This window comes from Diadema antillarum, unplaced genomic scaffold, assembly GCF_040938485.1.
Source record: "Diadema antillarum isolate AM-2024a unplaced genomic scaffold, OU_Dant_1.0 scf00000004, whole genome shotgun sequence".
In the NCBI taxonomy this organism is placed as follows: Eukaryota; Metazoa; Echinodermata; class Echinoidea; order Diadematoida; family Diadematidae; genus Diadema; species Diadema antillarum.
The window spans coordinates 1,445,214-1,517,302 of record NW_027270893.1 but is presented as its reverse complement, the minus strand read 5'-3'; the positions used below and the strand labels follow the sequence as shown (position 1 = coordinate 1,517,302).

The following is a 72,089-nucleotide window of genomic DNA, read 5'->3' as shown; positions in this document are numbered from 1 at the left end:
TTCCACTGTCACAGATAGTCTTTATTCATCCCCAAATGCAGTGTATGCAAGCACATGGAAACATGTGCTTATTTTTGTCATGTGCATGCATTTTACCCTTTACCATGAATTCAGACTAGCAGTGCCCAGGGCAATCCATCATGAATTATAGATAAAGCATTGATGTGGCTTGGAGCAAGAGCCCAGAACCCTATAGTCAGCAGAGCTCTGAACAGGAGATAATCATGTTCATTGTTCAGGGTCATTGTAAGCACACACTCACATAACTGTCATGATTGGTTCTAGTGTAAAGTTCAATTTTGTACAGAGGGTTCAAATTTGACCAAAATCTGGAACTTAACTTTAAAATTAATCATGATTCATCCTCTCATATTCAAATCACTTCCAACTAAATTTTACATTAGTCAGCTATTACTCATATCAATGACAGTTTTATCGGATGAACAGTTATTGAACTATTAATGATCAAAAGTAGGAAAAGTATTTTGTAACACCTAGTACTAGTAGATGGATGTGTGTGTCTGTGTGTGCATTTATGAGTGTCATTTCATAGCTCCTTTGCTATGTCAGGACAGAAAATGTTTCCGAACACAAATGCATGCTGTCACACCCGCCTGTTCGCACAGGCGCGGCATGACGTCCCTTTTGTTGAAAACGCAAGCAATTGCTTGTGCGGGACAAGCAAAAGGTATTCAATTCAATTCAATTCAATTCAATTCAATTCAATTCAATTCAATTTTATTTCCATTTCCATTGAATAAACAGAAAAAATATATACAATACATTTACAGAACAAATTTATAACAATATCAAAGAAAACGTACAAGTGGTCACGAGTAACAACAGAATTTCGTTTCTAAGGTATATACCTAATACAAAGATTAGAATGGAAATGGAGGGTCCCACTTAAAAAGCAAAGCTTGTAGGGTATGGGACCCTCAAAAAATACGTACACAAAGTCAAAGAAACCAATGTCAACTGACATGAAATTAACTTAGGAAGGGGAAAAAAGAAGAAGAAAAAGAACAAACAGAGTCAATGTAACATTAATCCCATACACGAGATACCACATATATTACAGAATAACGTTTTAACAATTATCTAAGAGCGTCTTCAGCCTTGCTCTACTATATAATAGGAATTAGAATACACCAGTTAAGAAATCAGAATACAGAAGGAAAAAGAAAAAAATAAACTAGGTAAAATGTCCCTTGACATTTATGAGTATTACATTAACCATTTTCAGAGAGTGATAGAAAAAAAAAGAGGGAAAAAATAAAACACCTCTCCTATACCAGATGCAGACATCTTGAATTGAATGATTTACATTCACAAAGTTATGTACATGGGATGACATAGATACAACACTGGTTGAATGCGAATGGGTGAATGCCCACCATTGTATGGTCACAGCGCGAACGGTCAATAACCACCAGCATGGCGCCCCCTGCCACGCCCCGCCGATGAGGCAAGGGATCGCCAAGCAGTACCTCAATGAAGGCGCCAACAAACAACCACGTGACGGGGAGGCGCCATGCTTCGGACTGCAATATACAATGAAACAATAGAACGCAATCATCACCTGTGTATTACACTTGGGTGTCACAAATATAGCATATTCAGCTTTGTGTACACAGTATAAACGCGCAGATGAAGGAATGAGAAAAAGTGAGTTATTCTCATTCATGATTTTCTTCCGTCGAGATGTTTTCATTGCAACTGATTGACAAATTGCCCTACATCGACGTAAATAAGCACTGAATTGATCAGTGTTTTAGTACTAGCCATGATAAAAAATCATGGGCGTACATACTCGAGCAGGATTTGAACCTACGACCTCCTGATCACCGAACAGGCGTCATCTCCACTAGACCACCGAGCTTTCGCCCGAAAGCAAGTGTTGGTTCTAATCCTTATAGCATGCAGCGGGTACTGCTTTGTTATTCAAATTCATGATTTTCTTCCGTCGAGATGTTTTCATTGCAACTGATTGACAAATTGCCCTACATCGACGTAAATAAGCACTGAATTGATCAGTGTTTTAGTACTAGCCATGATAAAAAATCATGGGCGTACATACTCGAGCAGGATTTGAACCTACGACCTCCTGATCACCGTGATCAGGAGGTGATCAGGAGGTCGTAGGTTCAAATCCTGCTCGAGTATGTACGCCCATGATTTTTATCATGGCTAGTACTAAAACACTGATCAATTCAGTGCTTATTTACGTCGATGTAGGGCAATTTGTCAATCAGTTGCAAAAAAAGTGAGTTAATTGTATAGGGAAACGTAGGTCAGTAACCACCAGCATGGTGCCCTCTGCCACGCCCCGCCGATGAGGCAGGAGACCGCCAAGCAGTACCTCAATAAAGGCGCCAACAAACAACCACGTGACAGGGAGGCGCCACGCTTCGGACTGCATTAATGAAACAATAGAACACAATCATTACCTATGTATTACACCTAGATGTCACAAGTACCATAATATGCAGCTTTGTGTACACCGTATAAACACGTATGTTTTAAATCATCCTACTATCCTGTTATAAAACGTCATGTTACGAAATTTTGACTCCCGCTTACCTCTAGTGATAAGGACAGACAATGTCCAATTTACCATGAGCGTCTGTGAAATTTCATACTGAGTTAAAAAAATGCACTGGTATGTATGATATTTACAGTCATCACCTGTGAATTACACTTTGGTGTCACTATATAAGCGTAAACAGCTTTGTGTACAGTAAAACGCGGTCATGGGTGATACAATTCAAGAAGAAATTTCAGACTGGCATTATAAAGAATTGACCCAATATAACACAGACATTAAGGCATGTGTTTTTTCAATCCAAAGGGAAGTTACAGACGGTAAATCATAAAGAATGTACATTATTCCTGCATAAACAAATACTATACAAATGAGTAAAACAATGACCCTTTAATATCGCCCGTTGAGAACGACAAGGAAGCTAAGCTGTCACAAAACTCATAGTGTTCAATACAACCCAACGCCCCACCCACTCCCAACAGACGATAAATCAATTAAACACTTTTATATTATTTATAGTTTGTGTTTAAATTCATTACTCAACTCTCTACCATCATACTATTTCACATACAGATGAAGGAATAAAAAAAAATAAAAACATTAAAGGGCTTCATAACTTGTGGTATTAAGGGTGGTTCGTTCAGTTGAGTGAAGAACAACAACGCAAGTGTATGAATCAAATGAGGTTCATCTTAGCAAGTGAGCGTGGTTTGAGCTCGAGTCTAAGCACACACCTGAAAATGATATTCTAACAGGGAGAATGGGAAAAAAGAATTACCTACTAAGTCTTATTTTCCGTGGACAAACTCTGTGTGCAGCTGACCTGCCCGTTTTCGTAGGCAAACTCTTTATCATATGCTGACAACTGCTTTGTGTTTGGAATGTATTAGCGCTGACTTTGCCCATGAAAAGTAGGCAAAATCTGCGCCAACACACATACAAGTTACAACGTAACATAATACTGATTGAATGTTTTATATATCCTATTTTCCTATCAATACCATCATATTACAAATTTTAAAATACCGGTTATTTCTTGTATTAAAGGAAAAACAATGTCCAATGTCTAATCTACTATCAGCATCCATGAAATTTCGTACTGAGGTGAGGGTATGCATTGATATGTATGTTTGAATTCAGTTTGAATGAACAGCAACACAGGAATATTAATCAAAATAAGCTTTATCTTAGCATAATAGCATCATATTACAATTCTTTTTTTTTCTTTTTTTTTCAAGTACCGGTTATCTCTTGTAATTAGTAGAAACAATAACCAATCTACCATTAACATCCATGAAATTACGTACTGAGGTGATGAAGCGTTCCACCAGTATGTGTGACGTACACAGTCACCACATGTGTATTACACTACCTTGGGTGTCACAATGTAGCATAAACAGTTTTGTGTACACAGTGCAAACACAGTCATGAGCAATTCAATCCATGGAGAAAGGCTGACTGACATCACGAGGAATTTACACAGTATAACACCATAATGTTTCACATACAGGTGAAGGTATGAAAAAAAGAAAAGAACTGAATTGAGTATGGGGAAATAACTTGCGATATTGAGAGCGGCTCGGTCAGAGCGTAGTTTGAACTCGAGTCTAAGCACACACCTGAAAATGATATCCAAACAGGAAAAGAAAAAAAAAAGGAGTTACATACTTGTTTTCCGTGGGCAAACTCTGTGTGCAGCTGCCTTGCCCGTTTTCATGGGCAAACTCTGTGTATATGCAGGTAATTGCTTTTTGTTGTGAATGTTTAAGCGCTGACTTTGATCATGAACAGTAGGCAAAAATCTGTGCCAAAACACACACCAGTTACAACGTAACATGATACTGATTGAATGTTTTAAAATATCCTACTATCCTGATGATAGGATCATGTTACAAATTTTGAATACCGGTTATCTCTTGTAAGTACACATCAGAAAAGGAAATTAATCTCGACGTGAGTTAATCAAATGATAAGAAAAAAAAAACTAGAGACTTCATAACTTGCAATATTGAGAGAGGCTCGTTCAGTTTGACAGAACAACAACACATGTATATCAATCAAATGAGCTTCATCTTTAATAGCAAATGAGCGTGGTTTGAAGTCTAATCTAAGCACACGTTTGTAAATGATATTCTAGCAGGAAAGAGAAAGAAAAGAGTTATATACTTATTTCCCGTGGGCAAACTCTGTGTGCAGCTACTTTGCCCGTTTACATGGGCAAGCCCATTATCATAAAGTTGATACAACATAGTACTGATTGAATGTTTTAAAATATCCTACTATCCTATTAATAACATTATGTTGAATATTTTTTAAAATACCGGTTATCTCTTGTAATCAGTCGAAACGATATCCAATCTACCATTAGCATCCATGAAATTTCGTACTGAGTTGATGAAGCCTTCCACTGGTATATGTGTGACGTACCCAGACACCACATGTGTATATTACACTTGGGAGTCACAATGTAGCATAAACAGTTTTGTGTACACAGTGCAAACACTGTCATGGGCAATTCAATCCATGGATAAAGGCTGACTGACATCACGAGGAATTTACACAGTATAACACCATAATGTTTCACATACAGGTGAAGGTATGAAAAAAAGAAAAGAACTTAATTGAGTATGGGGAAATAACTTGCGATATTGAGAGCGGCTCGGTCAGAGCGTAGTTTGAACTCGAGTCTAAGCACACACCTGAATATGATATCCAAACAGGAAAAGAAAAAAAGGAGTTACATACTTGTTTTCTGTGGGCAAATTCTGTGTGCAGCTGCTTTGCCCGTTTTCATGGGCAATTTCTTTATCATATGCAGGTAACTGCTTTTTGTTGTGAATGTTTAAGCGCTGACTTTGATCATGAAAAGTAGGCAAAAATCTGTGCCAAAACACACACCAGTTACAACGTAACATGATACTGATTGAATGTTTTAAAATATCCTACTTTGTTTATCCTAGTAATAGGATCATGTTACAAATTTTGAATACCGGTTATCTCTTGTAAATACACATCTGGAAAGGAAATTAATCTCGACGTGTGTTAATCAATGAAAAGAAAAAAAAATAGAGACTTCATAACTTGCAATATTGAGAGTGGCTCGTTCAGTTTGACAGAACAACAACACAGGTATATTAATCAAATGAGCTTCTTCTTAGCAACTATATGTAAGCGTAGTTTGAAGTCTAATCTGAGCACACGTTTGTAAATGATGTTTTAGCAGGAAGGGGAAAGAAAAGAGTTCTATACTTATTTCCCATGGGCAAACTCTGTGTGCAGCTGCTTTGCCCGTCTTCATGGGCAAGCCCATTATCATAATATTGATAAATGCTTTACGTTAATGTATGTATTTGAGCGCCGGGTTTATGCCCATGAAAAGTGGGCAAACCATTCGCCAACACACACACGGTCACAACGTGGTACTGATTGAATGTTTTAAAATATCCTACTATCCTATTAATAACATTATGTTGAATATTTTTTAAAATACCGGTTATCTCTTGTAATCAGTCCAAACGATATCCAATCTACCATTAGCATCCATGAAATTTCGTACTGAGTTGATCAGCCTTCCACTGGTATGTGTGACGTACCCAGTCACCACATCATTGTGTATATTACACTTGGGTGTCACAATGTAGCATTGTAAACAGATTTGTGTACACAGTGCAAACACGGTCATGGGTGATTAAATCCATGGAGAAAGGCTGACTGACTTCACGAGGGATTTACACAGTATAACACCATAATGTTTCACATACAGGTGAAGGGATGAAGAAAGAAAAAAAGGAATAAAAGAGACTCAATTGAGTACGGGAAAATATCTTGCGGCTCGGTCAGTTTGAATGAAAAACAACACGGGTATATCAATCAGATGAGCTGTATAGCAAGTATAGTACAAGCAAAAGGTTAAGCATATGGCTTTGATTTGATTTGATTTGATTTGATTTGATTTGATTTGATTTCTGCCTTTTTCCAAATCACGTAACAAAAGAATACACATAATTTAGAAATTGTCATTACACGACACATAAGCAAGCATACTGTCTTACAAATTAAGGGAAGATAAACCCCAAGAGCAATGTGGATTGAGTGAAAGCAGCAACATTAGTAGAACACATCAGTGAAAGTTTGAAGAAAATCGGACAATCGATGCAAAAGTTATGAATTTTTAAAGTTTTGATGTTGGAACCGCTGGGTGAGGAGACTACTAGAGGTTATGACGTATGAGTGGACAACAATACCAAGAAAATATAAAGAAAATTCTGCAAAAAATTCATTTTCATGAAAATTACAAATTCCATCAACTTGATATTGACATATGTTAAGGGTAGCAATTATTCCCCCTGCTTTCTGAAAGCGGTTGGTCCATTGCTCTTTCATGATTCTAGAAAAGTGAATTTTTGTTGAATTTCCTTTATATTTTCTTTGTATTGTTGTCCACTCATACGTCATATCCTCTAGTAGTCTCCTCACCCAGCGGTTCCAACACCAAAACTTTAAAAATTCATAACTTTTGCATCGATTGTCCGATTTTCCTCAAACTTTCACTGATGTGTTTCAAAGCACATATATATACACACACACTATATTAACATGACAGTATTCGATGTACATGTATAAGACGTGTAGCATATCATTCACACACACACACAAAAAAAAAGTTCAGAGGCGAATCGTTGAATCAACCGTTGTAGATTATGTAAATGATAATTGATTATTTATTCAGAGTATATCATGTCGTTCCAATAAACGAATTTCAGAAAAAAAAAATAACAGAGGGGGATTTGAATAGATTGATTTTTAAAATCAAACATTGTTGGTTATTATAATAACAGAAAAGCAGGAGACCGCGATCATAAGAGGCAGCTTGACATGGATCGAGGCCTCGGGGTAAAATTCGAGACTTATAAAATCGATTTACATATCTGTATGACGGACGTGTCTACAAAATAGAATCAATAGTCAAATCCAACATATCGTAGTAATTTAAGAAGTCAAAAATAAAGAGAAAATTCAAAATAGGTCTAGTTTATCGTTTATTTGTTATCAATAGGCATTCTTTAGTACAATACTGTGCTGAGATGAGTGATGTGCTGTGCTGTGCTGTGCTGTGCTGTGCTGTGCTGTGCTGTGCTGTGCTGTGCTGTGCTGTGCTGTGCTGTGCTCAGCTGTGCATGCGATGAAATACAATTTTGTTAATTAAATGTTTGGGTATATATACCTGATTGAGTTGCTTCTGGTGTATTTTTGTGTCACATGTATGTCTGCTACATACTTCTGTATACAATATCAACAATTTTGATGTGCAGCAAATTACTAAACTAATACTAGGCCTTATATCAATATAAACTGTTTATGAGTGAACATAAAAAACCAAAACTTCTTGTCACTCATACATCATTATACTTCGATAAAAGATATTTTTTCATAAATGCCTTAAAAGAATATGATTTAGTGGTTGTCTTGATTTGCTATGGGAGATTATTCCAAACGTCAGGTCCATGGTGTCTAACTGACTTGTGAGCTGTCGTTAACTTTGGATTGTGGAAGTGATAATCTTTGGAATATCGAGTTGGGTAAGCGTGGACGCTGGAGTTCACAGTGAATAGGTTGTGAAACGAGGAAGGGAGGGTGTTGGATTTGTATTTGTCCATGAATGTTGCGCATTGTAATTCATGAATATAGTTGATTTCCAGTTTTCAATTTAGAGAATAATGGTTCAGAGTTTGCAAGATAATTTGAGTTGATGCAAATGCGGATTGCTCATTTTTGGAAACGGTGAACTGATTGAATTTTTGTCTTGTTAGAATTTGCCCATACCATGTTGCAATATGTGATGTATGGTAAGATCAGTGCATTATATAAAATAAAAAGAGACTTTTCTATCAAAATATTTTTCAGTTTGAACAATATACCTATGTTTCTCGATACAATATTACTTATATTATTTACATGTTCATTCCAGGTAAGATTAGAATCAGTAGTTACACCAAGAAATTTAGTAGACTTTTTTTTTTTCTACAAGGGGTAACCCACCAATATATAAATTACATTCAATATCAAAAGAATGAACATATTTAAAACATATTAAACTAGTTTTATCAATATTTAAAGATAATCCATTGCATTTGAACCAAGAAGAAACTTTACATAATTCAAAATTAAGTGTGCGGATAAGTATTTTTGGATCTTTATGTAAATAATGTTTGTATCATCTGCAAATAAAATGTAAGTTAATATTGGTGAAACATTACTTATATGGGGGAAGGCCTTGGAGTGGTTCAGGAGTTATCTAACTGATCGCAAACAATATGTTTTTCTGAACAATCATAACTCTGATATGAGAGAACTTAAGTGTGGCGTGCCACGAGGTAGTTTACTGGGCCCGCTGTTGTTTATTGTTTAATTAATGATATTTGTACTTCGTCCGATATGTTATCGTTCATACTTTTTGCCGACGATTCAAATGTATTCTACTCACATGAAGACCCAAATACTCTTGTGCAGACATTCAATTCTGAATTACAAAATTTATGTGAGTGGATACCAGCAAATAAGTTGTCTTTGAATATCCAAAAAAAAAACAAAATATATGCTTTTCAGTAACACTTTAGATAATTTGAATGCGGACATTATTTTGTTTTGGTGACGCTGTCTTAAAAAGTGTTTTCCATATAAAGTTTCTCGGTATTACAGTTGACATTAAATTTCATATTGATAATGTCTGTAAGAAAATTTCACGTAATATCGGTGTTATTAATAGAGTAAAATTTTGCATTCCTCAACATTCTTTGTTTACATTGTATTCATCTTTGATATTGCCTTATTCGAATTATGGAATTTTGGTATGGGGAAATACGCATCGATTATTGTTGGATAGGGTTCTATTGTTACAAAAGAAGGCTCTTCGCATTATTTGTAACACCGTTCCATATTCTCATACAGATCCTTTGTTCTTTGATAATAAGATTCTGAAAATTAAAGATTTGTTTTTATTACAAATGGGGCAATGTATACTTATCATAATAATTGCCTCCCGTTAATTTCTAATTCTATATTTATGCGTAACCGCACATACCATAGATATCCAACTAGACAGTCAAATTAATTTCTTATTTATGTAGGTCCTAAATTCTGGAACTCCCTTCCCATGGATATAAAAAGTGCACCTTCATTGAATTCTTTTAAAAAGAGATTTAAAATGTTTCTTTTGAAGTCTTATAATGTAACCGAATGAATTTGATTTTGTAATGTATTTCGTAAGCACGACATTGTCTTCTCTTCTTTCACTACAGGCTGCGTTCTCTTGAGGCATAGATAATTTTTACTGCGTGCTAGTATTCCATACGTGCTCTCGTCCCGACAGTTACAATCTCTTCCGCTGGAAAGCAACTCGACATCACAGTGTATCACTTTCGATGACGCTTGGCTAATTGTCTCTGTGGGCTTTCGCCCTTGGTAATTGCATCAAAATTATTTAGGCTTTTCTTTCTCTCCCTCTCTCTCTCTCTCTCTCTCCCTCTTTTCCCTGTTTTTTGTTCCCTCTTTTCACACTTTTGCTTTTTTTTTTCTCTCTATTCCCGACTTCCCCAGTTTCCCGCACTCTTTGTATAGTTGTATGAGCTTTTCACCCCCTTATTTCCCCCTTTCCCTCAGAGGTGCCCACATGGTACAGGCCTAGTCTTTTGAGTGGGTAACTCCACTTTTTTTTCGAAGAGCGTATGAATGTATGTATCTTTTTTTTTACTGATCATGTAGACATGAACATGATGTTAATCCTGTCTGGTTATGTATATTTTGTTACTCGCATGTCAAACTCATAATACTGTTTCTTGTACATTCTACTGGAAATAAAAAGTTAGAATAAAGTTTGAAGTTTGAAGTTTGAAGTTTGAAGTTTTAAATCATTAACATAGATAAGAAATAACAGAGGGCCTAAGATAGACCCTTGTGGTACTCCACAATTGATTTTTAATTTCCTGGAGGAACATGAATCAAAATCAACATATTGCTCACGGTTAGATAAATAATCGGTAGACCATAGCAGAGGTATTCCTCGAATTCCATAATGTTTTAATTTGTGAATAAGAATTTTGTGATCAATAGTATCAAATGCCTTACTCAAGTCCATAAAAACTCCAACAATATGTTCCTTATTGATAAAAGCTTCAATTATTTCATCACAAAGTTGAGTAATTGCGTAATATGTAGGATGATTTTTTCCTAAATCCGAATTGATTCGGAATAAGAATTTCATTTTCATTTACAAAAGAAAATAGTCTGTTATAAACAATTTTCTCGAGAATTTTTGATATGCTTGGGAGAAGGGATATTGGGCGGCAAATTTTTTCAAAGTTGTGTGTGATCGTCTTTTTGAAGGATGGGAATCACTTTTGCGATTTTCAGTGAGTTTGGGCAGCGGCCAGATCTGAGAGATATGTTGAATATGTGTACTAGTGGGGGTGCGATAAAATGAATAATCTGTTTAAGAAGATAAACACTTCAGCCATCATAACCCGTGGACTTACTGAATTTAAGATCTTTAACAATGCTAACTATATTTCATGGTATGAAGTTGGTGAAAAAAAGAGAAAAGTTAATATCAAATGATTCTAGCAGATGAATGATATAGGCAGCTGCTTGAGCTAGACCTTTTGCTGTAGACGAGCTTGTGCTTTTGCTTGAAGCAATATTATTGCTTACAAGCAAAACAATCTTGCCTGTTTAATGCATTCGGCCTGTTGTGATAATATTTTGTATGACTAATGATTAACCGATGTCCAATATTGCTGGTTTCCGTTCATGTGCATGGCAACCATAGAATGACATCCACGTCTGTCCGATGCTGCCTGTTTTTCTACTCAAATTTTGATTGATAGTTTAGGAATGGATGAAATGGGGTTTTCGTGGTCATAATTAGCTGAAGGACCAAATATGAGGCAATTTTTATTGTGAATAGCTCCTAAGATTGCCTCCTTCTTATTTCCTTTACTTTTCATGCGACAAAAAGACACAAACACAATGAAAATTAATTTCAAATGTTTTTATTGTGTTTTTGTCACATTATACGTAATGGTTTTTCATTTGGTTCATGACCTCAGGAAATCTCAAATGGAAGTGGCAAATGCAACTTGAGGTACTCTAACCCTGTGCAAAATAAAATAAGAATTACTGGGCAAATTCGAAGGACACACTAAAACTGATAATGTTAATTACAACGCATTTCCTTTATAATTATTTCTTTATCATTGTAATGAATAACGCATCCTTTATAATAAACAAATAGTAAAGTTTTAATTTCTCTTCTTTTTACGACAACTATGAAGGTGATTGGTTTGATAGTAAAGACAAACTTGTACATTGTATGTAGACTTTGGCATAACATTAATTTCTAGGTATTTTATCCATGTTGTTGGGAATAGCGCCCCCAGTGGTTGACCATGAGCATTATTCAAGGTGGGATTATGTAGGGTATACTAGTAGTTGTTATGAGTTGTTTCCCCTGCGACCAACAGCAGTTGTATGCATCATATCATAAAGAAAATCGTGTGGGGTGCCCAATACGCTGGGAAAGATAAAGCAATAATAGCAGCCAATTGGTATTGCTTTCTTAAAAAAAAAAATGGGTACGTCCTCTTTTGAGATGAAAGAATACCCATGAACGATCATGAAACATTCATCTTCTCTCTCTCTCTCTCTCTCTCTCTCCATCTCATAGTATTTTTTTTCAATAAAAAGCATATGAAACAGTGCATTGCTGGTTGAGTCAATTCTTTTCCGTGTTAGGTGGGGGTACATTAATCACAATGAATGATAGTTTTAGCTTTTGATGAAATTTGTGGTTAACTTTTTGGTTATACTAGATACGTAGGCCCACCATGGAATTATAATTGTTTGTTTGATTAGTATACGTATACATGCCAGTGTATATTGTACGTGTGATTGTATGCATGGAACTCGGTGGAAGAACAGTTACTGCACCTGTCCACGTACAGTAGTATGTTGTATTTAGTGTAAGTGTTATTGTTTTGTCATGTGTTATGCTTGTATGTGCAGGGCCCAATCAATCAATCAATCAATCAATCAATCAATCAATCAATCAACCAATCAATCAATCAATCAACCAATCAACCAATCAATCAATCAATCAATCAATCAAACAATCAAACAATCAGTCAATCAATCAATCAATCAATCAATCAATCAACCAATCAACCAATCAATCAATCAATCAATCAATCAATCAATCAATCAATCAATCAATCAATCATGACATTTTTGCTCCAGCGACAGTATTGCTACGGTCTTATATCCTGCAAGGACCTAGGATTAGGATTGTGATGTAATAGAGTTTTAAGGTTCAGTTTGATGTGAGGATTAGGATTAGGGTTAGGGTTGTTTGAGCACATCGGTATAATTCATGTTTGGGCTTAATAGCGTGGAGATATTTCGGGGAGCAATGCTGTCTCAGGAGCAATTGTCATGGCACTCTATCATCTATCTCTATCTTTAATTATCTGTTTTTCTATCAACGTGATTAAAAAATGTAATATCTACCACCCTCCATGTCAAATGTCATGGATCATCTATCTGTCTCTATCTTCAATTATCTGGTCTGTTTTTTCTATAAAAAAATGTTACATCAACTACCCTCCATAAACCATAATTCTCGTGTTTAATCAACCAGCTGCATGGGGAAGTGATATATAATAATAGTGACAACAACGGTGACGTTCTGTTTGTCTCTTTGCGTTCCAATCAAATCCTCCTCGGCCGTCTTGGCAAACAAATCCGTTTTTAAAGAATTATTAGCAAACAAATGTATACTCAACGCCGTCATGAAAATGAAATTAGAGCAGATAACTGTATACCCCCCTCTTCGACTTCGGACCCTGCAGCTCCATGAGATCGGCATTTACTATCGGTAACCTTCCCCTTGGCATACGAGCTAGGAGATAAGGTTTAGCACCTTATGACCCAGTTAATAGTCTTTTGTGTTGGCATGGTTTCACTTTTTTTTTTTACAGCAGTGCCTGGTATGTATTAAGGAAAGTAGATAAAGAGATTCTATATATATATATATATATAATATATATATATATATATATAGACGATGAAGACAAACAAGTTGACATAATGCATTAGATTCCAACTTCATTTATTTGTTAACCAAATTTTCGACCCTTTCAAGGGTCTTCCTCAGGGTAACAGTGATATTACAAAAATATTAGAAATATTATAAAAATAAATGAAATTAAAATTAATTAATAATAATAATTATTAATTATTAATATACCATTTAAAATTAATTCTAAATGGTATATTGGTCACTACATATAAAGGTACACTTTATATTACAAAAATATTAAAAATATTATTTGATATTTTAAATATTGTATTATTGATATAATACAAATATCACTGTTACCCTGAGGAAGACCCATGCAAGGGTCGAAAATTTGGTTTACAAATAAATGAAGTTGGAATCTAATGCATTATGTCAACTTGTTTGTCTTCATCGTCTTCATGCTCTTATTCCAACACGTGGATAATAATACCATTATATATATATATATATATATATATATATATATATATATATAATTTTCTCAACTTTGAAAAAAAAAATAAATTCAATAATAACATCATGATATACAACCCCCACGCAAACTCTTCTTTTTGTTTTTCCTTGATATTTATTGATTTCATTCAAATCATTCATGAATCAACCCATTCTGGGTGTAACACGAACAAAATCAATACAAATACAATTCAAAACATCAAACCTTCTTTTAAATTAATACTGCAAAAATCTCTCTTCAACATAGATAACTCGATTATGGATCAATCCCACTGACAACTCTTCACGAGAAAATATTGACATATGCCAAACATAATAATATCCCTTGAATATATTGAATCAATTCATACTCACCTACAAGAGCATAATTTTTATGATACATAAAAAATAAAAAATAAAACCTTCACACCACACACACACATACACACGCACACACACACACACACACACACACACACAAACACACACACGCACCAGCCCACTACCACCCCACCCCCCCCCCCCCATCTCCTCCAGCAATCACAAGACACCAACTGTTAGGATCATGCATTATCAGCTACTATACATATCAATCACTTAGCATAAAACGACAAGCCAATATATATAAAGATCTTTAGAAATATTATTGTGATAATTTACGTGATGCCAAACATTTAGTTTATGATAGACCAGCCAAAATCCATAATTATGCAGTGTATAAAAGGACAGCATAAACATGTATAAAGAACGAGAAGGGGTGTGAACGGAAGGTCGGGGACAGCGATGGAGATTTTAAAAAAAAAAAATCATAATAGGGTTTGCAATGATTCAAAATGTTTTACTGCATTTAATAAAACAATAGCTGAAATAATCAGATCATTTTATTCGGTTGTTGCATGGTAGAAATTGCATGTGTTCTAATGTAATAGTAATAATCTACGGGGCATGAAGACTAGGTCGGGCCAATACATTGGACTTTGGATCAATCGGAAGATTACCGGTACTAAGGGTAACACACACTCTACCAATCCCTATTCACGCCCACCTCGATTCGCCAATCACAAGTGAGAAAGCTATTCAGCGGCTCTACCGAAGCCACTGATATAAAATATTGTATCTTGTTGCTTTTGTCGCTGCTACAGAAGACAATAGTACACAAATGTTTAGAGTTCAATGCAATTAACTTTCTGTCCTTACGATAATACATAGTGTGCACTTTGACAATTTAAAACAATCTAGTACAAGTCACAGAATACCAAATATGAATACAAATTGATGAAATGAATGATCAGAAAAACAATGCACGCTTTGTAATGATCGATGACAAAAGTAGGCCTACAGCGATATGCTGAGTGATCGAGTGATCTAATTAAACTACGAAGCTTGTAATTCGGAAGACGTGGACCACTCAATTAAAAAAAAAAAATGATAATGCCAATAACATCACATTCAAAAATTATCTATGTACAATCAGAGCACGTCATAGCAAACAACCGAATTATATAAATGATACCTGCAATGTAAAGCATTATTAGTAAACAACACTTGTGAATGTTTAAAAAAAAAAAGTATACAACCTTACTACTAATGATTGCAAACTATTCTGTCAAGATTAAAAGATTTGTAACAACATTGTAATATTGTTGAAATAAAGTTGCAACAAGTGAGATAAACTTGTCGTAGCTCCATGGTTGTGCCGCATATTTACTTTGTGGACTTCCTCGAACAGTACAGGATACAAAAATTCTTCCAACCTGTTTTTTATGGGCGTGGCCCTGGGAAGTTGTACACAACGTACGATTTCCGAGTGCACAGATGTGTACAGCGCAAATGCGTTTATGCACGTTGTCTCCGTCGTGTATGTATACCTGCGTGAGAATATTAAAATCGCTCACTCACGCGTGCAGCTGCGCAGGTCAAGAATCCGTCACAGCTGCCGGCCATACGTGTATGTATAGAACACACACCGTCGCGTTTGTTTTCGTGCGAACGATCCAGTACTTTTCCTCTGAAATTGACAGAACTGTGGAAAGGGTATTTAAAATAAGGTTGGTAAACCTACGTACGTTATTTTATCCGCTCATATTTGGTGTCATCAGCCAGGCTGCCTGGACGCATCTCGAGACGATCCTAAGTGACGTGAGTAGAACTTCTCCTTAGGCAATGAGATTTACAGATGGATCCTAGCCTACAGATAAAGTCTTTAAAGATTTTACAGGTGTGGAAGATCAGATATAGAGTTCTAATGTACGTAGGAAGGAAGGCCTAACCTGAGTGTTGTTGTAATGTTTAGGATGATACAATACACTCTGACGTATGTGTCATACACACAGTGTTGTACTGGGTGGCAGGAAAGGCCAAAGCCACATCAGTCCGGGAAACCCGCTCATGAGGACCGCCCCCGCGTACGAGGATGGTCCCTCCTCATGAGGACCTCCCCCCCGCCTCATGAGGTCCCCCGGGGAACGCCTCATGAGGCCCCCCATTCACTTCTTATTCATCTCACATCTGACGTATAAATTGTCGCAACTTTGCACGGTGATTTTTTGTTACACACACATGTCCACTATCCATGATGAAAAGAAGAAAAAATCCTGTCTGTTTTTTTTTTTTTTTTAATCGAGTTTTAATCACCCGATGCAAGAGCGCCCATCAAAACACGGGCGCCAGCGCGTTCGCACAATGCAAGACTGCCGCACCTAGCGGCCTGATCCGACTAAATATTTTCGATGCTTTTTTCTGCGGCTCTCACCTCTCCGCGCACGAATCAGCCTCGTGAAGCTGAAGTCTGACATCTTTTTACACAAATTCGTAACGAGAAAAATTAAATCAGTACTAACCTGATCTTGTCCATATATTCCAAATTACTATTCCACACTGATAGAGTAGGTGGGTAGATGACATACTCCAGTTTGTTAGCAAAATAATCACTTTGTAGGTATGACGAGTTCACTTTCTTCGTCAATTCCGCCAACGATTCCGCCGCCCGCTTGCGTGTTTTTTTTAGACGGCACAGATTGGGGAAACTAAAAATCTATCGGGGACCCTATCCCTAAACCTAACCCTAATCCTAACCCTAACCCTAACCATCAAACCCTAACCCTAACCCTAACCCCAACCCTAACCCTAACCCTAACCATAACCATAACCAAAAACCCTAACCCAACGTTTTTCCCATAGGTTTAACACGCGCCATGCCCCAATCTGTGCCGTCTTTAAAAAAAACGCCGCCCGCTTACCGTTTGGGCGCTTTCTCTGGAATCATCCCGCGACGCGACGTACGTCGCATCACATCACGCATCCAGCACATACCAGTCTGGTACTTAGTATGTGCTGGATGCGTGATGTGATGCGACGTACGTCGCGTCGCGGGATGATTCCAGAAAAAGCGCCCAAACGGCGGAATCGTGGGCGGAATTGACGAAGAAAGTGAACTCGTCATACCTACAAAGTGATTATTTTGCTAACAAACTGGAGTATGTCATCTACCCACCTACTCTATCAGTGTGGAATAGTAATTTGGAATATATGGACAAGATCAGGTTAGTACTGATTTAATTTTTCTCGTTACGAATTTGTGTAAAAAGCTGTCAGACTTCAGCTTCACGAGGCTGATTCGTGCGCGGAGAGGTGAGAGCCGCAGAAAAAAGCATCGAAAATATTTAGTCGGATCAGGCCGCTAGGTGCGGCAGTCTTGCATTGTGCGAACGCGCTGGCGCCCGCGTTTTGATGGGCGCTCTGCATCGGGTGATTAAAACTCGATTTAAAAAAAAAAAAAACAGACAGGATTTTTTCTTCTTTTCATCATGGATAGTGAACATGTGTGTGTAACAAAAAATCACTGTGCAAAGTTGCGACAATTTATACGTCAGATGTGAGATGAATAAGAAGTGAATGGGGGGCCTCATGAGGCGTTCCCCGGGGGGCCTCATGAGGCGGGGGGAGGTCCTCATGAGGAGGGACCATCCTCGTACGCGGGGGCGGTCCTCATGAGCGGGTTTCCCGGACTGACATGGCTGTGTATGGAAAGCCAAATATAATGTACACATGTATTAAGGTAATATTGGCCAAGTACTGGATACTACAGTTGTAGTAACTTGTAGACTACTAATTGGTCAAAAGTTGCTTCAACTCAAGGGACAAGGGAAGGTGTCACAGGTTTGAACTTAAACTCTTCCAATCAGAGTTGTAAATGTAACTAGTTAGGCCTACTACTGCGTACTGGTAGACGACTGGTCTGGAGTCAGAATTGCTGATGATACATTTCTGTTTCTGGTAATTTTTATTAGTTACCATATGTGACCGTGCACCACAAAAAGAACAAAAAGTCGCACACCTTGATTTCACGTGAGGACTCAAGAAAGGTGAAACGGGTCAACCAAGTCAATTTTGAGTTTTCCATATTTTCTGAAAGAGCTATTCTTCTTCTAGTTAAACTTACATTATTCTTGACTTTGGGATCGTAGAATGGATGGGAAAGTGTATTTTCAGTAGTTTTTCTACAACCCTTTTTTTGTAGAGTAGTGAGATCAGGTATGTCTTACAGGCCCCTTTTCATTTCCTGATAACTCTTTGCAAACTCTTCACCTTCAACTTTTCAAGTCTGATAACTTTTGAAAGGATAACACTGACTGCTGCTTTGAAAGTTGGCATTAATCATGGACGGAATGTTTTAATAGAGCATGCTCAATTTCAATTTGATCTGATAACTCCTTCATTGTTGTTGCTCCAGTGGTTTACATCCTGTTTTTTGTCCCATTCATTGCACAGCTAGCACGGTTTGGTAAAGATTAAACGCTTGAATAGACAGATACAAGTAGGCCTGTACTTCAGAGCATCTTTTCTTGGTTCACACTATTCCAGAGAGAGCGCTTTCTTTCCAATATCTAGTTAGGTTAGGAGATTCCATTTGAATTGAGTAATACATCATTTTAAAGCTTAGAGTCTGCCCTTTTAGAATCTGTCCTTAACTAAAAATCCATGTCTGGCGACTTTTTATTTGTTTTGTGGTGCAGGGTCACATATAGTGTTTTTGTGAATTGTTGACTCATAAAATTTGCAGTAGGCCTAACTGTTAGGCCTACTCAGCTACTGTAGTCTGTAGCTGTCTAGGTACCTAACCTGGTAGTTAGATAGGGTTTCAGATAACATTGTTAGAGTAAGCAAATAATCCAAGTTGGTGAGGGTGATGGCACAAACTATCTTCACGATCAGCACATCACTTCCGAGGTGATCTGGAGTGGATGATCGATGACCACCACCATTTTGTAAGGTTATCGTTAGCTGTCTTCCGAAGCGCAGCTGAGGAAAGATAGCAACAGCGTACGCATTCAGATCGCCGAGCCAACTGTGTAGTTTGTCTCATTGCCTGAAACCAAAAGTTGATTATTTGCTTAAATATTCCACATCTGTATTCCCATATGATTCCACATCTGAAATCATTGTAACTGTAATTCATGAACAAGATGGGGGGGGGGGGGGGGGGGGACAACACAGCTAGATCTTTATCTACTACATGATCAGCTCTTGACCAATTCTATAGCAAGACTCTTAGTATGTGGAATATGATACAATAGCAGTTTTATCAAACTAGAGAAGCACTCAGAGAGCGCAGACCTCCGCCAAGCAGCTCAATTCCACCACTGATCTTGTTCCTCTGTTCTGTAGACTAAAGGTAGAGAGATCACTGATCCATTCATTCGTACGTGTACAGTATGCATGCTGAAAATCGCCCAATTTCCCAATATAAAAGTCTTTTGTTATGTCATCAACTTCCAGCTGCGCGGCACGTCTCGCCTTATATTTAGCAGAAACTACAATGAAGAGCACACACTTTTTGGAAACCTCAAATATGCGCAGCCTGAACTCCCAAGTTCAATCATTTATTGTGACCCTTACCTGCCAAAATATTGAAATCCTTCATAAAATCCACAAAAAATTCCCGGATTACCACCAAAATTTAAACATCTGTTAAATGTCGTTTTCAACCTTCCTGCAAGTTTCATCCAAATCTGTTGACTATAAAATTTACTTTTGAGTTATTTTGCACATGGACAAACAAACAAACGGGTAAATTCTAGACGTCTACTAGGTCTAAACCTCCCTTGGCGGAGGTAATATTCACAGTGCAAAGCATAAACATTTAGTGGTGTTTGATTTGCTTTATTCATAAAAGATGAGGATACAGCTGTAACTGACCTTGTATTGGCATCAATTGCCTCGTAACATTGTGTACGTACATTCATAGGCAGCCTAAATTACATACTGGCTTGAGGAATGTCTCAAATGAACATTGCCGACTGCACCATATGTTACACTTGTCAGATGGGGCGACAAGTACCGGTGTGAAAATGTGTGTGTATAGTACTGGCTACTGCTATGACACATATTGTACAGTCAGCATGGAAATTTGCATTGTAATACCAGGACACGCAGAGATTGACCTGTGTGCAAGTTCAGTGTTGAATATGGAGGGGGGGGGGGGGGGGGGGGCTGAAAATGATCTGATGCAATATTAGTCTTCACTTCCAAACTCTGTTTTCTCCACCCCCATCATGTGATAGATGAATCCTGGTATCTTGGAATTTATCAGTAGTACACTGTAATTTGAAAACAAAACAAAGCAAATGCCATACATTTGACACAATGCTAGGCCTATTTACTCCATAACAATGCACATATTATACATTTGTACAGCTTGGACAATTCTTGCATACCAGTGTGATGTCTGCACCACAAATTGTAATTAAATAAATGCACAAACCATAGAATTTATGCTAGTAGTACTACTACTAGAGATGTATTGTCTCCCGGCTGTTAGAATGAAACCATATTGGGCATTAAAGTTTATTCAGTATATTTACTAGAATATAATACTGGAAACAAGCTCTCTGCAAAATATTTGATTTCTTTGTCACTACGATGTTTATTCATTAGGGTTTAATGCAGATTTAAAGTATATTTTCACGTGAGTAATATTTCATGCTCGGCTGGGCGAGATGGATTTCGCGTGTTTTTGATTCCACGGAATCAGGACATTAACTACTGGAACATATGGCATGCAAAGATATTCGCGTGCATTTATTTTTTGCGCTAGCGTCTGGTTGTGTGAAATGTGCGAAAATTTCCACGTTTACAGTATGAGTCTGGCTAACTCCGTTTTCGGCTTTATGAGTTTTGAAGCCTATGATTGGTCAAAACTGGCCCTGTGATCTTAATGGAGCCATGTCGTTACCAGAGTGCGCTCATCGAATACCGGTACGCAGTGTCCATTGTTCACTACCCCTTTATTTGGTTTGCTTTCATTATTTGATATGTCTGAGCATGCTACGGTTTTGTATACTACATTGTACATGCTAACCCCCCAACGCGTAATGCGCTGGGGAACGACATGGCGTCCACTTTAGCAGTTGCCCTGAATCTCTTTATTATACGGCACAGGTACACTCTAAAGAGAGCTGTAGGCCTATAATAGCATACTAGTACTGTTGGTACTAAACTGCAGCATGATGCACATTAAACACCGATACATTCAGTTTTTATACTACTGATGTGTGCTTCTCTTTTCCAGGTATTTTCCTCTCGAATAGGGCTGTTGTGACTACAGACAGATTCTGCAAGACAAGAAGCATACTGTACATCACAGTAACATGGAGAACTCTACCACCACCACCAGCACTACCACCAATGGTGACATCAACGGTACCAACAACCACTGGGTGGCACCGGATCTCCCTTCCCGGTGCACCTGGCACCTTGGTGTTGGTGTCGAGAAGAGCCCTCACAGACACTGCCAGAGGTATGTTACGCATTTAAAGGGATTGTATACTTATGGTTGAGACCATTGTAACATCAGGTTTTCTAACATATTTAGGTGAGATAATGAGAAACTTATTATGAAATGTGAAAGAACATGTAATTCTAAGAGGAATTAAATGTTTATTTGATGGAAAATGGTTCTGAAATGGCTGAGGTATCCAAAAAAAAAAGGCAATTCTAACAAAAGGTGAGACCCACCTTTTATTACATATGATCACTTTGTTTTATTTTGTTTTTGGATGTTTCAGCAATGTCAAAACCAATTTTCTTCAAAAAATTTTGTTTCCTCATGCTCAAAATTACCATCTCATGAGTGGTTTCTTGGTATTGCAGAAATTCAAGCCCAATCCTCATCTCCACCGATACTATGCCATCCCTTAAAGTGTAGGAACGACCATGCTTGCATGTAATTCTGGTGAATCATGAGTAGAAAACACCTCAAAGGACCATTGCTTGAAACATGATTGGAATTACAATTCAAATCACCCTCTTCAATTCCAGTTTGTAATCACATGGCAAAAATGCGTACTTTGGATCCTGAATCTAGTGATGCATCATTACAATCATGTTTGAAGGTATAAAATGCATCCTCTGTACTTTATGAAAGCACTCTATAAAATCTGCAACAGTATAGGGTTTTTATAGGAGCACAAATGACTTGATTCCAAACATGTGCACAGTGTGTTTCCAGGCCCGCTCAGAGCTACATTTGTACTGTTAGAGGGTGTTTGACTTTGCATTAAAACCGTGAGTAAATTCTCGTTGTCTGCGAATGGCATCCAAAATTTCAGACAATCTGCATCTCAAACCCTATTTTCTGTCAATGAAACACACAATTCTACATAATTTGTATCCCTGTATACAGAAGAGTACAATTTGAACATCATGTGTAGAGATGAATACAGAAGGTGCTCACATTCTGCTTCTGTACTCAGTTTTGTGTTTTTGAGGTTAAATACATGTACCGGTACTTCACACTGCAAATACACACCCACAGCGTCAAGCAGAACTCCATTTCAAACACTTCCCAACCAATATTTGCAATAGGAACAAATCTGAGAATTAATTATGTTTAGGAGGAAAATGACTCAAGTTTGCTTTCTGAGGGGCTCAAGATTACTCACTATGCATACAATGTACAGACTGCATGACATATTAACATGCTTGAGAAGTCCACTGAGTTCTTTTCTTTGAATGCTATAAACACATAAACGTGCTGTATGCCATATTTCACAAGGCATGCTATTTTCTATTTAAAGCATGCACAAAATATTCCACAATTTGATCCCATTTCCAACATGAATTCATGTGACATGTACATATTGTACATTTATCTCTATTTACATACATGTAGTGCTGTACCACACAATCATGAATTTTATATTCCACTCGTGAAATTCTTGGGATATCCTGATTCGTTAAAAATTTGACTTGCTATTGATACTTAAATGTGTACTTTGTACTTAAAGTCAGTATGAAACCCCTCAGTGTATGTTTATTTGTGTGTGTGTGTGTGTGTGTGTGTGTTTGTGTGGTGTGTTGGGGGGGGGGGGAGGGGATTACATGTGTCCTTGCATGTCTGCCACTGAGTAAAGGGTACACAATGTCAGTGACGCATTGCTTTCGTACACCTCCCTCATCCAGCCCCCACCCCGCCCACCACTGATAGGGATAGCCATGATGACAACTGTTTACTGTTAAGATAAGAAGCCCTGCCCACTTTTGTGTTTGCAGACACTCACCCTTATCTTCCTATTTCAACTCATGAGGACAAACCCATTCTGTGATTTAAACAGCATTTTAGAGTACATTATATATCCTTGTGTGAAAAATTATTTGCTTCAGAATGGTCTCATATTCAAGTAATGTGCAGTTTAATGTTTCCAGGTAAGCGTCCCTGGTCAGTGACGGGGCATTAATCTGCACATTACTTGAATACCTGGTATGAGACCGTTCTGAAGCAAATAATTTTCACACAATAGTAGATATATAGATTATAATGTACTCTTAAATGAATCCCACAAGGATGGGAACAATCATCCCTCAGCATTCCCACTGATTCCCACTGATCGGTTACTAGCCATCCCCTTTAACTTTGTTATTTACAGGATGTACTTCAGGGACCTACAGTTGTACTACGCGTATGACAGTGCTTCTTTATATCATGCTATTTACTAGATATCAGCAGTACAAAAAAAAGGAAGAAGAAAAAAAAAATGAACCCAAAGAAATGTATTACACGCACAAGTACACGTACACAAAACACATTGTACGTGTACACAATACACATTGTACGTGTACACAATACACATTGTACGTGTACACAATACACATTGTACGTGTACTTGTACTCGTAGAATGAATGAAACTGCAAAATCACCATGCAGGGACCAGGCTTTGCTACATGTACGTCTGTCATCCACTTTTTTTTTCTCTCTTTTGTTTAACACAAGGTTCCAGTGTACTACAGTACCGGTTATACAAATTTGGGCGAGGGTAAAAATGGAAGGCAATGTGGAGTACATACAATTGTACATGTACATTGTGGCATGTACAGTAAACCCTCACAGTACTACACTGTACAAAAACCTAATTTTGAATGCTACATAATGGCATCATGCAATTTGAATAGATATCATCTGCCAATGGTAGTTGTGCAATGTAGGGTTGGGGGTACCACCTATCGTCACCCTAAGGATCTGTAGCTTGTTTATTCTAAAAATACACTGTATAACACAAATTCGCCTAATTCTTACCTCAAATATGCCATAAATACTGCAGTTTTGAATGTCGTGACTGTCTCATTGATTATGAATCTCTGTTTTAAAAAAGCGCAATTTTAGTGCGTGCGTTTCGTTTTCTTCGCGCAGCTAAAAAGGGTACCTTGCAATCGGCACCCCCTCCCCTCCATAGGTACGGTAATACACGTGAATTTCACAGCCATGCGTCGTTACTGAGCGGATGTGTAATAGAAACGTTTTTAGCTTGGTTTGTTAGTTTGTTTTTAAGTTTCATTTTCGTTTCTTCGTTTTTATTGTCTTTATAGCTAATGACACTTACAATTGTAATTCCGCGCGGACAGTACCTTTTCGTTCTATACGCAAACAGCCATGATACGCAGGGTGCCGATGGGAAGGTACCCTGCCGATAGGTGGTACCCCTACCATACTTGTAGTCTACATGTGTAGTCTACATGTACATGTGTATACACATACGATTGGAAATACAATTTTTGTACATCTGGGCAATTCCGTGAAAAATGTTACCCAAGGGTGGAAAAATGAAAATCAAGAAACAACTTTGTTTTACCCTGGAAAGTATTCAAGAAGGGTCATATCAAACTGATATGATGAAAAAATTTGGTACAATTTGGAAAAAATATAATTTTTTAGACAATTGAAATCATGTGTTTTTTCTAAGACATTGCACAAAAATTCAGTATAATTTGCATGTAATTCTTGTGAAGTAGAAAGTTTCCCTATAAAATGACTTTCAGACAAACATTTTTATGCTATGATAAAGCTGATGACTCATTTTTACATCATCCTTCTTGGTATCGAAAAAAAATAATTCTTTCTCAATAGATGAGCATTTCAATTTTTTGAATTTCCACCTCTTACAAAGTGTAATGTCCGTAACGTTTTATGTAAAAGTTCTTGTAACACACTGTGTGTTTGTCTAATTTTGTTCTAAATTCAAACGCAAAGCTAAAATGTGATATCTCACAATATATCCACACAGTTTTTCAGGAACCTGCATAATTCTTTTTAAAAAGCGTTACGGACATTACATAACCAGTGCGATACGGACATTACACATTTGTGGCAAAAGTATTAGCTACATAAAAAAATGATGCTACATGTAGGAATACAGTTGTAGTTTGGATTTTACCCTACAATATTGATCTATCACAATAAATGCCCTAGCCCTTGCATGAAAATTGATTTGGGACTTTACTCAGCAACAAGTGCAGTGTTTCAGCAAGGTTTTGACTAATCTTCTGCATTCCTCTACAATCTTATTTCTTGTGTCTACTTATTTCTACCATGAAATATGGGTACATGGATGCAAGCTATCTTACAGCAACAGCATATCAAGTTGAGTAATTATACTATGATGGCAAGAATGTATTTAAAACATTGTTAAAGAAGAGAAACAGTCAAAAACATCTCTGGACAAGGCCTTTTACACCATATGGTCAGTTATGGTCTGACTTGTCTGTTAAGGAAATGCAATCCAACCTCAATATCTAACCATGTCATGAACGGTAGCCATCTGGATAAAATGATATTGCTGGATAAGGGAGATATGCTCACGCATGACACTTGTAAGCAAATTGTGTGGGATATTACTAATTGACTATTCAATATTATAGTTTACATGAAAATTTCATGTTTTATTATTCAATAATGTGGAAATCAAATGGAATGTGAATGAAATACACTTCCTCATTATTCCTTCTAGCAACAGTATTTTGGTTGGTAGAAATATAATGTACCATAGCGATTAACGCTGTCCTGAATCACAATTACTTTGTAAAGAATAAAAAAGTGTTACGTACTTTTAATAGATCATATTTTGCACCGAATTATGCAAAGAAAATCATGTGCCAGTCCATATCTGAATAATAGAGCAATCCAGAAAAGTGATTGCTGGATAACTGAGGTTGGACTTTCTGTAATGAGGATAGTCCATCGATTATCAAATTTCTAAAAACACAAGGATCCATGAATATTTCTTTGAGTGTATTGAAGGAGAGCCATTTTTAGAACAGGATGGAATCATAGTATTAGACCCTCTCCAACAATTGGTCAAGAACACCTTTCTAGCTTCCAAGGTGATTTGGAAGCAGAATAAACAATATTTTCCAAAACAGACTTGTCTGACCCGGGAAAAGACTGTTGTACTTCAACAAACTGTAGGGGAATAAAAGAAAGCAAAACTAAACATTCATAGTGTAAAAATACATACTGAACATTTGTTGAACCATTATTTTATTTTATTTTTATTATGCATTAGTTTTGATTTAATGAAAGTTGTTTATTCGTGCAGAGTTATGCTCAGTGATGGCTGTACAAAGTGAATAAAAAGTGTAATGTCCGTAACATTTCTTTAAAATTACATTTTGAGTAATTAAAAGTTTGAATATCATAATAGAAAGTCAAAAGGCTGATCTATATGTTATTTATAGATCACAACTGTATTGCAGGCATTAAATAAGTTGATTAAATTCCAATATGATAGAAAGTCAACAAATTGTTAAAGTAGAGGTCCATACTGAACAAATAGTCCTCAAATTGGCAACTCCTGAGATGAAAGATCTCATGAAAGGGCTATGGCAACATTGTCAAATGTGTATTGATTACCATCCAAGTGAAAAGGATAAAAAATATTAATACTTGCATGTGACTCCTGCCACTTAATGAAAGTGGACAAATCTGTAATGTCCATAACGCTTAGAATGTAATGTCCGTAACGCCACAATTATAGCTCTAGGAGGTACATGTGCCATCTATTTCACTAAATTTGATTTTATTTTCTTTAAACATTTCTTTACCTTTCAATTTATTCCTACATTGGTCTAATTATGTGCTTAAACTCACAGACTTTTCAATGATTGTATAGGCATGCAAAAAGTCATGTCCAAAAAATGTAATGTCCGTAACGGCCAACATTTTATGCAGTAAGTGCCATATAATGTGGTGAAATGGATTGAAATTTTCACTGTTTATGATTTAGCCTCATATGTGAGTGATTCCATTGTATGAGTTCAGAATGAAAACATTTTGTTATCTTAATGACCTTTTGAAGTTGCAAATTTTGTCTGAAATGTAATGTCCGTAACGCTGGAACTGCCCATCCTACAGAGAACTTGCATTGTCCTCTGCGATGCTGTACGTAGTGTAAATACTGTACCTGACTTTATAATTTGAAGTCAAGCAATGAGTGATAAAATCAGATAAAAGTTTGCAAATTTAAGTTCCATTAAATTTTTTTCATTATGCCTCCGCCACGAAGTGGTGCCGGAGGCATTATGTTTTCGGGTTGTCCGTCCGTCCGTCCGTCCGTCCGTCCTTCCGTCCGTCCGTAATGAATTTTGTGGACAGGGTAACTATCAAAACCTTTTGAGGTATCCTAATGAAACTTGGCATGTATGTGTATTAGGAGGTGAAGTTGTGCCTATCAACTTTTGGGTGCACATGCTCAAGGTCAAAGGTCAAAAGGTCAAGGTCAAATGTTTAAAATTTCACTTTTCCCCCCATATCTATGCAATGCCTGAAGATATTTTCTTGAAACTTAGTGTATACATGTATTACCCAATTAAGATTCTCTGGTGAAAGTTTGGGGTCATGAGGTCAAAAGGTCAAAGGTCAAAAGGTCAAGTAAAATGTTAACATTGCACTTTTTTCTCTGTATCTTGGAAATTGTTCAAGGTATCTTTATGGAACAATATGCATGTACTGACTGGCAGCGGTTATCTAGGGAATTTTGGGTTCATGTGGTCAAAGGTCAGGGGTCAAAGGTCAAGGGCAATACTTCAAAATTTTACTATTTTCATTATATTTATGCAATGCCAGCAGGATTATTTTTTTAAAAACTTGATGTATGCATGTATAACCCACTAGAGATTCAAAAGGTCAAAAGGTCAAAGATCAAGTGAAAGTGCTGAACTTACTTCTTTCTCCATATCTCGGAAGTGGCTCAAGTTATCTTTAAACTTAGTACATATTTATGTATGTTCTGCCTGACATTGATTCTCTTATGAATCAAAGGCCAGATGAAAATGATAACAATTTACTTTTCAATACAGAAATTGCACTTTTTCTCCATACAATTTATACCATGACAAACTTATGAAAGGGTCAAAGTCGAAGTTAAAGTTCTTAAATCCCCAAATACATGCTCTCCTATTCATCCAATTAAACATAGGTCAAGGAAGGTGAACATTCGATACATTTGTGACAAACATGTCATTTTAATATTTTGCCAATTTTGTGAAAATGTAATCACACGTTGTCCACATGTACTATAGACCTATTAGGAGAATCATGCATTATGGCGGAGGCATACCAGTCGCCATAGCGACATTTCTAGTTATGTCTAGGTTATGAGTCTCCCTTTGACCTGAAGGTACACTGTACCTGGTACAGGTACAGTACACAAATGTTCACTCTGCCCTTCTTTGAAAAGAAATCAGAGGAAACCAAATCTTGCTTTGTGTACGCGGATACATGGTTTTCCTTGAATATACTGACTAATTTGTAGACAAAAATTTGCCATGTACACTTGTATGTATTTTGCAAGCAAGATATTTTGCAAATTGGGGATTGGATGACAGTCTTGCAAGGAGTTGGATTTGTGATCAAGAATTAGAGTCAATAAAATTACAACAATTTGTACAGTCCCTGTTGTACACCATGTACATCATGTGTATGTCACCTCAGTGGAAAAGTTGGCCATGCATTTTCTGCCTTTATTACGGACGAATGGATGTGTACATGTACAGCTGTACATTGTATGTAAAATCTGTACTGTTTTCGTAAGGACTGGTCAGGAAATGTTTTCTGAACAAATACGTGAAATTTCAAAATGTCATATCTTCCTGTATACATGTCTTAATCCGATTTTTGTCATTTTTGTATTGTTCTGTAGGGAGAGCAATATAATGTTTTAGGTTTTTCAGAGTATTGGCTCATCTGCTCGAGGACCATGATGTGCAATAAATTTCACAATTCTTTAGGACCTACACTTGTACAATACAGACCTGTACATCCAAGGCACCATTGGTTTATGAGTTACGTGTGTACATGATGTGAAATTTCATAATCCTGTACAATGTATCTTTTCTGGATTAAATACCCCTGTTGAGACTACCGTTACACAGCAATCACCCTTCTCTGTTAAAAGTCCATTGCACGGGATAGTTGGTCAGTTGTACATGTATTCCAATTGTCTTTTGCAATGTCCCATGATCAGACGGAGCTGTCTCGCTCCGCTGAGTGTATTGCGAGCTCAGGCTTACACCTTGAATTCTATTCTTTTTATTCCTTCTTCATCTACTTTTTCCCCCTGTTACCATCAAGAGAGGCTCGTTTCCTCTCTATGGGACCCATTTACAGAGCTTTTGAAGGCCTGCCCCTTTATAAGATGAGAACTCGACCCCGAATTCAGTTTTTATTGTAAAAGTTCAAACCGTGCCTGGGATGACTGAGCAATGAGTACATGTATTGTATTGTCTACAATGGGGCTTTGTCGTAAACGTGTATCTTGTGCAACCGATTATGACATCTACTTTAAAGGGGATATTTTACAGTTGTACTTGTACACCACCTCTGCTGTCTACAATGTACATTGTATAGAAACTGTACAATGTACACACATATATTACACGTACTGTGCTGTGCATTTAATGATTTATTGTATTTAAGAAATTCTACATTGTATATAAACTAGATGCTTTGCTATCAAAAATCATTGACCAGTACACCTGTAGATAATGATTGGCTCTCCAGTTGTACTTTCTACCGTGATTGTATGTTGTATACAGTGTACATATTAAAGATACAGAGTACATAAATGTACACCTGTACAGCAGATACATACAAACACCTGTCATGTGATGTATCAATAATCTCAGTGAATAAATGTACAACCAGTGGTACATTATGGTGCTCATCTGAGGAAGTAGTGACCAAAGATGTTCAAGAAAACTCTGGAGTTCCAACTGAGTACAATCATTCAAACAGAGCTGTCACATTTCAAGGAATGCACAAAATTATTCCACCTTAGGTAAATTTGAGTCATTAATGAGTGAGGATTGGTGAAGCCATCTTTCTGAGCAATCTGAAGACTCTTTTTGAACTCGAACATACAATGTCGGGCTTATTTTCCTTGTTTGTTCATGAAATGATATGAAATTACCCCTAATGATTTAAAAAATATTAAAGAAAAGTCAGTCCTGTCAAGAATTGTGCTAAAGTTTACATTTATAACTTAAATCAGGACTGTGAATGTATGTTATGATATTTGAAACTGTACTCTCCTGGAAAGTCGATTAAAATTCAATACATTTCTGATTAATCCCCACAAACATATGTGTACAGTGGATACTTTTGTATGATTTAATCTTCGTAGAGTTGTATGTTGTTCTTTCTGAATTAGTACAGTGTATGTCAGATTGGTGTCCAGACATGTTCAGTCAAGTTAGTTTGATAAATTTATTTCATTAGTCTTTGCGCAATATATCTATTTGCACATCCCTGTGTCTTTACCACATTTACCAGGATGGTTACATGCCCCGCGTTCACATTAGGCGTGTCTTCATCAGCCCGAAGTTCAAACTAGCGGGACATTTTGCGGTCTTAGAAAATAGCCCGATACAGCGAATGTGCGTCTTCATCAGCTCGAACAGCCTGCTTCGGGAAATTAGTCCGAAAATTGACGCATGCGCACTTTGCAATATTACTTTGCCTGGCTCACGGTTCGAAAGTGGATTTCCCCGCTCAAAATCTCCTATATCACCGTATGTACGATTCTACAACCAGGGAGGTGAGCAGGACAGCAAATTCTCTCCAAAGGGATATTAATAACGCTACTCTTTCTTCTGTCCAGTGAGGCATTGTATATGAAATTAACAAATTGCAATGTTTAAACAAATCCAAGATGCACACAATCTGCAAGAATCTTCAGCTAAGGTAGAGTGGACCAGAAGAAGAAGTTTACAAAAAAACAGCTAGCATGCACGGCACTGAGTTTTAATAGGAAGGTGAGAGAAATCACCTCCCTGGTTTTAAAGATGACAACAACAGTAGGCCTATTAGTACACACATGTGATCCTGGAATACACCGAGCGTGTAATGTACTATATGTGACCCTGCACCTCAAAACAAACAAAAAGTCACCAGACATGAATTTTTAGTTAAGACCATATTCTGAAAGAGCAGACTTTAAGCTGAAAAATGATGTAATGGACTCTCCTAACCTATCTAAATATTGGAAAGAAAGCACAAACTCAGGAAGAGTGTGAACTGAGAAAAGAGGCTCTTAAGTACAGTGTCTATTCAAGCGCTTAATCTTTACCAAACCGTGCTTGCTGCGCGATGAATGGGACAAAAAAACAGGAAGTAAACCACCAGAGTAACAACAATGAAGGGATTATCAGATTAAACTGAAATTAAGCATGCCTCATTAACACATTCTGTCCATAATTAATGCCAACTTTCAAAGCAGTAGCACTATCCTTTCAAAAGTTATTAGAGTTGAAAGTGAAGAGTGTGGACAAGCTTTTTCTGAAATGAAAAAGGTATTCTAAAGACACACCTTATCACACTATTCTACCAAAAATGTTCGAGATAAACTGCTAAAAAAACACACTTTCCTGCCCGTTTTATGATACCAAATTTTAGCATAATGTAAAAGAAGACCCGCTCTTTCAGAAAATATGAAAAAGTCAAGTTCGGCTAGGTTGACCCATTTCACTTATTTTCGGTCCTCACGCAAAATCAGTGTGTGCGACTTTATGTTCGTTTTGAGGTGCACGGTCACATCCGATTTATATACACAGTCACTAGCTGCTTGTACATGCGCTTTCCATTGCCAGCTGGCTAACCAGAAGCGTGGAGGGATCGAGAAAATTTCGGGCTGATGGAGACGCACCCCAAGATAGCGCGCTATTTCACGAATTACAGTCTTGTAGCGCTCTAGTTGACGAACTAGACCAAGATTTGGGGGGAAATTTTCCCGATCAAATAGCGCGCTATCTGCGTCTTCACTAAACAGATAGCGCGCTATTTTGACATCGGACTAGTTTGGTAACCGCAAGATAGTGCGCTATTTTGAAACTTCGGGCTGATGAAGACACGCCTATTGGTCCCCGCGACGCGGGGACAGCCACAAGAGATCTTATCTTTTTTACGACTGACCGTTCACATCTGTCCCCGAGCTGTGGGGGCAATTGGGGCTTGGGGCGAGCTCTGCCAGGCATAGTGCATGTGCACATTTGATGACCACAGCTGGACGCTATCAATTTCGCCCCAAGGTCACTCTCCCCTCCAAATTTTGTCCCCGTACCCGACTGGCTTGGCGGGGACGGGGGGGGGGGGGAGGGGGGGGGGGGGACAAGTCCCAGTGAGCGTTCACATTATAGTTTTGGCGGAGAAAGTCCCACAGCTCAGGACTTTCCCCGCATCATGGGGACCAATGTGAACGCGGGGATGGTGTACTGTACCATAATTGGGAGAATGGCTGGTCATAAAATGGTGGGAGGGCTGAGTGGGTGTATTTTATTGACAATCACAGCATTGAAATACATTGTGTGCATGAATATGTGCATTTGAGCAAAATACTGTATACACTGTTATTTTCGCGTATTGCCGCGAACGAGGGAGTCACAGACATTTTCATGTTTTCGCGAATCAAACACAGGCCTTCATTAGCGCATTATTACCTTATCACGTGGTGACATTATCGCATGTTGTTAAATTTGCGGTCCAACTGCGATTCAGGAAAATAACAGCTTAAATGAGCAGTATGTGTACTTGGCACGCTGTTGACTGAGTCTGATCAGGCGTGTGAACATGGTACATAAAGAGTGACAGTAAATAACAGAAACATCCCGGTGTTATTTGTTCATCTACAACTGTAGACCATGTCTTTAAAATAAGAATGACATTGCAATACTCAAAAGGTTTGTATGCTGTAGAGTGTTGCTTTTCCATGCATTTGAACATCACCACACAGCTTTAGTCAGCAAAATGTAAGCACTGTAGCCAATATCATGTGAGAGCCTTTCCTACATGTATGACATGCTGTACAGTGGTGGCTTTATTTTTGGGGGTAAGACAGCTAGGATTTGGACAGGACAGCACTTAACTGATTATCTGACCATTTATCCAAAAAAGTCATTTTCAGCAAAATTTCAGATACAAGGTCTTGTCGCCTCATTTGAAAGATGAGTAATGCATATTGTGCAGTGCCCTTTTATAATTCTGGGTGGGGTGAGACTGCCTAGCTGTAAGAGATGACATCCTTACGATCTCCTTGTTTTTCTTTCGCTCACTCTCCTGTAGCCGTGGCAACGAGATCAACAGCCGTGTCCAGCCGGATATCCTGAGGATGATAGGAAACACCCCACTTGTCCGCATCAACAACATCGTCAAGGGAACAGGCATCCAGTGCGAGATATGTGAGTTTGAGATACATGTAAAAGGCAGTGAAACCCAAATTCAGTGTGAAAAGGGAATGGAGTAAAATAGTAGAATACATATAGACTGATCCACCAAAGTCTTTGGAAAATTGGACAATCTGTTCAATAGAAGCCGCTATGGATTTTTAAAGCTGTAGTGCACCTATCGCTGGATGATAAATCTGAAACTTTGCAGTTAAACTTGCCTTGTAGCAGCCACCTGCTGTATACAGCCAGTGTAGAGAAAGCTAGCAGCCACCCGTTTTGTTTCCCTTGGTACATTTTCAACTGTTTATCGTATAACAGATACATGTACGTACACAAAATGTCAGAGAACATACTGTCTATACCGGCAACCTGTCTATAAGGGTGCGTTTATAAGATTTTTCTTTTGGCCAGAAACAGTGTTTTGAAACACTGTTTCTGGCCAAACAGTGATTCTAGCCCGAAAAAATTCTTATAAACGCTCGTCGTGATTTGAAACAGTGTTTTGAAACACTGTTTGTAAACGCACAAAATAGTGCGTTTACAAACAGTGTTTGTGTAGAATCAGTGTTTCAAAAATCTTAAACGCAACCGCGATCGCAAACACTGTTTATGTGACGTCACAATGCCTTGCACGCACCCTGTTTGACCTCTTGCCGAGGAAAAACTGCGCAGAGTGAGTTGCGCAATGGCACAGTCTGAGCGAGAGCCCCAACACGCTCGGAGAAAAAATCTTATAAACGCTCTCCTGACGAAAGTGTGATTTGAAACAGTGTTTCAAAACAGTGTTTCAAAACAGTGATTCTAGGCCCGCAAAATCTTATAAACGCACCCTAAGAGCTACATGTTGTACCCATACTCTTTTCATCTCCCTTGGGTGGCTGCTATAATAGCAGATGTCATGTGCTGTACTTGTACAATATACATTTATGTGAATGTCCTGAATTATTTGCGTGCACAAAAATTTGATTAATAACAAATCCATCCAAGATTTCATAATGCAAAAAGCAGAGCATGTATGTAGCAATCATGTGGCTGGAGGGGTCGCGCTCGGTTAAATACAGATGCACCCCCCCCCCCCCCCCAAAAAAAAAAGAAAAAAGATGCCAACATTCTAGATTCCTAATGAAAAAATTAATTGGGCTTCCTGTATTACACCCGTATTTGTTATGAACAGTATTCCAGAATGCCAAATTACCAGATTTAAGCCAGGTTATCAAAACAGGAGCATAATAAGATTAAGGCCCCAAATTACCAGATTTAAGGTTCTCAAAACAGGAGCATAGCAAGATTAAGGCCCAAAATATATAATGTTTGCATTTTATACTATATCAAATACAAGTAGTTCTCTGTGGAAAAAAGAAAAGTTTCTACTCATCAAGTGTGTGAAACAGCAAATATAAACCAAAATTGTAATAATGGTTTCATACAATGCGTGTATATTGATTGTCGCGGAACCGCGTCAAGTCAAGCTAACGGCTCGTTCGAATTTTTCAGAGCCCGCTCTGCTCTGGTACGAAACCATTATTGCATGATTACTAAAGACATGAGAGCACTTTGGGGCCAGTAAGTCTCACAGTGTTTATATGAAAGGTACTTTAACCTGAAACACAAACTACATGTAAGACAAGGAAACTCAGGGAAACTTTTGAGGTACCAAAACTTTATATTATCTTTAACAGAGACATGTCTGTTCCACTTGTTGAACGAAGTGCAGTACGGATGAACAGAAAGGAAAACAAACAACAAACTCCCAGAACGAGAAAAGGTTCATAGATATCCTAGTTATAGACTAGTGTGTTCTGGTATGATAGACAAGAACTCAACTTTTAAGTCCGCGTTACAAAAAGAAAGTGAAAAATTTAACCAAATGTAAAACTGCAACAACAACATTAAAAAGTTATTTTTTTTCTTTTAGACTGTTTTGTACATTATACTACTTTAATATCGTTGACTGTGAGAAAGAAATTACAATGTGTGATTCTCATGAGGCGACAGAGTACCAGGCCCTTCCGTCATTCGAAGTCAAGACCCTCACACATGCAAGTCTCACAGACATGCTTATCGTACACACATGTGATACTCGTCTGCCTGCCCCCAGAAATCTAGGTCTTATTCTCTTTTCCCCTCCACCCCCCCCCCCCTATTTTTAAACCAATGGAGATGACTGTTTGCTGGAGGGAAAGTAATATTAGTAACTTCCGTTATTAGCTGCGCATTTTACCCCCTCGGGGTCACACAAACTTACTGTACACTCATACATTTGGTTCAACATGTGACATCATCATGTCAGCACCTGGGCCTTGAAGAATCTAGGTCTTTATATTTTCTTTCCTTTCCTTTCCTTTTTTTTTTTTTTTTTTTTGAACAGACAGAGACAGCCTTCACTGGAGTGAAATTGGTATCAATATCAGCAATCAGTACTTCCCTTATTGGCTGCACAATTCTTTCCTGTGGTTTTAGTATCTGTGCCTCGGGCCTGATAAATTGGCACAGCATTATGCTGTACAGTGTGCAAACAAAAAAGGTGTACCCTCTGCTCATTTTATGTCTGTAATGTCACCCAGGCAGAAGGGAATACCCTGCAGTTTAATCAAATCAATTTTTTTTTAATGCACATTGTACGGTACATAATAGTGGAGAAGATGTGGTCGGCACTTCTTATTTTATTGTACGGTATTTTCTAATAATTCTGTTGCAGGGCCCACAAGAATAACATTGTATAATTTATAAACCACTGATGGGGCTACCGTAGGTAAAGAATACTGAATACTATGAGATGAATTGATAGATAAATAAATCTTATGAATTGTAAAGCATGAAGAGGAATACAAGCCTATGCATCATGTACACTGATACATGTACAACCTTGTACATTGCGGCAGCTTTATTAATGCTATCTCCCATTCAGCAGAGTGATGTCCAGGGCTTATGGCAATTGTATGATCAACATTACGAAGCTGCACAGTTGGTCCATGGGACACTGCAGTGACATTATTTAATACACAAAATGATACTTGGATCACAAAAGCTCACTTGAGCCTTAAAGGGTGTGTACAGTTCTGGTTAAGGTGAGGATTCAGCTTGTAATGTTTTGCGAGATATTCAGAAACCACTCTATGAGATGTCAAAGAGCATGCAATTCTATTAAAGGGGTATCAAAAGTTTATTTGATGAAAATCGGATTTGAAATGCCTGAGATATCCCAAAACAAGGTGAAAAAAGAGATCCTAATAAAAGGCGTGGCCTGTCGCCTTCTAATATTATTATCACTTTTTTTGATATCTCAACCATTTGAAAACCAATTTCCATCAAATAAACGTTAAATCCTTGTTAAAATTACATGCTCTTTCATATTTCATAAGAGATTTCTCATTATCTCACTATCTGAATGTTCAAAACATGAATCCCCACCTCAACCAGTACTGTACAGTCCCTTTATAGCTCAAATGAGCTAAAAATGGACACTTTTGTGCAATTATTATTTTTTTCTCTCTGCGGTATTGGACCTATTCTGGTGAACTTCACTTTTTTATCATGTTGTTTTTGTAAGTATGTTATACTTTTTGATGTTCAACCCCCCCCCCCCCCCACCCATTACAATGCAAAGCCTGTTCCTGTAAAGTTCAGCAGAGTGTGAAATTTACAGACATTTCCACAGTATTTCACAGTTACAGACAGTTGCGGTATGTATGCTATGTGTGGATGCGTATTTGTTGAGCTACAAACGAATAATGGGATGTTCTTTAAATAGTTTACATTCAATTTGTATCGTGTGTGTGTGTGTGTCTATTGAAATCCTACATTCCAAATATGCGGTTCGCCCCCTTCAATTTCATTTCCTTGTGAGATTTTGCACCAATTCTTTTCTTGCTCTTTTTTTTCAGTTTAATAATTGTAAGCAGTGAGAAATAGCATTCTGTCATTAAGACGGATTAAAGTGAAACAGAGTAGCGCTTTTACGACTTCGTAACTCCAGATGGTCTAGGCAGACAGGAATAGTTGTAAAAGCTGTAGGCCCTACAGTGTCAGTCCATGTATCATCCCTGGATGTTGACAAATATTGGTATACAAAGGGTGTGTACATAGAATGACAGTTTTGGTGTAAGTGATCCCACATAATCAGCCGACATGCCCTTTTGAATAGTACCAATCAAGTCCCATGCCCGCACTCACATACCTGAGCTGAGGTTCTAAAGGGTTTATGTACACTGTATGTTGTTGTTATGATTTGTACTTTTCGGGGTTTTCTTCTATTTTTAGGTAGCACCGCCGATAAAACCGAATTTGAAATCAGTTGACGTCTGGATGTTGACCTCACAATTGGTGATGCCAACATGTACAATGTACAGTGTTGGGGATTGATTATTTTGATCGGTATTGCTTGAGTTTATAATCAAGGACCATCAGTACTAGAGCTCAAATTAAAGGCAGTTGCTTTTGGAGATAGCACTGGCACTAGCAGCAATAGCACCAAGCTTGAAATCACCCAATATACCGTATGTCCCCAAAAAAATTACAACGGGGCCCTACGCAATGATATCTTTAAATATATTGCATCAATCTAAATACAAATTCAGGGTATGAAACTATAACTCATTGCCCACATCTTACAGAAAACCCCATTCAATTTGCTTCAGTGCTCAAAGAGAAATTAGGAATTTTGTAGAGGATGTTGGGAATCTCTTTTGTCCAAGTTCTGTCTATTGTTCACGCACAAAATCATCGAAGTGCTAAACTTCGAAGAATCAGACTCATGACATGCTTTACTACAATCCCCATTTCTTCGTGACCTCTTAACCAAATCGTATGGGGATTTCTGCAAAATAGAGCTAAGATGTTATATTTTAAGACCCTGAAGTAGCATTGAAAAAAACAATATCATATTGGATGTTATCAATGCGAAAATCTGATTGTAATTTTTTTGGGACATACTGCAGTATGTCCCTCAAAAATTACAATCAAATTTTCGAATTGATGACATCCAAAATGATCGACCTGTCTAAGTGCTACTTCAGGACCTTAAAATACAACATCTTAGCTCTATTTTGCAGAAAACCTCATTCAATTTGGTTAAGCGGTCACAGAGAAATGTAGATTGTTGTAAAGCATGTCATGAGTCTAATTTTCCCAATTTCAGCAATTCAATGCTCTAGTGCGTGAATAATAGACAGAACTTGGACAAAAGAGATTCCCGACATCCTCAACAAAATTCCTCATTTCTCTTTGACCACTGAAGCAAATCGAATGGGGTTTTCTGTAAGATGTGGGCAATGAATTATAGTTTCATACCTTGAATTTGTATATTTTTAGATTGATTCACTATTTCTAAAGATATCATTGCGGGTGGTCCCGTTGTAATTTTTTTTGGGACATACTGTATACCACTGAGGTGTATATGTGTGAAATTTAGAGTAAGTTGAAACCTAAATGCAGACAAAATATTTTGCAGCAAAAATTAGCCCAGGACATGATTGGGAAACTTACAATTGTTTGTTTTTGTTTTTTAATGCTTCACCTTTTTTCTTTCTGTTGCTTTCGTATGCTGTTCAGTGGTGAAGGCGGAATATTTCAACGCTGGAGGTAGTGTCAAGGACCGCATCGCGCTGAAGATGGTAGAGGATGCGGAGGAGGCTGGAACGCTGAAGCCTGGATACACGCTGATCGAGCCAACGTCAGGGAACACTGGTGAGTACAATGTATCAGTGTCGGATAAAGTAGCTAACCACCAATCTTTGTGTTTGAGTAGAGTGCTGGAGTGAAGATGTCACAGTCTTTTGTTACATCTTATATTTAGATCTGGTTCCATACAAAATATACTAACACAAGGCTTCGGCTGGCTCATTTTGAATATGTCGCATATCTTCATTGCTCTTTATCCATTCATTCGTTCGTTCGTTCGTTCGTTCGTTCGTTCGTTCGTTCGTTTGTTCGTTCGTTCGTTCGTTCGTTCAGTATTCTTTACCCAGGGTTTAGCACCAACAGTGGTTTTATTCACTCATATTCTTGGGGGCCCTGTATAACAAAATTACAAAGTAACAAATCAAGGACATCATGTTGTACATGTGTATAAAAATACTGTAAACCTTGGCAATGCTTTGTTTAAATTGCTAGTGCGATAGAAGTCTTTGACAATGATAATGTACAAATTTATTGCACCATCTGAAATAGGGTGATACCCTTTACACAATGTGGGGATATCAAGTTGACCCAATTCTACTCTAAGAGAGATATCCTTTGCTGTTATGAATGTGTGAATATACCTTCAGTAAAAGCAAGTACACTTTCTGTTTTTATGCTTTGTGGTGTCACACAGGTATCGGCCTCGCCCTGGTAGCTGCCGTCAAAGGCTACCGTTGCATCATCGTCATGCCCGAGAAGATGTCGAACGAGAAAGTCGACGTTCTCCGCGCCCTCGGGGCCGAGATCGTCCGCACGCCGACGTCGGCGCGCTTCGACGCCCCCGAGTCGCACATCAGCGTGGCGCAGAGGCTGAATCGCGAGATCCCGAACTCGGTGATCCTGGACCAGTACCGGAATCCGGGAAACCCTCTGGCCCACTACGACTTCACTGCCGAAGAGATCTGGGACCAGTGCGAAGGTTAGTTATCGGCAGTAGAAGGGTTAACCAGAGTGATTAGAGGAAACCTGTGCTCTAAAAGTTGATTCTGTCACGTAAAGCAAACACAGATAAACCGAGATGTGTAATGTCATTGAACAATAGGAACAAAACAGAACTTGGAAGAGCATAAATTTCAAGAGACCTAGATTCTCACATTCCTACATATTTACACAAAGCACCATGTTGGGGCTGAATGAACCTTTCAAATATACTGAGGTGATGATATTGTTGCCCCACAAGTTGCTACTGGGTTTGTATGATGTGCAAAAGTGTTCTCCTGTTCGCAGTGTCTCAGCAAAAAATCTTGGAAGTCTTTTGAAACCTCCACGTTGGTCCGACTCGATTCTTTTTTTCTTAAGCTGCCTTTGACTGTAAGGAATTTTCCATTGTTTACTTCTCTGTTTGCTCTTGTTGAATTATTGTCCTCAAAATCAGTGGTAGGGTGATAATATAATACTATGGATTCCTTCAGAGCAGACTTTGCCCCAGTTTATTAGCTATGTCAAGTGGAGAAATCATCTATGGCTCTAATCTTCTTGCTTCCTTCTTGAAATCATTCCTAGAGATAAACTGTCAATATCACAATCTGTACCCTATCAACATGGGTATGTCAAACAGTGGATAAACATTTGAAACCTAATGATCTAGAGTTTCCCCGTAACACCACTGTCAGAGGCAAACAATTCTCGATTATGTACCAGGTATATTAAACTTGTTACTGTACGTAACAGTTGAAATTTTATATATCTCTTTCTTTAAATTAGGTGTAAACCTGAAAAAAAAAAAAAAGATAGTACAATGTTTCTCTGCTAAGTAACCATCATAGCAATGCTCTCCATTTCTTTCTTCCTCGTCTTTTTTTCCAATTTCAAGTTATTTGCGTTTAATGGAGGGAGAGCTTTTGAAAATGATCCATGTGCAAAAGCCATTAAAAAAAAAAAAAAAAAGCTGTACTCACTAGGACCGTATTGATTTGAGCTACGATCATGAATTATCTGCATGGAATACCCTTGATACTTTTTGGAGGGATTTTAAAAAAAAATGCGTCTTTATAATTTGTCTTTTTGAAAATGGGCTTGAACCATCAAAGTTCACATCTTTTTTTTTTTTAGATTCCAATTTGCTCATAAAGTGGACATCAAAAGTAATTGAAGAAGAGCAATACATGTACATATCATTGCTGGGATGACAAGACGTTGTATCTCAAATTTTTGTGAAAATGACTGTTTTGGATTAATGGTCAGATAATCAGTTTTTATCCTTTCCAAATCCTAGTTGTCTTACCCCCGAAAACGGAGTTACCAAGTCAAAAGGAAAAGCTATCCCATCTGTTATAGTGCTTTGGCTGCCATTTTTTTTTTCTTTTTTGCTCTCCTGAACATTTATCATTTTGTAGATACGAGGTCTTGTTGCCCGAGCGATGATATTATATTTCTCCCTCTTCTCTATCGCTTCAACCTTTCTACAGTCCAGCTAAGGGGATGATACGGGTAGTCGCAAAGCCGCCTCCGTGTCATCTCTGTCAGGTGACTCTAGAAGAAGAAGGATTAAAATCAACATAATTGTGACTTCTGTGTAACACATGATAATACAATCCATTCATCTTGCTGCAATTTGTAAACTTATGGAGAAAAAGAAATTACAGTCAATCCTGCCATAGTGACCACCTGTCTGTAGTAGCCACCTGCCGTATACAACCACTAGATTTGATTCCCTGCAATAGAAAAGCCGTGTTAAAGACCCTGTCTATAGGGGCCACCTGTCTACAACGGCCACTTTTTTTGTCTCCCTTAGGTGGCCGCTATAGACAGCTTTGACTGTATGATGAAGTTGGAAGAGAATTTTTTTTTTTTTTTTTTTTTTGGGGGGGGGGTGCTAGCATGGAAAGCAAGGCTATGGAATTTAGACATGAAAGCTTGCTAGCACAGAAAAGCACAAACCTAAAATGGAAATAATGAATATTGTTAGTGTGAGGAACAGACTACATATAATTTATGTCTACTTTGTAATATCGATATTTAGAGCTGTATGAATTGTAGTGACTATATAGATTATGATAGTGGTCATATTCAGTTCGTAGGTGATTGTAACAATGCTGTAATTAAATGACAATAATGTTAGTTTTACTTCTAGTGCTACTGCTAATACCATTACTGCTGCTACTACTACTACTGCTACTACTACTACCACTACTACCATTACTACTACTGCTACTACTACACTGCTACTGCTACTTCTACTGCTACTATTGCTGGTGCTACTACTACTATCGCTAAGTGTTGCTATTCTTTTGTATCTAAACCTATCCAGGAAAGATAGACATGGTAGTGTGTGGAGCTGGGACAGGTGGGACAGTGTCTGGAATAGGACGGAAGCTGAAGGAGAAGAACCCACACATCAAGGTGAGTGACCAGAAATACATGGGAAAGAAAAGAAGTACACCACTTGGGAACTGAAAATCCATTCTAAATGAATGATTATGTTCATATAATGTGCAAAGATTGTTTTTTGCATAATTATACAATCATGCCATTTTACTAGTGATTATTTTTTCTGTTAATGTTCTATTCACTTTCAGACTATCAAATAGAACTCTTATACTTAGGAGATTGAATCATCTCACATAACCCTCATTTTTTAAATTTTATATATTTACCTGGTATTTGTGTGTGTGTGTGTGTGTGTGTTTGTGTATGTGTGAATGTTTATTGGGAATTTCCCCTTAATGCCTACAATACCATTATGTTTCTCATAAGATACACGTATGTACTTCAAATCTCTAATTCTTTGGCCGTCATGAATGCTGTTGATGACGGAAATTTTCCATGAGGGACTAAAAAAAAACGACATGGATTCTCAGAGCATGGGGGAGTACAACAGTGTAATGATGGAAAATTCCATGCATGAATGCCATGATGCCCTGATTGAACTCTGGTGGGTGCCATTTCCATGAATAGAGCCGGGTGAAATGTAGACCACTAGGAAGGAAGATGTAGTACAGACAGGAGGCTGATCGGAATAATGAGTGTCACAGGGCTCATTGGGGGAAGTGGTTGTCTGCTGTATAAGCACACACACACCCGCACACCCACACGCACACCCACACGCACACCCACACACACCCACACGCACACCCACACACACACCCACACGCACGTATCCACAGATACAGACACACACTGAGACTTTTATATATGCACACAAAAATACTTTCTTTGTGCTTGCACTTACCTGCACAATTTTTTTTTTAATGCTATTTATTCACTTACATTCAAACAATAAAAAAAAAAAAAAGCATTCACTTTGATGTTACTGTACTTAGTAAAAAAAAAAATCCTTTTATGAATAGTGTACCTGACATTCATGCGCCACAGACACATATACACACACGGAGACATTATGCAAACGTCAACAGGCAAACACAAAATGATAAAAGCACCCAAATTAAAGGTCCTGTTTTTACCTTTGGGAGCAGTGATTTTCAAAATGTTCAAAATATCACTTTTGATGCATATGTGTATAAAGTCAGTTGTATCACAAAACATCCCACCATATAAAATTTTTGCCATAAAGCCTAAAATGTAAGAAGATATCACTATTTTTCTCATGAAATCATTACTGTAAACAGTTTAACCTGAAAAATTTTTATTTTACATTTGGTCATTTAACAATATTTAACATTATTCAATGGTACTGGTTAAAATTTTTGCATTGGTTGATTCTATACCTAACTCACAATTTAGAACTATTTTGAAGCACTGATACTGGGTTTTTGTGTCATAAATGGTAAATTATGCCTTTAAGATCTGTTTCTCAAGAACAAAAGTAATAGAGCTTTAATAGTGCAGTAGAATTTAGTGACTGTAGTTTTTATTTCCTCATGGCAGATCCAGGTTGCCAAGTTGGGGTTCAGTTTATATACATTTTCATCTCTTTGAAAATGCCTCTGTGGGCAAGATGAACATGCTATACTCTGATGAACACAAGACTGTGGGGCTCATATTTTCTCTCACTCTCACCCATCTTTTCATTACCCTTCTTTTTTTTCTCTCTCTCTCAGTCTGTCTTGTCTCTATTTCCTTACTCATTTTTTTTCTCTCACCCACACACACACACACACACACACACACACTCTCTCTGATTCTATCTATATATCTATCTGTCTGTCATATCTATCTATCTACATGTATCTATCTATCTATCCATCCATCCATCTAATAACTATCTATCTATCTGTCTGTCAGATCTATCTATCTATCTATCTATCTATCTGTCTATCTATCTATCTATCTATCTATCTATCTATCTATCCATCTATCCATCTATCCATCTATCCATCCATCCATCCATCCATCCATCCATCTATCTATCTACGTGTATCTATCTATCTATCTATCTATCTACCTATCTATCTATCTATCTATATGAGTCTATTTTATTTGTATGTGGTGCATCATTACATTACCTGTATAAAGTCAGAGATCATGCAAGGAAAAAGAATGTGCATAAAGCTGACTTTTCCATTGTAACATTTACAGTTTTCTAAACCTATTCTTTTTAACCATATTGTCCTTGTAATGTAGTAGTGCAAATTATGTATGACTTTTAAAGCTTAGCCTCTGGCAAATTTATTGCCAAAAATCTCAAAATTATTTTTCTTGAAAATATATGCCTTTTGTGATGATGCATCACATATATTTGTCTTTTAAACACTCCTGCTCTGTATAATGTACTCAGTACTGTAAGCTGTTATCTTTTTTTGAGGGTGTCATTTCTGCAAGTTTTACAAATCACTGTTGGACTACGAATGTAACAGCATGCAAAAATGTCTTCCTTGCACTGGTGTAGTTGTGTACTTCTGTTAGCTTCCTTGTCAATTCGCGAAGATAGCATCTTACGAAAATGTCCATGACCTACTTAAAATATCTGTATATGATTTGTCACGCCGTACACTGTGGTACCATCGTAACCCGGGGTATGGCGTTGTGTAGTGCCATCTCATGTCCATTATCATACAGTTGTACAATATTGTCATAGTTACTATTTTCTTATCAGCACCAGCATAAATCGGCCTGGCGATAACGATAGCAATACTGATTTTCCTTCCATATTTGTCAAGTTTTAAACAGCGAAGAGTACAACAGAGCATGTAAATGAGAGAAAAAAAAAGTCATTATTTGCATGCATTAATTGTTGCACAATCACAAACAAGAAAAGTGCTGAAAAGAAAATTATTCAACAAAATAGTGAATTTTCATGCGGTACCCCAGGGTACCAAATATTGCATCATATGAAAATAACAGTTTATAGAAGTTGTTCAGTATATCAATAACTCATCTTCATCCTTTATTCCTCCATTGCCTCACCGTCACTGTAGGTGGTCGGTGTGGATCCGGAGGGCTCCATCTTAGCCCAGCCAGAGAAACTTAACGAGACCACAGTGACCTCGTACGAGGTGGAGGGCACGGGCTACGACTTTGTCCCCACTGTCCTGGACCGGTCAGTGGTGGACGTGTGGATCAAGACTTCGGACAAGGACTCCTTCATCATGTCCAGAAGGCTCATCAGGGAAGAGGGGCTCCTCTGTGGTGAGTTAAATCTCCCCCCTATTCCCAGTGGAAGATTCCTTGTAGCCCAGGCAAAAGATGTGTGGCCGGGTGATTCCATTAAATCAAAACAGGTGTTTTATTGCAGTGTCACAGTTTTTGTCCGTGTCACAGTTTTTGTCCTGGACCTGTCTGTAAGGACAATAATACCCTGTAAACTAAAGATGAAAAACATCATGTGCTATGATTGTGGTATCCACTTAGATCACTTTTCAATTATATGAATTATAAAACAAATCTCCCTAAAGGAGTGAAGATAGATAAAATGGAGTTTACTACACTTGAATGCCAATTTTTCATTTTCTTGACTTTTCTTGTGTACCTCTTGCATTACATTAGAATAAATTACAATATTTCTTCTGTAGAAAAACAAAATGAAACAAAATAAAACAAAACTTTAATAGTGCTTCCTTCTTTGACTCAGTGAGATCAGTTGTAACCTTCACTCATGGAACCTTCCCTTAAAACTTTTTGTTGCTGGTTGCCATGACACCAGGGGGCAGCAGCGGTGGGTCCATGTGGGCGGCTCTGGAGGTGGCCAAGACACTGAAGGCCGGACAGCGCTGTGTGGTCATCCTGGCAGACTCGGTCAGAAACTACATGTGAGTATCCAAGCCAAGAGGTGGGGCTGGACAGTGAAAGTTAGTTTTGTTGTGAGAATTAGAGTTAGGGTTAGGGTTATGTTTGTGTTTCGAATTTATGTTTGGCTTAGCGTGCAGCTATTTCATGGGAGCAAGTGTCATGAAGCCCTTAATTTGCATACAGAATGATTGCCAAGAATAAACGCAAAGCGTGACTGTTTGGCGACCGATAATGAATAATATTAATTAATACAATAAAAGAAAACAAGGTGGTCCAACATGATGCTCGTGGAATAGACGGTTAAGGAAAGAGAGAGAGAGAGATGGGGGGGGGGGATATAATCCTCCAGTTGAGAAAAACCTCCCATTTTGCTTGCATTTCCCACAGAGCTTATTATCTCTACTTTATAGATAATCATCTGAGTGAATCATATTCCATCCATAGATGATATCATAAACTATTGTTGACTTGTTTGTTAGTTTACTATTAAAATTGTGAAGTGTTTTGCAGAAGTTGAGCACTTTGACTTATCTCAGGACCCTTAAACACATCTGGCAATGAAGGATATAGCATTACGACGCTTATTTAAAACCAACTGGAGCTATAATACTGTGGGCGGAAACATGCCTGCACTTGTCTGTTGCGACAGACACAAACTATGAGATGTTATGATCAGAAGTAAAATGTCACAAAACAAACAGCTACTAAATATGAGTGTGTTTGCTTTGTCATTTAGCTATGAAAATGCATTTGTTTGCATGAATTTGTCAATCAAAGTTTGTGTTTTCTGTTAAAGAATAACATGTTACATTTTGTGATTGCTGTTAAAATGTATGTCCACTAGACACGAAGCCATATGGAGCAGTTGTATTTATCTCAGAAGTTTTGCATTGTACTGAGTGCCACACTTGTAAACTTCCAATATACTGTATGCCCCTATAAACTCTGCAACATGTTTCAGCAAAAGTACAATATATAGATGGTAGCTACATACAAGTGATTGTCTTCCCCTTGGCAACATCAAAGAATATAAATTATGCAGTACTTCTCAGTACATACAATGTACAAGTGGAATAATACTTGAAGTTTTTGAACTTATATGAACTCTTTTAGCAACTACAGTCAAACCTGTCTATAGCGGCCACCCAAGGGAAATGAAAAAGTGACCATTATAGACAGGTGGCCGCAAAGCGTGACTGTTTGGCGACCGATAATGAATAATATTAATTAATACAATAAAAGAAAACAAGGTGGTCCAACATGATGCTCGTGGAATAGACGGTTAAGGAAAGAGAGAGAGAGAGATGGGGGGGGGGGGGTGGGATATAATCCTCCAGTTGAGAAAAACCTCCCATTTTGCTTGCATTTCCCACAGAGCTTATTATCTCTACTTTATAGATAATCATCTGAGTGAATCATATTCCATCCATAGATGATATCATAAACTATTGTTGACTTGTTTGTTAGTTTACTATTAAAATTGTGAAGTGTTTTGCAGAAGTTGAGCACTTTGACTTATCTCAGGACCCTTAAACACATCTGGCAATGAAGGATATAGCATTACGACGCTTATTTAAAACCAACTGGAGCTATAATACTGTGGGCGGAAACATGCCTGCACTTGTCTGTTGCGACAGACACAAACTATTAGATGTTATGATCAGAAGTAAAATGTCACAAAACAAACAGCTACTAAATATGAGTGTGTTTGCTTTGTCATTTAGCTATGAAAATGCATTTGTTTGCATGAATTTGTCAATCAAAGTTTGTGTTTTCTGTTAAAGAATAACATGTTACATTTTGTGATTGCTGTTAAAATGTATGTCCACTAGACACGAAGCCATATGGAGCAGTTGTATTTATCTCAGAAGTTTTGCATTGTACTGAGTGCCACACTTGTAAACTTCCAATATACTGTATGCCCCTATAAACTCTGCAACATGTTTCAGCAAAAGTACAATATATAGATGGTAGCTACATACAAGTGATTGTCTTCCTTTTGGCAACATCAAAGAATATAAATTATGCAGTACTTCTCAGTACATACAATGTACAAGTGGAATAATACTTGAAGTTTTTGAACTTATATGAACTCTTTTAGCAACTACAGTCAAACCTGTCTATAGCGGCCACCCAAGGGAAATGAAAAAGTGACCATTATAGACAGGTGGCCGCAAAGCATGACTGTTTGGCGACCGATAATGAATAATATTAATTAATACAATAAAAGAAAACAAGGTGGTCCAACATGATGCTCGTGGAATAGACGGTTAAGGAAAGAGAGAGAGAGAGATGGGGGGGGGGGGTGGGATATAATCCTCCAGTTGAGAAAAACCTCCCATTTTGCTTGCATTTCCCACAGAGCTTATTATCTCTACTTTATAGATAATCATCTGAGTGAATCATATTCCATCCATAGATGATATCATAAACTATTGTTGACTTGTTTGTTAGTTTACTATTAAAATTGTGATGTGTTTTGCAGAAGTTGAGCACTTTGACTTATCTCAGGACCCTTAAACACATCTGGCAATGAAGGATATAGCATTACGACGCGTATTTAAAACCAACTGGAGCTATAATACTGTGGGCGGAAACATGCCTGCACTTGTCTGTTGCGACAGACACAAACTATTAGATGTTATGATCAGAAGTAAAATGTCACAAAACAAACAGCTACTAAATATGAGTGTGTTTGCTTTGTCATTTAGCTATGAAAATGCATTTGTTTGCATGAATTTGTCAATCAAAGTTTGTGTTTTCTATTAAAGAATAACATGTTACATTTTGTGATTGCTGTTAGACTTTATGTCCACTAGACACGAAGCCATATGAAGCAGTTGTATTTATCTCAGAAGTTTTGCATTGTACTGAGTGCCACACATGTAAAATTCCAATATATGCCCTATAAACTCTGCAACATGTTTCAGCAAAAGTACAATATATAGATGGTAGCTACATGATTAAAATGTCTTCCTTTTGGCAACATCAAAGAATATATGCAGTAATTCTCAGTACATACAATGTACAAGTGGATTAATACTTGAATCTCTTGTTCTATCAACACGTTTTGTAGGCCAGTATTAAAGTTTTTGAACTTATATGAACTCTTTTAGCAACTACAGTCAAACCTGTCTATAGCGGCCACCCAAGGGAAATGAAAAAAGTGGCCGTTATAGACAGGTGGCCGCTATAGGCAGGTTATCCAACTATACGTGTGCATTGCCTATACATGTACATGTATCATCGTTGTATACATCTTTAAGTACTTTAGTGTACATGTACATGCGTACATATGCACATACAGTAGGTGTGTTTCATGCATTGAACAATGCTGGTGTTTATTGTTGCACAGTAGCATGTTGTACAGTCGTGAAGAAAGCTTAACACTAGTGCATTATTATGACTGAATAAGTGATGAATCCAGCGGTGGCGATCACTGAACGTTGCCCATGAATGACTGGCACGGCCACATATCAGAAAAACACTCTGAATTACCGGGTCTGTGGACGCTATAGACAGGTTAAAATCTACTGCGGGAAACAAAATTTGTGGCCGCTGGCCACATTAGACAGGTGGCCGCTATACACAGGGCTTTTCTCTCGGGGAGATTTTTCAGTGGCCGCTATAGACAGGTGGCCGCTAAGGCAGGTTTGACTGTATCTCCTTTTCTTATGCCACTCGTGCCTCCTTTTCTCTCCCCACCCCTTCGTCAGGACCAAGTTTCTATCAGATGAATGGATGGTGAAGAAAAGTTTCTTGGACAAGCATGTGGACAACACACCTCAGCACTGGTAAGAGGCAACAGGAAACCAAAGGAGGAAGTTGACTGGGAGGCAGTCCAAATATGGGGAGGGGGCAGAAATGTGTCCATTGTGTGTGATTAAGTACTCTTTTTTGTTGTTTCTGATGTCAGTAATTTCAATTATTTACCCGCACCGCAGGGCTGCCAACTAGTGTGTGTGTGTGTGTGTGTGTGTGTGTGTTATCTTTTTTGTTGTTGATAATTTTCAATATTTTTTAGTCTATTCAAATATAGGAGGATACATTGTATGCTTTGAAGATGATACTTTAAATTTTATTAGAGTTACCTTGAATGTGTGATGTGATATTTCAACCAATATACAACTTTTGCCTTTGAAATGTAGTGTATTTTTTATCTGTCTTTTTTATTTCTTTCTCTTTTTTTTTTTGTCTGTATGTATGATTATGTTTTTGGTTTGCAGAGGTTGGCAGACCTGCAGAGTAGCACACATACCCCCCGTTCAGACTGTCCCCCAGTACCCGGGACATCCCCCGGAAAATCGACAGTCTGGACGCTCTGCTCTTCTGTCCCCCGTCTCCCGGTTCTATCCTCCGGGTTTTTCGAAGGAAGAGCGACCTTGGCTCTTAATCCGAGATTGCGCGCCTGTTTTAATCATAAGTGCGCATGCGCAAAATGTGGTGTTGAGAGAACTGCTTCCGCTCAGGTCGACTATGGTAAACGTAAACAATTTCATGACTACAGCTCCATCCAGGCCAGTGCAACGGTGCTTCTGTACATGTCATACACCGCGATTTCAGGTTAAATTGTTGACTTTTGCCAATAATAAGGTTACAATCATCCACTGGAAACGTTGTCTGCTACGCTTCAAATTGTATAATTGTCTCAGTTTAAAACTACTGACAATCTTCATTAGCATGAAGCTAATCAATCCGAGTAATAATACAATCCCACTCTCATCCATCTTCGATGTAACAAGCCCGTTATCAAGTTCGACAATTCAACAGTGATCGCCATGCAATTGTTCTGTGCCAATATTATTACCGTACCGTATATACTGTGCTCGGCTAACTAGCTTCAAGGTAATTGCATTTCCCGCGCTAGCATATGCGGGCGTGCCTTACGTTACCACGACGATGACCTAGCCCACACATCCCCCGGTGCCCATCTCCCGCACACCGGGGGATGTGTGTTTCTCTCCCCCTTCCCCCGGGAGATGGGGGACAGTCTGAACGGGGTGTGTATAGACCAATTTGGTTTGGGTAGTGTTTTTTCATGTTAACCCTACAGCTGTAACTAGGCCGGGCTATTTAGGTAGTTGATAGAGCTGGGGGGGGGGCCTCCCAGGCCCCCCCTCCAGATCTCGGCAGTCGACCGCGCGATCGCGACGAAAATTGGCACACACATTGCCTATGATGTAATCTAAAATACTATGAAGTTAACTTTTCAAAAAAATTATCATTTATGCTAAATTATGCTGATTTATGCATAATGATGCATGAAATCAGGCTATTTGGTATAAATCACAAAATAAAGCTCAAAACAGGCACATTTTTTGTGTAAATATTCTTTTTAGTGTCCTTAGCAAATGTAATAAACAAAATTGTGATATCAGAAAAAATTCTTAAGTATTTCTTTGTTTTTAGACTTTATGTTTTTCTTTGTTTTTTCGATGAAATTTGTTCGCGACATCGCTCCAAACAAGAAAATATGTTATTCATTGATTTTAATCAATAAAACACCCAAATAATCATGCTTTTATGAAATTTGCCTGCAAGCACAGTTTGCATTGAGATTGTACACGAATTCACGTTTTTGAGCAATTTTTGGTCTGACATGCATGTACATATTTATGCGTACTTCGGAACCGCGCGCCCGGGCGTCGCAAATTTGGTGTCAAAAGATGCGCGAGACTCGAAAGAAAAAAGTCATGAAACGTCGCGGCGATAGCGTTTTGCGATTGCGATACATCGCGCGGAACGTCGAGGGGGGGCCTCGGAGGCCCCCCCGGCCTAGTTAGGGTTAATTTCTAACCGGCGGCCCCAGTAGGCCCAACAAAAGATGATTCATGCGCTGATATTACATTGCACCTGGCTCATGGCATGACCCATTGAAAGTGTTTTTATTCTTCTTTGGAAGCCCTCCAGTTATGGCCGCCATAAGTTTAAAAGTGCTCTGAAGTGAAATTCATCTACGCGCCATATGTTTAGCGAGTCTAATTTATTTGCATATTGAATTCTCGTGACAATGTTAATAGGGAGTGGTAAATTTATGATTATGGAGTACTGTCATGGTGGGGGAAATGTACGCATACACATCACATGCATGTCATGATCACAGTTCATAATTTCACATATTGTTAGATTAACAAATAGCTCCTTACTGGCAAAAATTAAGAAATCTCATAAAACATCCTGCGTCTCCAGTATACAAGTATGTGACCCTGCATCACAAAACAAATAAAAAGTCATCAGACATGGATTTTTAGCTCACCTGAGCCAAAGGCTCAAGTGAGCTATTGCGATCGCCCTTCGTCCGGCGTCCGTCGTCCGTCGTCCGTCGTCCGTCGTCCGTCGTCCGTCGTGCGTCGTCCGTCGTGCGTCGTGCGTCGTGCGTAAACTTTTTACATTTTCATCTTCTTCTTGAAAACCCCATGACCGATTTTCATCAAACTTGGCAGGTAGCATCCCTAGGGGGTTAGGAACTCAATTTGTTAAAATGGGCACCATGCCCCACCCAGGGGGCCCCCAGGGGGGCCCAAACCCCCCAAAATTAAGGAATCTGTAAAAAGCTTCTTCTCTAGAACCAGAAGTGATAGAGCTAAGTTAATACTATGAGTTAGTACATTGATGACTGTAGTTTCAAGTTTGTTCATGGCAGAATCAGGGGTGCCCCCCTTGGGACCCAGGGGAGGGGGGTGGGGAAGGGTTCTAATGGGGCCTAAATTGTACATTTTCATCTTCTTCTTGAGAACTCCATGACCCATTTTCACCAAACTTGGCAGGTAACATCCCTAGGGGGTTAGGAACTCCATTTGTTAAAATGGGCACCATGACCCACCCAGGGGGCCCCCAGGGGGCCCAAACCCCCCAAAATTAAGGAATCCGCAAAAATCTTCTTCTCTAAAACCAGAAGTGATAGAGCTAGGTTAACACTATGAGTTAGCACATTGATGACTGTAGTTTCAAGTTTGTTCATGGCAGAATCAGGGGTGCCCCCCTTGGGACCCGGGGGGGGGGGGGGGGGGGGGGGGGGTGAGGAGGGGTCCTAATGGGGCCTAAATTGTACATTTTTATCTTCTTCTTGAGAACCCCATGACCCATTTTCACCAAACTTGGCAGGTAGCATCCCTAGGGGGTTAGGATCTCAATTTGTTAAAATGGGCACCATGCCCCGCCCAGGGGGCCCCCAGGGGGCCCAAACCCCTCAAATGAAGGAATCTTTAAAAATCTTCTCTAGAATCAGAAGTTATAGAGCTGAGATAATACTATGAGTGAGTACATTAATGACTGTAGTTTCAAGTTTGTTCATAGGAGATCCAGGGGTGCCCCTCTTGGGGGTAGGGTGGTTGGAAGGGTCCAAATGGAGGCCTGAATTGTGCATTTTCATCTTCTTCCTGAAAACCTCATGATGGATTTTTGTCAAACTTGGCAGGTAGCATCCCTAGGTGGTCAGGATCTCAATTTATCAAACTGGGCACCATGCCCCACCCAGAGGGCCCCAGGGGGCCCCAATTCCCCCAAATTAAGAAATCTTGAAAATATTAGGCCCTTATTGTACATTTTCATCTTCCACTTGAGAATGCCTCGTCAAATTTTGGTAGAGCTGTGAATAATTTAGATTAGTGACTGCGTGAAAGGTGAACTTGCGATACTCAGGTGAGCGCTAGACCCGCGGGTCTCTTGTTTAGTTAAGGACAGATTCTGAAAGAGCAGACTCTAAGCTTTAAAATGATGTATAACTCACTTCAAATGGACTCTCCTAAACTACGGGTATCTAAATATTGAAAAGAAAGCGCACGCTCTGGAAAAGTGTGAACCAAGAAAAGAGGCTCTGAAGTACAGGGTCTATCTGTCCATTCAAGGGCTTGATCTTTACCAAACCGTGCCACAGCTGTAGCTGTGCGATGAATGGGATGAGAACAGGATGTAAACCACTGGAGCAACAACAATGAAGGGATTATCAGATTAAATTGAAATTGAGCATGCTCTATTATCACATTCTGTCCATGATTAATGAGAACTTTCAAAGCAGTAGCATTATCCCTTCAAAAGTTATCAGACTTGAAAGTGAAGAGTGTGCAAAGGGTTATCAAGAAATGAAAAGGGGCCTCTAAGACATACAATACCTGATCTTACTACTCTACAAATAAGGGTTGTAGAAAAACTACCCATAAAATGCACTTTCCTTTTCATTTCATGATCCTAAACTTAAGAATAATGTAGAAGAAGGGCAGCTCTTTAAGGAAAATATGGAAAACTAAATATTGACTTGGTTGACCCTTACTTTTTGAGTCCTCACATGAAATCAGGGGGTGCGACTTTTTGTTCGTTTTGTGATGCACGGTCACATAATTGTTTGTGTGTGTATAGGTGAATGCCCCTGGAGATGTATACAGATATCATACGTGTATATTTGATCACCAGTGATGTGTCCATTTTCCAACTGACCAGACAGGCTTGCTGTCATTTTCTTCTCTGTGTTGTTCCCTTGACCATCAGGTGGTGGAAGCAGCCCATCTCGATGCTGAAGCTGGGAATGCCACTGACCGTCCTCAGCTCGGTCAGCTGCCAGGATGCCATCGACATCATGAACAAGGAGGGTTTTGACCAGCTTCCCGTCGTCGAGGACTCGGGGTGAGAACAATACTACAAACGTGTCTCATAACGAAAACAGTGAGATTCAGTAACGAAGATTTCTGTCACACAGATTTTTCAATAAAGTTCAAACTTAATTTTCTTTTTGTCAGCAGAATATATAAAAATTTTTAATGGAAATTTGACATGCATTTGATTAATGTACAAATGGAGCAAATATCTCCACATTATATGTTTCATGTCTACAGTAAAAACAAAATGCTTACTAACACACACACACATACTTGTAACAACACATTTTCTAGAACTCATTATCATTCTTTACTAAAACTTAAATTATCTAATAATTTTGGTGCATTTGATGTGATGTGACACCAAAGTGCACAAACACTGCATTCTGTACCTATGAATCGTGTGTTGTTTAGGAATATTAATCTCATTTCGAAATCAGCAAAATCACATACAGGCAAAATTCTTCCGACAGCAACTAAGTGCAATGATGAATCAGGAAAGAATTGAATTGTAGTGAAGTATCTTTAATGCTTTGTCATCATTTCAAAGTTTATTGCCGACAAACGGCAGATTTATTAGCCACCCATCGTAATGCATTGCTAGTAGATTATAAACCTGCCGTGACGATCTCTTCGAAGCTCACCACTCGCTGTGGAGTTCTAGGAAAAGACAACATGCCAGGTATGGTTTTACTGGAATGTTCTGACTTGTTTACATTTCATATCTAGTGTGTTTTTCTTTTCTGTTCCTTGATTGTTTATAGGAATGTGAAAGGTGTGGTGACGCTTGGTAGTCTCATGTCCCAGCTGTTAGCAGGAAAAGTCAAGACGTCGACGCCTGTGGCGGACTGCCTGTACAAGCAATTCCATAAGGTTAGTGACCATGCAATCAGTGATTATTATTGTATTGGATAATCCATTCAGCATTGATTTATATCATTCATTCATCCATCCATTCATTCATTCATTCATCCATTCATTCATCCATTCATTCATCCATTCATTCATTCATTCATTCATTCACTCATTCATTCATTCATTCATTCATCCATTCATTCATCCATTCATTCATCCATTCGTCCATCCATTCATTCATTCATTCATGCATTCATTCATTCATCCATTCATCCATCCATTCATTCATTCATTCATTCATTCATTCATTTATCCATTCATTCATTCATTCATTCATTCATTCATCCATTCATTCATTCATTCATTCATTCATTCATTCATTCATTCATTCATTCATTCATTCATTCATTCATTCATTCATTCATCCATTCATCCATCCATTCGTTCATCCATTCATCCATCCATTCATTCATTCATTCATGCATTCATGCATTCATTCATTCATCCATCTATCCATTCATCCATCCATCCATCCATCCATCCATCCATCCATCCATCCATTCATTCATTCATTCATTCATTTACTCACTTATTCATTCATTTACTCACTCATTCATCCATTCATTGGTTGGTTGAAATGTCACTGTGTGGATTTCTTTTCTGAGGCTAGCCATTGTGTGTTGAGAGGGTCACCGAGTTGTATGTACCAAGTGCGAGACTCATGCCTTTCACACATTTCACATGCTTTTGCCCTAATCTGTAAAAGTTTGATAGAGAAATGAATACCAGTACCTGCTCAAACGTGAGTCGGTTTGTTTGCTTGTTGCTGTTTTTCGTTTTTGTTTTTTTTTCCACTCATTACCCAAGAAGGGTTGTTCTGGAATTCAGCTCTGTAGAAAATTCTTGATCAGATATATTGAATCTCAAAGAAGGCAGAAAATAACTTGTGAGTCTATGTGGAACACATTAGCAAGTTATACCATGTATCAAATTGCTTCAGTTTGTAATGAAAATGCAAGATCTGCCTTTTTAGACCTCATTCCCCCTCCCCCTCCATCCGAGTTATTTTGCTCCCTTTAATACGTTGTCTCACACATACCTCTTGTTAACATTTGACAACCATGGTGATAACAGTGTATGATGAAGGAACACTAAATTAATGGTATTGCAACTTTTTTTTTGGCTGTTCAGTGTTAGATGTTTAGAATTTAGGCAGATGGCTGGAGCCGAAGCCTACCTAAAAGACAAGTCATGGCTTGAATCCGTAAAACTTTGTTTGAACAGTGCTTCTTAAATGACAGAAACTTGGAAATAAACATCCTTTCTGAAGCATACGTACACACTGTATTTGTATGTCTCATTCAAAATATACAGATTGATGAGATTACATTGATATGTATATTTTATATACACAAATAGATTAATAGATAGATGAAAAGATGGACACATTTATAGAGGCATAGTTTGATTATCAGTGTAAATATGTACAGATGATAATATCCCCAGATTTATGCATTGTTTGTGTGTCTTGATGAGTCTACAGGTTTGTCAAAACAAAATTTTTGCCATCAAACCTGATACTGAGAAACTTGTCATTTCAAGGATGTATGTGTTGTCTGTGAAAACTTCTTTTGATAATGCTATTCAAGTATGAAATACATCATGATTAGTACAGTTGCATGTGCTTCCATGACATTTGCTCTTGCGACAATAGTTCCCATGAAATGTTTGCACTCTACACTGTATTTAGCCAAACACAAATTCTACCCACAAGCAGAACCCTAACCTAAATCCCAATCCTCACATCAAACTAAACCTAAATCCCTATCACAGCCCTGACCCTAACCCTACGTCCTTGGAAAAAAAAAAATAAGCGCGGAGCAATTGACGAACGAGCAAATGTTGCAGCATCACTGGTGTATGTAATATGTACATTGTGTATCTGTAATCCTCTTTCCTTGCCCCCTCCCAGGTGACCCTTGACACCACCCTAGGAGAGCTCTCAAGAGTGCTGGATCATGATCACTTTGTACTGGTTCTCCAGGGTCAGAGAATCTGTGAGTCCTAGCTTTCTTCTGTCGCCACTTTACATTGGACTTCTTTCTGGATACATGATATGATTTTCAAATTCCGTTCCTACGAGATGGAGACAAATTAGACGAGATAGAGATCGTTATGATTAACCCATTCTCCACAATTCTTGGCATTTATTTGTCTTTACATGCTATTTGATTGATTGATTGATTGGTTGGTTGATTGATTGGTTGATTGATTGATTGACTGACTGACTGACTGACTGATTGACTGACTGACTGACTGATTGATTGATTGATTGATTGATTGATTGATTGATTGATTGATTGATTGATTGATTGATTGATTGATTGATTGATTGACTGACTGACTGACTGATTGACTGACTGACTGATTGATTGATTGATTGATTGGTTGATTGATTAATTGATTGATTTTTACATACCCCAGTATTAAAAGTACAAATGTTATCTTGTTTACTTGTATCTTTTTTTTGTATCATTTTTAGATTCATGATAAATATTGTGTTTTATTTGTCTTGAAAGTCTTCAAAGTGATTTTACAGGAAAATAAGAAAGATTGCAAACTGTTCCTCTTTACCATGTAAAATACTTTTTTAGAGTGCATATCTGCATATTTGAACATTTGTGTACCATAATCTGAGATGTAGAGCCTTGTGATAAAGATGCTACATAATGTGAATGACGTTGAATGTTAAAGAGACTGGTTATATTTGAGAAGCTAACTGTGATTGTGATCTCTTGTATGTGTACTCAGATTCAGCGAGCGAGACGTCGAACCAGAAGTCAGTGATCTTCGGCATCGCCACCCGCATCGACCTCCTCCACCATATCACTCACAACCAGCCCAAGAACGACGTCGAGGAGAACGACCACTAGGGGGGCAGACAGGATCCGCCTCCACCACCACCACCCCCAAATCACCTAAAACCAATTCAGTGGCTCTCTCAGAGATGCCAACTGCGTGATTGCAGCATTTTGTCCTCACTGTTTTCGGCAAAAAATTAAAGCAGCTGTCATGAAACATACTATTTTTCCCCCAGATTGATATACTACGACTCATATCTATTGCAGGAAAGGTAAGGTTACCCTTTTTTCCTTCAAAGATGTCGTGCCTTTTCAGCCCACAGAATTCTCCACTGCTGTTTGAACAAGGTTGGCATTCCTGGTGTCCTGTGTGGTAAAGAACAAGTGTTTTGGGGAGCAGCACGACCACAGAGCTCCGAGGACCGATTCCTGAAAAGGATGATCAAAATAATGCAGTCTGATCTTGGTGAAATTCCATGCAATTCCTCTTCGAAAACATTCTGTGGACTTCAGAACATTTACTCAACGTTGCATGAGCCCGTCCCAAATTGTAGATAGAACCACAGCCGACAGCTATACACCACATCCCAAACATTTCCATGGTAGGAATATTGGTATCGTGCTGGCAAAAGCATGATGAATGGAAGTGTTGAATTTCGCTTTTGTATGCGAACAATCCTTTGCTATTACCAGACAATGTGATTCAGCACACTTTATACGCTGCTCTACTCCTTACTTGCTTTCAAAACTCAGCACACTCCAAATTGTACTGTCAGTATTATATTACACAGATAAAAGAAAATCTACAGTCCGATCCAGTTCATATCTGAGGAGACCGTACGGAATAGGAAATATATTTATAGACTCCAATTGTATGTACTGATTGATAATTCCTTGGATGACATATATTATACTAGAGTAAAAAGAAAAGAAAGAAGATGTGTGTTTATGTTTTATGTTATTCTATCAGTGTTGGACATTTCTGTTGTGCGGCTCTCTGTACATGTATGTGATGCTCTTTTGTTTTTTTGCTCAACTTCCATACATTAACATGTTAAAGGTTCTCTGTTGTGTAGCTGGAAAATAGTTTATGGCGTTCTAGTCAATTCTCGCAATGGAACTTTGAACTATTTTGGTTATGTTGTAGACAGTATAAAAGTTTATTAAAAGTATACACTTTTTATTGTATTTATATTTATTGGTAGACTTCAGCCTTGAAATTGTTATAAATTCTTTTGTGTGTATTTAATTGTTTCTGCATGGCAAAGAGACTCATTTCGTCTCAGCATCACCAAAATATTATATCTCTTGTAGTCAAATGGGGTACAAAAAACTTTTGTTTCTGATATGATAGCATTCAAATTTTACCATATTGGAGCCTGTTCAGATCATACTATCCATATAAAGAAAACATCAAGTTCTTGTAACAATCTGTTGAGCTGGCAATGCCAATGGTTGAAACCATAAGTGCAGTCCGAGGGGAGTTTGTGAAATCACAAATGGTGCACTGGGCGTAGTAGCGGTGTATCAAGTCAAGTGACTTGTGTCGGTCATGACCAGTCTTGCTGAGGTATGAGTTTTTGGTGACACACTTAGATGATTGTTCTGGTCTTACCTTGTATTTTCTTCAAAGGACGTAAGGTTAGGTTAGTGATTAAGGTTTTAGATTTATTTTGGTTTGAGGATTACGATTTGGGTTAGGGTTATGTCTCTTGGTAGATTTTGTTTGGCTTTAAATAGCGTGCAGATATTCCGTAGCAGCAATTGTCGCAGAAGCAAATGTCATGGAACCAAGTGTATGTGATAAAGAGGATTTTCTGGCAGGGTCAGGTGATGAGGGGAGAAGATGGAATTTGCTGCTACATTTTGTGAGAGTCTTGATGTGAATGAGACTGCATTTGGCTTCAAGAGAGACTGCCAACAAAGATGTTTGGGTTTTAGCAGATAAAATAGTGCACTACCCTCAAAGATATTTTGACTTGGGGGCAGGTGAGACGATTCTTTTGAAAACCTTGTCCAACGTTTCTTTGCTGAAATGAGGAATGTTTTTACAACCTTTGTCCTCTAATCTTATGAAAATATGAGGAACTTCTGAAGGGGTTGACTCTTGAAGCAGTTGTTCCTGCCGTAGCAAGGCTCATTTCTTATTGAATTTTCTGCTTTAACATTGTAGCAATAATGGTAAAGATGTTAATTGCCTCAATATGTTGAAAAGTGAAAGTGTAACGGCACACTGACCGAGCCCGATTTTTCTGGGAAATCTGCCGATTGGGCTTAATATCACCATGGTGAAAACATTTTACAGGACTTAGGGCTTTATATTATCAAGGTGAAAACATTACCGTTAAGTCCTGCTTGTACAATTTTAATAAGCGTTTTCTTCTTGTGCAATCCTCTTGTATTGAAGCATGTGTGTGTTCACTTTTCAACCCTGAATGATACGTTATTCAGGGCTCTTTTGCCATGGATATTTGTTTGTCCTGGTTCCTTTTTTCTGTATTTTTGATTTTTTTTGTGTGTCCTTTTTTAAAAGAAGGTATACATGTAAATGTAGAAGAATGGGTTAACCCTAACTTACCTGGGCTATTTAGCGAGCTTGAATTCCCCCCCCCCCCCCCCCCCTTCAGATCTCGGCCGTTGATCGCGCAATCACCGCAAAATTTTGCATGAACATAAAGCCGGATGTAATCTACAAGACTGTTAAGTTCAATTTTCAAAAAATTTGCATTTTCTATTTAAATTCATTGATTATGCAAATATATGCAAAAAAAGACTCATTTTCGTCTGTAATTGGCTTATAAAAGCTTATGGAATGCTGATTTTTGGTGTAAATAGTCCTAATTACATTCTGAACATTTGTGCATAAAAAAATCAGTATAAAAATTCATTTCTTATTTTTTTTTATTTTATCAATTTTTTATGTATTTCTCTGTTTTTTCAAACTTTTGTTTTTGTTGTTTTTTTCAGCAGAATTTGTCATACACATGTTTTGAAGCATAATTATACTAAAATAAATTGATTTCAGCCATTTAAATTAAAAATATGAATCTTTACATGAATTAATTGAAAAAACACAATTTGCATTGACTTTGTGAACAAAATCACGTTTTTGAGCAATTTTGGGGTAGCTGAAAATTTTTTGAAGGAGCGTGGCTTCGGAACAGTATGCCCGGGCGCGACAAATTTGGTCTCAAAAGTTGCGCGAGACTTGAAAGTAAAAAGTCAGAGAGCGGCACAGTCAAAAAAATTTTGCGCGCCAGAATGGTCGCGGAATTCGAGGGGGGGTTGGGGCCATTATGCCCCCTCCCCAGGTAAGTTAGGGTTAAGCAATATGCTTAAGAAAAAAAAGAAGAAAAGATCTCTACTTTGTTCATGTTACTTTGATGTGTATCTTTCATGTACAATGTGTACATTGTATGAAACTGATGATAAAGCACTATGTGTACGTAAAATGTGCAGATTCTTTATGATATCATGTTGTACAGCACATTATTTGCTAGCGATAAGGTATATCTTTTTGTTCTATACAACTGACACGTTGAAAAAAAAAAAAGAATATATATTATATGCTTTATTGAAAGTGAATGCAGTTGAATTTCAGCATAGAGTAAAGCTCCAAATACATCATGAAATGATACATTTAGCTCGATACCAGCCCCTGGAATGCACCTTTAAAGTTGCCATGTACGTACAGTTGAAATCCACCATTGGTACTTGAAATGGGAATTACTTAAAACAGAAAAGTCACATGTACGTGTATATAGTAACACTGTATAGATTTTTTTTGGGAAAAGAGGTGAATTATATGTCTGAAATCTACATATTAAATGTACCAATGGCCACAAGGTTAATGAGAAATATGCTCTGTACAACTGTACGTTTACTACAAGAATGGTGAGGTGTTACATTTGTACATTCTTTACTTTGCTGATTCTTATAATGCTAACATTGATTGCACACAAATGGTGAATCTTGTTAGGGTTGGAATAGATTGTTCACCTACAATGTACTATAACTGCACTGTACATTTTTTTGTTACTGTTTTCTTTCGTTTCTTTTTGTTTTAAGGCTTGCAATTTCAAGGTCACAAACTTGTTGAGATACCAAAGCAAAAGATTTATCTCATCAAAGAACGCATCACTTTACAGTGACAAGGGAAATTTGACTTCTTTTTTGTTTTTGTTTTTGTTTTTTGAGCCAGTGGCAGTATACTGCATGTTCAAACTGGCTAAATGTAGAAGTGCATTGTAGATTACTAACAGCTGATTACTTACCTAATAACTGGAACCATGTAGTTTTTGGTATTCGGATTTGTAGGCCCTTGAAAGCAGTGCTTCCATAAAGTTAGAAAGAAAAAGAAAGAGTATTAGATAAATGTAGGCCTACAAGTCTGCACATCGGTGTCTTACAGACCTGTGAATGAATGTTCGCAGGTGCTATATTAGCAGCTTTTAACAGTGAATTATCATGGTTCCTAAAATTTTCAAGTCTCTCTTTAAACTCTGCATGGTGTGATTAATAATAGAAGTGTGTGTTTTGTGCAGCAGCTGCCAATCAGATGCAAGGATTTCAGTAGCTTGTAACGAATTTGTCAGAAAAATATCAGACCAAAGCGCTTCATGAAATGCCCCCCAGGAGTGATCTAGTTGTGATGACAGGCCAGCTTACCAGTTACACAATTCATATCAACTTTTCTTGGACCAATACACACTGTACATAACTCTCAGGAGAGAATGAGAAAAAAAGGGTAGGGAAGGGGGGGGGGGGGGGGGTGGGAGCGGCATTCCTCGGATAGCAAACGGGGCATTATTTCATGAAAATTTTCAGTTTCAGACATCTCGGTAAAATGCTTGGTTTTGATTGACAGAGAAGCTTACTTTGGTGATTGTCAGAGACTGACAACTTTTTAATAAAACGGTTTCCATGGCAACTGATTGTACAGAAACTGTTGTGAACTTGTACACTTATAGCTAGCGGTGATGATGCTGGAGACACTACGCGGAAATCATGTATACATGAGTATGCACGCCTTGAACATTTTCTTACATTTGCTACTGTGCAGACATTGAAGTGTCAGAATAAAGTGTGTTGCTGAGTGGAGCAATTATGTCATTAAAAGTGGGATAAAAAAGGAAAATATAGTAGTTCATTCTTGTTAAAATGTACAGCAAGAGTCCCACCATGGGCAAAAGGTAACTTCTGAAATAATGTGTTAATCAAGAAAGAAGAAATCTGTAATATCAACACCTTAGATCTTTCACTGTATGTTATATTGACAAAGACTTAATGGTTACTTGAGGTTGCACAATCACATTGTCTTATGACTAAAAAAAGAGCCAAAATCAACTTTGCTGTTTGCTGAATTTCCATTCATGTTGCAGTATTTGAAACAATGTACATGTAATTTAAAATCATTGTTGGAAATGCCAACATTTTTTTTTTTCAGTATTGTAAGCACTGTTTTTTTGCCGAAATCCTGCAAAAAAACAAAACATACTATTTCTTAATCATTATTATTACTACACATGTATATTACAGTAAATGTAAAAATACTTGGTTTCTTCCACCAACAATATACCTTTTCATATCTCAACTGTTGCAGTGCTACTTGAGAGGTTTGCATCCCCGCACTGTACTTAAAAGTTTACAAGAATTCATGTAATGTCCATGACTAACAAGGGCATATTGGAGAGAGTAAGTGTTATCAATATACTGTACTGCAAGGGAACCAAATGGAGAACACTTTGTAATGAAAATAGCAAGCTTTAGATCTGTTTTTGTTTGGGGTTCCTGAACAGTGATTGTGTATTAATTGCAAAGTCACTGTAATGACTAAATAAAGGGCTGTGTGCCTAGTGTGTAATGTGTAGTTGTGGAGTCACTACACGTTTAAAAAAAAAAAATGCTGACTTGATTAATAAATATTGTGCCTTTGGGTGAAGATGACTGAATTCTCAACGTGGCAAAATTACAATGTAGGAAATCAGCGTGAATGTACAGTGTATGTGGGACTAAAGTTGCTGTGCACACAATACAGATTGGGTATCAAGGAAGCTACCATGCTGTATTGAAGGGAAGCACTAGCTATCACTAACTTCTTCTAACATGTGAAATCACTTCGTTATGCATGATTTTGGTGTTTCGTCTTACATAACATTTTTCTGTAACTGCTGCCTGTTAGTGCATATTACCAAATTTGCTGCTTTCATAAGCCTGTCTGTAATACTATTAAAGTTTTTAAAGGATGGTATATTGGCGAAGATGGGGATTGGGCTTTTAGCTTTTTGCAAGATACTCAGAAACCACTTATAGTTTAATATGAAAAAGCACAGAGCATACCGTAAAGAGGAATTCAATTTTGTAATGTTGGGATGTGAAAACACACACACACACACACACACACACAAACCAGATGCAAAGGAACAACTGTGGGAGTAGATGTATTTGTTCTGAATTCAGTGAATTAATGTCTGCTACATCAGTGTTCTTTATAATAAGAGTCTGTTTGTACGAGAATGCTGTGCTATCTAATACATGTACGATTTGTATGTCATCTACACACACACACACACACACACATCAACTCACCAACACACCCAGACACACAAAGAAGATACATGTATTTGGTGACCATAAAGAAATGTGAACATTATATGGGAGTGAAAATGTTGCAACATTGTTAAAATCTGCATTTTAGCTAGTACTTTAAAAGATGTCAATAATTTGTCGTTATTAATGAAGGCCTAACAAAACGGGAGCTAAGTAGGGACTAGAATCGCTACTTTGGATTAGCTTTAAAAATGGCTGTTACCATGTGTGCATTGTACGGAATCGGGTCACAAATTACAGGTTGCGGTCACAATCATTTCAGGGAGACTTTTCGAAGTTGTGCCATGTGGTCTAATCAGTTCATTTACTGTGGTTTTGTGGTAGAAATCAGCTATGAAAATGCCTAACACTTGAAGTTATTGTGCCTCTAATACACTGAAATAGATGCCGAGTGACTCTACATCATTTCCATTGACAAAACTTTCCTTTTTTTGAAATGTGTTTATGAAATATGGTATGACAATCTTGCTGAATAGAATTGTTATAGACAAATTTCTGTATAACCTCTAGTTCTCATAACACTGTTATTTGTTTCATCTGGGTAATGCACGGATCAAGTAGTGAAGAATCTTTGAATATATATGTACGATGATATGCTATCAATCATTGTTTAGATGTCATACAATCGAACAAATCTTCAGTGTATCTGTTTATCTTTCTGGTATTTTGAGTTTTGTTTTGTTTTGTTTTGTTTTTTCGCTTGGAGTGAGTAGTTGACTGCAACATTTTAACAGGACGGTGGTCCTCTGTTTGAGTTACCAGTATTTAATCATTCCATGTTCTCAGAGACTCCAACCCGAAGCACCTCCTGATCTGGAGATTCTCCCGCCTGAAACCCCTAGCAAACGGGAGACTCCAAGTTAATGTGTGCGAAGCTCGAAGTTCCTAGGGTTATAGATGCTCTCTGGTGCTATCTAAGGCTTGAAATATTTTTGCAACATATGATAGCAATAAGTAAGAAATCCTTTCCAACGGGAGACATTGAGCCAGGGTGGGAGAAATTAAATCTCAAACGGGAGAACGGGAGATTTTGCAAAAATGGGTTTTCGGCGGGAGATCTCCCGTCGAAAACGGGAGAGTTGGAGTCTCTGTGTTCTGTCAATGCTTCAGTGCATTCCCAAATAGACATCTGAAGGTTTTGTGATTTTACACTGTTCTTATTAAAGGGATCGTATAGTTTTGGTTGAGACCCAATTTCAGGTTTCTAACATTTTTCGGTGAGATAATGAGAAACCTCTTATGAAATATGAAAGAGCATGTAATTCTATGAGGAATTCATTGTTTATTTGATGAAAATGGTTTTGAAATGGCCGAGATATCCAAAAAAGAGTGATTCTAATTTAGGTGTGGGACCCAGGCACACTTTATTACGATCGCTTTGCTTAACTTTGTTTTTGGATGTTTCAGTCATTCCAAACCCGATTTTCATCAAATAAACTTTGAATTCCTCTTAAAATGATATGTTCTGTACTACTTGTATATCATAAGTGTTTTCTTGGTATCTGGCAAAAAGTTAAATGCCAAATTCTCATCTTCACCAATGCTGTACCATCCCTTTGATTATACACGAGCAAGGCTTTGATTACTTTTTATTTGTAAAACGGCAGCCATCTGGTAGGTGAGGTGCACTTTGCCGTGTAGAGTTTATCCAGACACAGTATGACTGATAGACAAGCCATGCTGTGTTAGTTTTCTAGTATGAAACCCACACACAGATTTATTCAATGTATCAAAATTGCACAATCACTAACTATCAATTTCTACTGTAGTATTAAACTGCCCTTTGTTAAGATTTACTCGTGTTCTGAAAGTAAGATAGTTATTTATGACTGCACGGATGTCAAGTTATTCATCACGATATCATGTATGCTCTTGATATTCTTTTATCAGTTATTTGTAGATGTAATTAAAAGAGACTTTATCATCTGCAATTACTTCACACATATTGAGTCTGTATTTTGTGACTTCTGTACTGTTTGAAGGGAAAGTTTGCTATGTTGAGAGAGAAAAGTTCATGTCTACTAGATGTAGCAGAGTTATTATAAAGCAAGTGAGCATTATCTGAAAAAATTGTATCTAAAAAACAAAACATACTCTGAGGTTGTCATGCATCCGCACAGGTATGAGATACAATAATACTTCACACATATTCTCTGTAGAAAAAGAAAAAAAAAAACACTTTTATTGCCAGTATCAAAATAAGGGGTAAATACACTTGTATATACGTGTACAAGGAATAAATTCATTAATTTGGCAGCAATACATTTCTTGACACAGAAGGAACTACTACAATGTTGTGAGTAGGTTTTCAACTGATTACCATCTTCACGCAATATCTGAAGATGGTGAATCCATTGCGACTGACAACCAATTTCCCATTACAGTACCCCTGCTACAAATATCTCCCATAATTCATATTGACATACTTTCCCGTAAACATGTTCACTTTAATACCAAATGTGTATCTTTTGCTTGACTAATTTCTCTTCATAGAACTGCAGCCCCTAAATCATATTCCCCATCCCACCTTAATAATAAAAGACAGGATAAAAAACAACAAAAACAGCAATGCTTCTGGTATAATACCACTGATTTATAAAAATCACAAAGTAGTACATCACAGATTTCTGAAATACATGCCACAGAGAAGTGTGAAGAATGTATGGCTTTAATACTAGTGACTGCTTGTGCACACATGTACATTGTAGATGTACTTCAGGCGTTTTCACATCAGCCCGATGAAAATCCGAACTCGAGATATTTTTCACGATTGCGAATTAGAGCGCTATTTAATTTCTTATTCACATCAGCCTGAAGAGAATTAGCCCGAATTTTTCTCGAGCTAATTCGACAGTTGAGTATGTGCAAACAGCATCAGTAATGTGTGTGCCCTCTCAAAAATTCCTCATGATTTGTGTGCAGTTTGCCTCGATCGATTGGGTCACACACACTAGGCATGATGGAATGCATTGCGCTAATTTCTAGAGTCGTTTTCACGTTATCAAATAGCGCGCTACTATCCCGCTATTTCAGAAATTTCCCGAGTTGGACTCGAGAAATTTTCTCGATCAGAGCGATACAATTAGCGCGCTAATTTGTGTTCACATTATCAAATAGCGCACTATTTCGTGTTCGGGTTAATTTCCCAAGTCAGAAAATAGCACGCTATTTGGAAACATCGGGCTGATGTGAAAATGCCTAATGTAACTCCTGGTAGAATCAATTCATGACATTGCTGAGAGCCTACATAGATGCAAAACTGCCTAGTTTGTATGCTTTACTTTCCTTTCTTGCACTCAAATCCAGCTGCAATGAAAAACAGAATCTGCTTTATATTTGTCTGCAATGGGACGAGCTCCTAATAAATAGCCACAGTACATATGTATGAAGAAAGCATTACCGTACACAGAAGTTTGCACATGTGCACTACTTGCAAGGTCAAGAATAATATAGTACATTGAACTGAATACGAAAGGGCTATGTATGTACACTGTACATGTTGAACTCCACACAATGTACTAAAATTGAGTCCTCTCGGTGCGCCTTTGGTGATAGACCTGTCACAACTTTGAAAATTCAACATCACTACACACTTTCCAACCAAAATTAAAGGCACATCTTTATTGGATGTCTGCTCATATAGGCCTAGTTTGAGATGTTCAAGTACAATGTACAGTATATCGAGCACTTACAATGCACAAGAACACTGTATAATATCTGTATAATCTCTGCAATTCAGAAGCTTGCACATTGGCGTTCACATTACAATTGTAATAGTAACACAAATTTCATTTGGTCTTTAATTCTGTACACCTACAAAAGTACTTCATCATGCAAAACAACCTCAAGGTGCTGTTTATTTTTGGTAATCATTTCCCTGCATCAACAACCACTTTGCAATTCAAAGAATTTGTTTTAAGTCAAATAATGAACAATACGCTTGTATTGAATTTGCATAAGTTCATTTTGTTGTTTTCTCTTCAAACGTGAAATTTGGTCTATTAGTACAGCTCCAATGTATGAACAGTACATTGAAATCATGTTGATTACATACATTGTATTGTGCATCATGGATGCATAAAATCGTACATGCATACAAATACAGTGTCAGTAACTGCCAATGCAATGTATTGACAATTAAATCAGATAACGTTTCATCCACGGAGATCCGTTTTCAATCCATACCAATTCATTTTCAGCACATTTATCAACATACAACATGCAGACATAAAATTGATATTCAAATCTCGGTGGGTGGCTAGAAATGCAAACAGCTGTGGAAGACAAACTGACACAACATCATAAAGTTTCTTCTGGACAAAAAAATACAATACGGCACTTTCCTCCTACAGAGCATGTTCCAAACCTCACATATTCTGCCATGTATATTTATGGTATTCAACTGTACGTCAAGTTTTTCACCAAGACAGTACTGTAATAACAGTTTTGTAAAATAATTTTTGCATTGTCAGAGAAGCACAATGACTTAAAAAAAAAATACAGTATTTATAGGAATATCAAATTTCTTTATTCTTTCTTGTGAAATCATATATTTTGCTCTAAATAAGAAAATTAAAAATTCCTACAAATCCTAATGATTTGGAGTAAACATTCTTTGTAGCATTCTTAAAAATGTACTTGAAAAAAAAAATCTGGTATCAATATCAATTTATGCATTTTATTGTGTTATGAATTTCTTAGGTATTTCCTTCTTTTTTGACCTTTGGATTTTGTTCCTTTTCTTTGCAAAATTAATCAGAACCATTTTCAAGCATAATTATGCTATAAATGAATTAATTTCAGCCAATGAAAGTGCAAATAATCATCTTTTTGAATAAGGTGAGAAAACTCAATTTGCATTGACTTTGTACATAAAATCATGATTTTGAGCTGTATTTTCAGTCTGATGAGCATGTGTACACTTTGTAAAAGGTCATGCAGCGTTGTAATGGTATAATACCCGATTTTTTGCAAAAATGGTGTAAAAAGAGCGAGACTTGAAAGTAAAAAGTGAGTGGCGCAGTCAAAAAATTTCGCGCGGCGGAATGGTTATGGAAAATCTTCGGGGGGGGGGGGGGGGGAGAGGGTTAGGGTTAAGAATTGTTTTATCTTTCACATATTATATATGCTATGGTGTATGATACATGCAGGTATCAATATGGCACATGAATTTTAATGAAAAATTGTTTACTTGCAGCATGAATACTTGAGAAATATGATCTTTAACAATTGATTTTAACCTCTTACAAAAGATAAAATGAGTTTACTTCTGTCAGAAACATGAATTCCAACAGCACATGGAAAAACACAACCCAATATTAAACACCCTACAATGTATGTAACATGAGAAAAAAAAAAAAAAACAGTATGAAGACTACACGGCAAGTCAAAAGAAGAATGACAAGCTGAAGGGATACCACAGTATACACTCTTGATTAAAAGCACTTTATACAGTTGGTACTGAATAATTTATGGCAAGACGCACAGGAGTTTGGCAAGATGAACGAGAGTTGGCAAGGTGACAGAAGAATACATGGCTTGCTTTTCATATCAAGTTAGTACTATTAAACATATGGATATATATAGATACATATTCTTATCTAATATAATTACATAGTGAACACGATAAAAGAACAAAAACAACACTTTACACACATTATGTACACATCTTTACATGTGGTTAATATTTGCTGAATTCAAAGGGTAACACACTTTTGATACACACATTTACAGAGACACCTTGTATAAATCTAAGCAAACATTTACTAGGGTACTCTCTAGACGAATGACCAAGAATTCCTCATTCAAACTTCAAGATCCTGGACAATATCACCTCTCACCTAAGGGGAATTTCCCCTAAAAAAGGGTGACTCCCCTATTTCTGAAAAGAGAGGTAATGTTGTTTTAGGAGCACATTTTTTCCCCTTGCAATATTTTTCCCCTTCATTAAAACTCACAGAAGTAATTGCCAGGAGAGAAACTTAGGCCAAATTCCTGAAAAATGTGAGCTGGGGCAAGGGCAAAGGATGGTTATGAAATGTATAATATCTATTTTGGAACACGGTCAGGGCATTCAATATCTGGAGTGTAAATGTCCAGCCAAGAAATGTCCTCACACATCTTCAACACTGACCACTCTCTGTCATTTTGTGCAGATGAAAAGAAATTAAATGAAAGTCACATGACCCAGCACCTCTTCTGGTCTAAGTTAAAACAAAAACAAAACAAAACAAAAAAAAAATAGTTTGGTACTGTAATAACATGGAAA

General features: G+C 37.8%; 1 protein-coding gene across 1 annotated transcript; it reads left to right on the top strand.

Moving 5' to 3' along the window:
- The first annotated feature begins 16,191 nt into the window (after window positions 1–16,191).
- On the top strand, window positions 16,192–61,815 carry LOC139745181 (cystathionine beta-synthase-like). Its single transcript, XM_071655622.1, has 13 exons — window positions 16,192–16,247; window positions 21,679–21,906; window positions 33,995–34,110; window positions 39,649–39,783; window positions 40,412–40,696; window positions 43,028–43,119; window positions 46,095–46,305; window positions 46,820–46,925; window positions 50,622–50,699; window positions 55,390–55,524; window positions 56,261–56,369; window positions 58,324–58,408; window positions 59,163–61,815. The coding sequence occupies exons 2-13, from the start codon at window positions 21,758–21,760 to the stop codon at window positions 59,282–59,284; spliced, it is 1,623 nt and encodes a 540-aa protein (XP_071511723.1). The 5' UTR covers window positions 16,192–16,247; window positions 21,679–21,757; the 3' UTR covers window positions 59,285–61,815.
- The last annotated feature ends 10,274 nt before the right edge of the window (window positions 61,816–72,089 follow it).

Excerpts from the sequence above, each read along its gene's own strand:
- LOC139745181 (XM_071655622.1), top strand. The coding sequence starts at position 21,758 with ATGGAGAACTCTACCACCACCACCAGCACTACCACCAATGGTGACATC. Across the intron at positions 21,907-33,994 it reads CCTCACAGACACTGCCAGAG|CCGTGGCAACGAGATCAACA; the intron begins GTATGTTACGCA and ends ACTCTCCTGTAG. Across the intron at positions 55,525-56,260 it reads CCCGTCGTCGAGGACTCGGG|GAATGTGAAAGGTGTGGTGA; the intron begins GTGAGAACAATA and ends GATTGTTTATAG.